The following is a 72,089-nucleotide window of genomic DNA, read 5'->3' as shown; positions in this document are numbered from 1 at the left end:
CGGAGATAATGATGTAGGAGCAAAGCTATGTGTAAGCCTAGTTCATAAGTGATCCAGGATCCTATTAGATTCATAGTTAGTATTTAAGATTTGGATTTTTGTTTTGGGTTTATTTTCGTATTCGGATCTTATCTAAGACCCATCATAGAGTTAGGGTTTTATTTTTTCTATAAATACTTGTTATGTGAGAGAGATTAGGAAACAATTGTTGAAGAAACTATTTGTGATTTTCTTTTCTTTTTTTTCTCTGGTATTTTCCTTGAATTCTTTATATTATTGAATTTCTAACTGTTTTCCTATTCTTTTATTTGCAAGTACTCTAGTTTATTCGTAGTTACGCAATTTCTTGTAAATTGAGCCCTCTCGGTTTACATTAGTTGGTATCAGAGCGGCCTCTCGGGTTCATAAGTGATCCAGGATTCAACTGGATCAATAGTCAAATAACTTAGAATTTGAATTTTTGTATTGGGTTTGTTTTCATATTTGGATCTCATCCAAGATCCATTACAGAGTTAGGGTTTTGTTTTTTCTATAAATACTTGTTAACTAGGAGGGATTAAAAAACAGTTGTTGATGAAACCTATTTGTAATTTCCTTTCCTTTATTTTTGTTTGGTATTTTCCTTGAATTCTATAAATTATTGAATTTTCAGTTGCTTTCATATTCTTTTATTAGAAAGTAACACAGCGTACTTGATTTACATCAAACTTCTAGTTGAAATATTCAACTTTATCCATTAAAAAAATAAGCAAAAAAGAAAAGGCAAATAACCCCATGAGTCAACTCTCGATGTTTTAGTTGAAATAATCAAATTTTTTTAGATAGTCACTCACGGCACATTTAGCGGCAAGGGACATCACCCGTGGTCCCTACCAGATAAATGTAGCACAAAAACAATCTAGTCACCCCAAAAAAAAAAAAAAAATCCAACATTTTAACATACCTATCCCAACTTCTTACCTTCAAACAATAAAAATTAGAGAAATAAAACCTCGTCTTTTTTTTGGTAAGCTTAGGCACTTGACAGCAATGAACATTTTCTCACGTTTGAAAGCTAGATAAGTAAACTTTTCTGGGACCAACGGGGGCTCCGCGTGGTTGGTAGGAGCTGTCAGTGCACGTCTCCTTGTGGTGGGATCGTTGCAGGTTCAAACTGGTACCTTGAAGAATAACTGATGGGGTCTGCCTAACCCCAACTTGACTTTCAAAAAAAAAAAAAAGTAACCTTTTCTAGGTACAAATGAATTTTTTAGGTACATTTTGATAGCTATTAGATGGTAATTTTAACTCCATGTCAAAATTAACCTAAGGGTTACGGTTGTATAACTGATGGGGGATCTGGCTAACCCCAGCTTGCTTATCAAAAAAAGAAAAAAAAAAGGTTAAATCTAGGTTGGTAGAAAAATGGAGGCATTTACTTAAACGTTGCAAAAGTTTTGGGGTCTTTTGGTGAGTATACATTAATTAGGATAAAAATGTTTGGTGGGCATCTGAAAACTAACCTATATCAACAGAAAAATGTTCATCTGATATAAGCAACAAGTGGGACAAGATGCCATTCCTAGACTCCATCTATTGATTTGCAACCAAAGTAGTTTTTTTTTAAAGGGCAACCAAAGTAGTTGTTGGAAGCAACAATTCTGTACCCCTAAACTCTGAAGTTTGAAACATGACCTCATGTGTGAAATGAAGGCCACAAGAGAAAAGGGTAGAGGGACAGCATTTTGCAAGGAAGAAGCCGTATCAATTCCCTTGTTTCAAGGGACAAGTTCCCTTCTAAAATACTTTATATGTGCAAGTGTTTGGAAGAGAGACAAGCTTTGTCCTCTTGCCAACGCTGTTTTGCATTCTGCCTGTTAATTCACATCAATTCTGGCATTTGCTACTCAATTATTGAAATCTAAACATGAAAAGAAAAATATTTGCTTGACCACATTTTGGATTTTCAGTTAATGATCTTCTCACCAAACTTGACCATGACCCAAAAGAAAAAAAGAGGGCCTCTTAAAATTGGATTTTGATTGGAAAAACTCCTACCAACTTTTCTCTTCCTAAATTTTAATCCATCTAAATATGGAGAGTATCAGTATGGAAGCCGTCGGTGCCAAAGGGAATCAAAACAAAACAAAATTTTGATAAGAGTATTTCACATTGAAAAGAACAACAGTGACAAAAAACAGTAGTATCATTCAAACATGAAAATTTCTTGGGTGTGAGACAAACTTCAAACTTCTCAAACTATCAAAATTTACATTCTTCAAGTACTATCTAATAAGCAGTTCATCTCTCAATTGAAAAGAAAGGTGAGAAGAAGAGAAAAAGAAGAAACAGATGCTGAAGGGTTGCTTTTCATGGCTGTCTACCTGTTGTGCAGAGGATTAGAACCAGTGGGCACAGTCCTCTTCTCATCACCCATAAGACCATCTCCATCATTTCCTCTATCTGAGCCATCACCACTAACCGCTGAAGCTGGACCAAAGTAAGAATGAGACCCAACTTTAAATCTTGTAAAGTCAGAAGGAGCCATGGAACTGGAAGCTAGTGCAGGAAATGGATAGCCCAACATTGACAAAAACAAGAAGACAAAGCAGCAAGCAAGTGGGTGTCTCATGCCCATACTTTTTCTCTCTCTGTTGAAAACAGAAATCATGAAAAGGGATCTTTTTCTGCTCAGAACCCCAAAAGAGAAAGACCAAGCAAGCTTTTCAGCATCAAGATCAACCTCTTGTTGATGATCTTGGAGACCCTAATAAAAGCAGGGAAGGGACTGAAACCTTTAGCTCAAATCCCCATAAACAAATGGGGTTTCCTTCAATAAATTTGCAGGGAACAAGTCTACCTGGGAGTTTGGAACAGGTTCAGACAATGGCTCCAAGTCACATGCTGTGGTATTCTGGAGAGTGAAATTCAATTTGCTGATGCTACTACTCTTGGAACCTTCTGAACCAGCGCCCATTTGACTTGTTTACACTTACGGTTGCACTATAATAAAAAAAGAAGGGGGGTGAGAGCACTGAAGAAGAGGCTGCTCTCTCTCTCTCTCTCTCTCTCTCTCTCTCTCTCTCTCTCTCTCGATTTGGGGATAACGAGTGCGCGGATGGAGGGGTCAACGAGGATGGTTGTCAGCTTCATCTCCGCACAAGTTGTCTTGAGAGCCATCTTTTTATTGGCTAAGAGACGTATGCCATGTTAATATCATTATTAATGTCAATTATTTATGTACAATAATTTTGCAAAGTTTTGTCAACACAAACAAGGAGAGAGAGAGAGAGAGAGAGAGAGAGAGAGAGATTTTATCCTTTTTTTTTTTACATGCACATACAAAGAAATGTAAATAAGTAGAATCAAGGAGTAGAAAGCTTTAGACACATTTTATTATTTCACATCACGTTGATTAGATGAGCGGTAATCAATTCTAATTTTGAGTGTTAATGTTTGATGTCAAGTTAAATGATCCGTTATTGCTCAAATGGTTGTGACCTACTTCTTTATTAACTGATTGGAATTTTGACATCTAAAGCTGTTATAAGGCAGCTTGTAAAAATGCCCGGTCATATTGTTAATACAAAACTAGCATAGATATTCCATTTAAGACAACATAGATTGTAGAAGCCCTCCACACTCGAGTAAACAAAGATAAATACATATACATTTAAGATGACGGCAATTAAAAGCCTTTTCACTAGAAAACAGATGAGAAAATTAGCCTTGAGTTTAATAACTTTGGTCATGTCCGTGGGCGAGAAAAAGGGTCGAAGTTTATGTCAGTCATAAGGTGCATCAGATTTGGATGGCCTATAAGTTTACCGAGCAGGTGGCGTTTGATTGAGTTTGAGTTTTAGGGATGAGCCCCTGTATCACCCAAATGGGTATACAGACAAGTTTAAACAGCAGATGAGCAAATTGATATAATGGTGTTTGGGCATCAAAAGTTTACTACTGGAAATCCATGCTTTAATTAAATTTTTCGTTTTTGGGGAAGCTAATTTCAGAATGAGCTCTGGATTTCTTATTAGTAGAAACACAAGAAACTCACGATTTTGGGGAATCTTCCTTGGATGTCAATGCTTGTACTAGTAGCAGAAGATTAGAAATCCTACATATTTCATAGTTTTATTTCAGTATTTGAAAGTAATGAAATAACAAGATGATTATTATCATGAGGTGAAAAAAGAGCTGGGCATATAAGTGGGTCATTCTCCAAGGCACTTAGGTGGTAAAGGTTTGGTATCCTTGGTGGTGGCCCTCCAACCGTGTTTATGGATATGCTAGTGCCCAATGCAGGTATGAAATGATTGCACTTTCAGTTCTTTATTTTATAGGTTAAAAAAGGAAGTAGCAAGTGTGGAACCTATGAGCCATGCCTAGATCCTTCGATGCTAGCCAAGGGTAAGATGTAGGAAAAGTGGAGATGGATAGGAAAAAAAGTTTTATTTTTTTTAGAGATTTTTTCTAAAAAGTACATTTTTTGACCAGAGACATTCCTAAGGGGAGGTGGAAGAATGTTCTTAGGGAAATTTTGTAGGCTCTCTTTATCTTCTTCTTATCACCCACCACCATCCATCTTAACCACCACCCACCATCACCACCGCTAGGGGTTGGAGGCAAAAAAGAAAGAGGCGGAGCTTGGAGGGCTTGGGCATGACGAAAAGAGGGGCAAAGAAGATGAGGCCGGACCAATCATTAGGGTCTTGTAGGTACATGAGCATGGTGGTAGTGATGTCCATGTACTCGTCGAAGAAGAATTATGGGAGGCCGAGGTAAGCAAGGGAGTCACGAATGGACTAGAAGAAGAGTACGGAGGAGGAGGAGGCGATCTTGGGGAGATCATCGAGGTAGCAGCAGCGGCCGTGGCCAAAGAGGTCAGTGTCGATGACAACATAGCACCAAACGGGCATAAGAGATGGCGATCTTTTGGAAGAGCCAGTTGGTGTCACTGTCATATATTTCATTATAGTTATATGATTCAGAGTATCATTTCCTATTTGATCCCTTTGAATTCCATATTCGAAGTTGCGATCGGATCTATTCATTAAAGAGAATCTATTCGATAGATTTCTTATGTACCCATAAGTGCTATATTGGATTTGAATCAGATTTCGGATCAATCTATATTGATTGACTGCCTCCATTATGTTGTTGCTAGCAAATACCACTATTTTTGGTTTTGGATCTTCCAAACCATTCCTGCAGAAGATCCGAACACATTTTTTTTTATCCTTCGATAAAAAGATTCATTCTCTTCATAAAAAATATGAGGTAGAACCAATAAAGAGTTCTTTTTTTATTCATCCCTGGAGTTGAATACCTCATTCAAGAATTTTTTTTAGCCATGGGTCATACAGACGATGTCGTGGATGGAGCCATCGATGGGCCGACGGACAGAAAAGAAAATAGGGCAAAGAAGAACCACCACCTCTACCAATTCCTCTTCCTCTTATTCCCTTCATTTTCCCTTTTATTTTTCCCATAGTACACAAACAAGCAAAAAAAATCATTTAAAAAAATATCATATCAAAACTTTGTTGGCGTTTTCTGTAAAACAAACACAGAAAGTGTACATATATTTGCCATGGAGCGTGTAGGGAATTCAGCATTCTCCTCAGTCGGTCGATGCCCACAATAAGCCCAGGCCTTAAGTCGACGGTGAGCAGAACCCTATACCACGTAAACTGGATGTGGGATTTGGGTAGGATTACAACTACGAATCTCTCATCATCTTCGCAACATCCTACTTCCTTATATAATGGGAGAAATAGGCAGTTACATGAATGTGGTCTCTTCACATTCATGTAACTCCGACCCACTAACCCCATTATGTGGCCACTAATGTGACCCACTAATGGCTGTCAAACCGGGTCACCTTGTGGGTTGGACTCAGACTCATTATGTCCAACATTCTTCCACTTGACCCATTGACACCAAAAGTGTATTAAATCGAGGTGTATATCGTTATCTCGATTTAATTCTTCATGTGGGTTCACATGCCACCCTTTATCACAAGGATGAATCATATGAGTCATGAATATGAACACTCCTTTATGAAATGTCATATTCCCATGTACTACACTACAATTCACCTTCAGTGCTTAGGCATGTAGAAAATTACATTTATGAATAGATTGGTCTCTCACCTATTCTACTGGTCCTTTAATATTGTTATTCTGCTATTCTCTCTAACCCATATGAGAGATCCTTTATACAAAATCAACAATATACAAAGTCATAGATAATCAAATTCATATACACAAATGTGATCATTTAATGTATTGTCATACATCAGAAGGAATAAAAAAGACCCATCCCCTTTACATGATGGGAATACAATCTTGGTGCTAACCCTTTAGTAAGGGGATCTAGAGTCATTTCCTTTGTCCCAATTGTATCAATGCATACCAAATGATTCTCAATCCTTTCTTTAACAACAAAATATTTTAACTCCATGTGTCGACATGATGTCGAGCTTTTTTTGTTATTTGAAAAAGACACGACCGCTTCATTATCACAAAAGATCTTTAGTGCTCTCTCAATAGATTCCATAATACCAAGACCTATAATGAAGTTTCTTATCCAAATGGCATGTGACAAAATCTCGTATAGAGCAATAAATTTTGCCTCTATGGTATAAGCAACAGTGGTAGACTCTTTTTCACTTCTCCATGAGACAGCACCACCCGCTAGTAGAAAAATGTATCCAGTAGTGGATTTTCTACTGACAATACACACACCTAAGTCTGCATCAGAGTATCCAACGGTCTCTAGGTGGTCAGATTTCCTGTAGGTCAACTTATAGTCTTTTGTTTCTTGTAAATAGCGCAATACCTTTTTTGCTGCCTTTCAGTGCGCAATGTCTGGATTTGACTGATATCTACCAAAAATTCCCATAGCAAATGCTATATCAGGTCGAGTGCAGGTCTGTGTGTACTGCAAACTTCCAACTGTTGAAGCATATGGAACAACATCCATCTGAGCCTTCGCAATATCATCCTGAGGACAGTCCTTTAAACTCAATTTATCCCCTTTCACTATAGGTGTCGAACCAGGAGAACAATTCTTCATCCCATATCTTTTAAGAACCTTAATGATATAGGATTTCTGAGAGAGACCAAGAACACCCTTAGTTTTGTTGCAACGGATCTTGATTCAAAGGACATAAGTGGCCTCACCCATGTCCTTCATATCGAAATGAGGGGAAAGAAAATCCTTTGTTTCATATAATAGACTCAAATAATTAGTTGCAAGAAGAATATCGTCAACATATAAAACCAAAATCATGAACTTACTCCCACTAGTCTTAATGTAAATATACTGATCAACAATGTTTTCAAAGTTCATAATTACCTTATTGAACTTCTTATACCACTGGCGGGAGGCCTGTTTAAGTCCATAAATTGACTTATTCAATTTGCAAACTAAGTTATTCGAGTTATTTATACTTAAACCAGGAGGTTGCGCATGTATACCTCCTGATCGAGATCCTTATTCAGGAAGGCAGTTTTCATATCCATCTGATGTAACTCTAAATCAAAAAGAGCTACGAGTGTCATGATTATCCTCAATGATTCTTTAGTTGAAACAGGAGAAAAAGTCTCATTATAATCAATGCCCTCTATCTATGTAAAACCTTTTGCAACAAGCCTAGCCTTGTACCTCTCCATATGACCTTTAGAGCCGATTTTGGTCTTATAAACCCATTTACAACCAACAAGTCTAACTTTATCAGGTCGAGGTACAAGATCCAACACTTGGATTTTTGCCATAGAATCAAGCTCTTCTTTCATGACATTGATCCAATGTGTTGATCTTTCACTTTCAATGACTTCTGCAAATGTGAAGAAATCTTCATCAATGTCTATAAAATCATTTGACTCTTGTAAATACACCACATAGTCCGGATGAATAGCAGATTTTTTTATTCTGGTGGATCTTCATACAGGTGTTACAGGTGGTTCAAAATGAGTCTTTGTATCCTGTTGTTATTGTATATCCTCATCGACAACCGAATCTAGTTGTGATTGATGTTCATTGACAGGACTTTTTCTTACATTATCCGAAGGGACAATGATAGAAAAAAATAGGTCTTTATCCTTAGCAGGTGTGAAACGTGAATCCTGCATTTCCTCAAAATTAATATTTTGAGACGCATCTATCCCAATAGAACCATTCTCAAGAAATCTTGCTTTATTTGTTTCTACTATCTGTGGTGTATGAGATGGACAATAAAACCTAAAGCCTTTTGACCTTTTTGGATAATCAATGAAGAAACCACTAGTTGTCTTAGGATCAAAAGCTTTTATATGTGGGTTATACAATTTAGCTTCTGTTGGACATCCTCATATGTGCATATATGATAAAGAAGGTATTTTACCTGTTCATAACTCGTAAGAAGTCTTTTGAATAGCCTTCGTAGGAACCTTACGTGCACTAACTGCTCCTAACTAACAAGATCCTTAGTGGGTAGATTAGACAGATTTTCGTAGACTTAAAATTAATTGAAAACAAGCAAGACGGACCGCGAGGCCTAGTCTCACCGAACTTAGCATGTCGTATGTATGATCGCAATCTTGGTAAAATAAAACTAGGTGGGCATAGTCGCCATGTTTCAACAAATGCAAGGGGGGAAAAAAAGGATGGCCCACGAGGGCTCCGCACTCCTGCTATCAGGGCAACTTGTAAGTCTCAAGTTCAATACATGTTCCAAGTTTGATACCCGGGGTTGTGTTCCTCACCAATGCCAAAGCTAGGGGCTCCACTTGGACAACCTTCTAAAAAAAATGAAAAATATCCTAAAAGTGTGAATCAGATCAATTATCCACATACAAGAAAAACCAAAATAACAAACAGAAATCTAAAATGATCAAATTTTCTTTCAAATGCATCATCATGTTTCCTTATCTAAGGAAACAAGGTTGCTTCACTATGAAAATGAAGCAGTGGATTAACCTCTAAGGCAATGTACACCCTCCCTCGCAATTCTTACAGTGAATGGAGCAGGATCAGCAATGCCAAGAATGCAAAACACCAAAGAGACTTCATTTGTTTTCACAGAGAACAAAACAAGTGGGCCTTGAAAACAAGTGCTGTCGAATCTTGATTTCAATGCCCCGGTGGAATTGTTAAAAGTCATCTAAACAAATGATTACTATATTTCCACAGCTCCACTTCAAACTTTTTCCTCCTTAAAGAAGGGGAGTAATTGTGACGTTGCACGGAAAGTTAAATCAATCTTGCCTAACTCCACAATTCCGTGACCAAATCTCTCTCTCTCTCTCTCTCTCTCTCTCTCTCTCTCTCTCTCTCTCTCTCTCTCTCTCTCGGCTGATGTGTATGCTATCTTAAGCATATATCTCAAAGACCTGCCTCTGCCTCCAACCTATCCTCATCTAGATGTCTGTTGTCCTTGATGAGTTTTCTGTTTTGTGTTAGGGTTTTTCTGTTTTTGTGTAAACGGTGTTTTCATGTTTTGCTGTTGTGTTTGTGCTTGTAGGACTCAACGCTTTGTTGAGTTTCACTTTTAAGTAATCTCTCTCTCTCTCTCTCTGCAGTTTTTCAGGGAAAAGGAAAATGCCCTTCTGTTTGAGCATCCTTCTCTTTTTTCCTAATGGGACCATACACACCATGTGATGCATTGACAGCAATTGAAGATCTCAATATTCTTCCTGAGACCAAGTGACATGCCACTTTCACTATGCACATTTGATGGACAGCACATCACGCTCATAGTTTTGCTCGAACGGCAACAAAAGGTGCACAGTATTAATGAATTGAGATCAGGCTCAATCTGATTGCACACTTTAAGTGTGATGCTGCACCTGATCACCCACCATCTTTGGGATAGCCCAACAGCAGATGGTGGGTGATCGGGTGCAGCAGCATACTAAAGTGTATAAGGCAATTATATTGCATCTTATATATCCTCCCTTATGTATTAGTTGTGTACTCGGTATATCAGTGTTCCCTGATGGAAACACATACCATGACAGCATATGGACTAGGGTTGAGAATTTGAATGACCTATATAGACAGCCACTTCTTTTAATCGGTAAGACGCCATTTTCTTTCAAGTGGTTAAATTTTTTATTTTCGACAAAAATATTCTTTACATGAAATCATACACACGTATGTATGCACTCACACGTACACATGCACACGTAAGGGTATATTAGGTTATATTGTATATAACAGATTCTTCATTAATTAGTTACATTCAATCCCCACCACACATCTCACTTGATGAAGATGTGTGTGGGTCCTACTCATAGTTTTAATGTGAGATGCAAGTGCGATGTGCAGTGGGGTTTTAATATAACCGACAAATCAATTATATACAACATGACCTGATCTACCCTCCAAACACATGCATGCTCGTGAACACAAGTGGCTAAACAAGGATCAATTTGGACCAACGAAGGCATGCTTTTCAAGGCAAACTAAAGACGAGAAAAAATATCTCCTGGTCTAGTCTTGGAAAAGGTAAGCCTTGGATGCCATCAACTGCCACCTGCAAAGTTGTCACTTTTCTCTCCAAATGCCTTTTCCAAAAATTAGCTCAGGTTGTTGTGCTCTTGTGTAACACCCCAAAATTTATATAATTTTTTTTTTAAACACAATAGAAGTAAACAAGGCTAAGTTGAAAAATCTTAAGCAATTAAAGGTAAGCGCATCTTTGTTATAGTTATCAAAAAATAAAGATCATCTCATCAAGTTTCAAAAGTTATTACATCAAGCAGTTAGCAATTTAACAAGAATATTAAATTAAATCAAAAGTGAATCCCAAATAGGCAAGAAAGAAGTAAACATCACGAGTCCCCTAACATCTAGCAACAACTCTCATTCATTCTTGCTAAACTAAAAGATGATAAATATTGAAGGTCAGATTTCACAAGCTCCAGTAAGAAAATATATCCAAGGCACATAAGTGTCAGCACTTAAGAGCATGATGAAGTTTATACAAACCAATAATACATTTGATTTTAGACAAACAACATTTAATACAGGCATAACAAAAATCATTTTTATTTACGTAAATATTGTTATGCGCAAAAAAGTAAAATTATGCAGTAATGATTATGTTTCACTTAATTATTTTCTTGTAGGTACACGAAGTTTGAATACATCGAGACAAATGAGATCAACCAGAGGTCTATTATTCTTTTAGTGATTTTAATACTCTGGTTAACTATCTGAATTGTAATAAAAAAGAGGTATAATGACTGAGAGATAACCCCTAAAGGCCAAAGGTTCAAGATCAATCCGCTTAGGATTTAGTTTTGGTAGTTCGGATCCTCTAACCCTATGGGCGAAGGACCATTGAGTCATTGTCGTTCGTAGTATAATTAGAATGTTGTATGTTTCAACAACCTAACAAAGTTTGTACTATCTACCATCTCCAATGTAGCTCGACATTGGATGGGCATTCAAGTCTTTGATTTGATTAATTCAAATTTATCGTACCTGCCTCTCTTGGTAACTTAGGGTTTCGAGAACCCAAGTACCACACTGAGTACACATAAAACATGTTTGTAAGGCAATAATATAGGCTACACGAAAGAGGTAGTCAGGCAACTAGATTTTATTTGGTATGTTAACAACACCCATTCAGTAAGCTCGTAGTGCATTCAAACCAACAAGTGTTGAAGTCAAGCCTCGAAAGTCTGACATTCTATTTAAGGTATGTACATGCAACTTATCAGACTTTTATGTCTTGAGTGTACCCATGTCACACCATAAGTCAGTGTCGACCACAAGCCCAGTTTGAGGCCAATCACATGGGTGTGCACAATACAACAGAGATCAATAGTTTATGTTACACACATAAAATGTCATGTGATACAGTGAAGGTTCTGCGGAACCTCAAGCTTGTTATTGAGCTTTATCCTGCAAACATTCATTGCAGTGCAACATATATATATATATATATATATATATATATATATATATATATATATATATATATATATATATATATATATATATATATATAAGTGTAGAAGTTCATAACTATGTGTGTAGTCTGTGTATGTATGTGCACAGAAACCAGAAACAGGAAATAAACACAAGATTTATTGAGGTTCAGCACCAATTTAGTGCCTACGTCCTCCACTCCCACATACACCCTTTTTCTATTATTTTCCAGGATCATTGTTACAGAGAAGAGAGGAGAATTTATAGAGAGATTAGAGAGATTTGTTTCCTATTACAATTATAGAAATATAATAACTCTGATCACAAAAAACTTTCCCAGTTGTTGCCTTCCTTATTTGAAGATATGGTCCAGATAGGCAACGATATGGACCATTATCTATTTCAACACCCGCCCTCAAGTTGGTAAGTAGACATCTACCATACCCAACTTGGCAATCGATTCTTCAAAGAACTTGGCTGACACTGCCTTTGTTAACATGTCTGCCAACTGTTGTTCTGATCTCACAAATGGAAACGATATGATCTTTTCTTCCAGATTTTGTTTGATAAAATGTCTATCAATCTCTATGTGCTTGGTCCTGTCATGTTGTATTGGGTTGTGGGCTATCTCAATTGCTGACTTGTTATCACAATGCAGCTGCATTTCTTCTTTTGGCCCATATTTCAATTCATTCATAAGTTTTCTCAACAACAACAACTCACATAGGCCTTTGGACATCCCTCTGAACTCTGCTTCTGTACTTGACAGCGCAACAACATTTTGCTTCTTACTCTTCCATGTGACCAGATTTCCTCCCACAAAGGTGAAGTATCCTGACATTGATTTCCGATCTATTCTGTCTCCAGCCCAATCCGCATCCGTGTATCCCCAGACTTCTAAATGTCCATTTTTTCTAAATTGAATGCCTTTTCCTGGAGTTTTCTTTAGATACCTCAAAACTCTCATCACAACATCCATGTGTTGTTTTCTCGGGTCATGCATAAACTGACTCACCATGCTCACAGCATATGCAATATCGGGTCTAGTATGTGATAGGTAAATGAGTTTACCTACTAATTTCTGATAAGCTTCTCGATCCACCTCCGAATCTTCTGGGTTGTCTTCAAACTTCAAGTTCGGAATAATGGGTGTATCAGCTGGCTTACAATCTAGCATCCCTACCTCTGCGAGTAAGTCAAGTGTATATTTTCTCTGTGATAGGGATATACCTTCTTTTGAACGCAGTACTCTATTCCCAAGAAGTACTTTAGACCGCCTAGATCCTTCATTTCAAATTCCTGCGATAGCCTCTGCTCTAGCCACTTGATTTCCATATTATCGTCCCCTGTAATTATCATGTCATCAACATAGATAATTAAGATGGTTACCTTGCCTTGACTATGCTTGAAGAACAGAGTATGATCAGAATCACTCTGATTGTAGTTATAGCTCTTCATGGCCTTACAGAATCGCCCGAACCATGCTCGGGGGGACTGTTTTAAGCCATATAGACTGCGCTCCAACTTGCACACCAGTTTCTTATTTTGTTGGTGGGAATAACCTGGCGGTAGGTCCATATAGATTTCCTCTTCTAAATCACCATGCAAAAATGCATTCTTCACATCAAACTGGTGTAAGGGCCAGTCAAAGTTTGCTGCAAGAGATAATAAGACTCGAACTGTGTTAAGCTTTGCAACTGGAGAAAAAGTTTCCTGGAAATCTATACCATATGTCTGAGTGTACCCTTTTGCGACCAACCTTGCCTTATATCGCTCAACTCTACCTGTGGCATCATATTTCACAGAAAACACCCATTTGCAGCCGACAGTTTTCTTCCCATTTGGTAGTTCTACCAAATTCCAAGTTTTAGTGATTTCTAGGGCTTTCATCTCAGTTTCCATGGCCTCAACCCATTTGGGATCCTGCAATGCTTCCCCCACAGTGTTTGGTACTAGATTTTTCGATAATTCTTTAGTGAAAGTTTGGACTAAGTTAGACAATCCTTTAGTGCTGGTATAGTTAGATATCGCATACCCTTCTTCGCTATACCGCTTAGGTCGTACATTTCGGTTAGTTCTTATGGGATACCTTCTTTCAGAGATGAGAGAACTTACCTCAGGAGCATCATCGTGAGGACTCAAGCGTGGCATTTCTTCTGGATCCTCGTGTGACTGTATCACCCCTGCTCCTGGTCTTTCTTCTCCATCTACCAGTGTACAGTCTGTATCCCCTGGTGCACGGTCTGTGTCCTCTGGTATGCGGACTGTGTAATCTTTTGTCTGGTTCGTATCGTCAGACGCATTTTCTGGTGAATGGCCAATCTCCTCTGGTATATGGACTGTATTGGTGTTCTCCTGATTATCCCACCATACTTGGTGATTTGGTTCCTCTTGTATTGATACAGGGGTTGGTTGGTTTGTGAAACAAGATTCACTCTCCAAGAACGTAACATCCATTGTCACATAGGTTTTTTTGGTTTCTAGATCAAAGCATTTATATCCTTTCTGATTGTTTCCATATCCAATGAACATGCATTTAATTGCACATGGTTCTAACTTTGTTCTTTTTTCTCTTGAAACATGCACATATGCTACACAGCCAAAAATTCTAGGTGCCAAGGTCAAGATTGAAGGAATTTCTACAAACGAAGCCAGTTTTTGCAATGGGGTAAGAAAATTTAGGGTTCTTGAGGGCATTCTATTCATGAGGTATACCGCAGTAGATATAGCGTGATTCCAAAAATTTTGAGGCACATTATTTTCAAACAATAGTGACCTAGCAATTTCTAAAATATGCCTATTTTTCCTTTCTGCCACTCCATTTTGTTGAGGGGTACCAACACAGGATGTCTCATGTACAATTCCATTGTCTCTCAAAAATTTTCTCAAGAAATTATTCACATACTCCCTCCCATTATCACTTCTAAGAATCTTAATCTTTTTTCCAAATTGTTTTTGGACCAGATTCAAAAAATCTAGGAAACATGTGGCAACTTCATCCTTAGTTTTTAAGAGATACAACCAGGTCATTCGGGTACTATCATCAGTAAATAAAACAAACCATCTTTCTCCATTAATAGAGGTAACTGGGGCTGGACCCCACACATCAGAGTGTACTAAATCACCAAATTCCAAAATTTTAAAACAGGTACTAGGATACGTGTTTCTATGACTCTTACTTTTAATACAAGTTTCACATGAAATTTCAGAATTTGATAAATTACCCCATAATGACGGAAACATCTTCCGCATATAACCCACAGAAGGGTGCCCTAACCTCTTATGCCATAACAAAATATTATTCGTCTGAACACTCTGTCCAGTTAAACATGCAGAACCAACACTCAAATCTTCAAGGTGATACAGTCCATTGTGCTTAATACCACGCCCAAGTATCTCCTTCGTTAGAATGTCCTGAAAAATGCAAAAATTTGGGTACATTAGAACAGCACAGTTTAAGTCTTCAGTTATTCTTCCCACTGATATGAGCCTTGTGGTCAGCGAAGGAACTAGTAATGTTTCTTTTAGACATAGAGATGGAGTAGCAATAACTTTTCCTGACCCTATAACTGGTGATTTAATCCCATTTGCACTCACAATTTCTTTCCTGTTTGATTCATGGATTTTTTCTAAATCAGAATCTAAATAGGTCATGTGATCAGTTGCTCCCGAGTCTATTACCCATTTTCCTAGATTATGTGCAATAAAAGCATTACCTTTCTCAGAAAAAACCTTTGTACCTTCAACGAAATTGGCTAGTGTGAGAGATGCCTGTCCTGTGTTGTCTTTGTGGCCTGGGTTATTATATGTACGGTCTGTGCTCATCGTCTGATGAGCATGTCCCTTCTTACTTGCTCCCTTTCTCTCCTTCAACTCATGCCACCAGTCCGGGTACCCATGCAGTTGAAAACATGTCTCTCTAGTGTGCTTTGGGTTGTGGCAGTGGGTGCATCCTCCTCCTTCGACCCTTTTCCCTTTTCCCTGGTTTGTTCCAGTTTTAAGAGAAAGTGATACCTCAGATGCGCGGGCTGTGTGACTACTCACACGGTCCGTGTTCCAGCCCGCGCGGTCCGTGCCCTTCACCGCCATAACAACCGGGTTGGGGTCACTGTTGCTGCACATCACCTTTTGCCTCATCTCCTCCCGTCTAACTCTGGCATACGCTTGCTCGATAGTTGGAAGAGGCACCGTCTGGATTATATCGGCTCGAGTGCTATCCAAACGATCATCCAGTCCAGCAAGAAACTTGTATACACGATCTTGTTGGACCCATAGGTTGTGCCTCTCAATATCCATCGTGCATGTCATGGGGTTTGGCCTCCTGAAGTCGATTTCCTTCCACAACCCCTGTAACTCATTATAGTATTTCTCCAATGACCCCCCCTTTTGATGCACCATATGAACCTTTTGTTGAAGATCATAAATTTGAGAGGCATCACATCCATCAAAAAAGGTTGTAGCTAAAGCATCCCATACCTCTTTTGACGTGGAATACCGATGGAAATTACCAATCAGAACTGGGTCCAAGGAATTTAGAATCAAACCTTTCACCATTGAGTCATGCATCTTCCACTGCTCATAGCCCACATCGCCTAGTGGGGGTGTTGGTTTTTCGCCCTTCACATATCCCAACTTGCCCTTGCCGGCCAGATGTGTCTCCATCATGGACAGCCATAGTCCATAGTTGTTTCCATCGAGTTTGACGATGGTCGAGTTAAACGGAACTTCGACCGGCACGGCCGTCGCCTTCTGTGTGGAGAGAAGTTCCTTCAATGCTTGAAGCAAGGTCATGTCAGTGCTGGGGTCTGGGCTCTTCCCTTCACTCATCTTCGTACTAGAGTCCTCCATCTCAGATCACCAACGTCAAATCTACGCCTGGTGCTCTGATACCATGTAGAAGTTCATAACTATGTGTGTAGTCTGTGTATGTATGTGCACAGAAACCAGAAACAGGAAATAAACACAAGATTTATTGAGGTTCAACACCAATTTAGTGCCTACGTCCTCCACTCCCACATACACCCTTTTTCTATTATTTTCCAAGATCATTGTTACAGAGAAGAGAGGAGAATTTATAGAGAGATTAGAGAGATTTGTTTCCTATTACAATTATAGAAATATAATAACTCTGATCACAAAAAACTTTCCCAGCTGTTGCCTTCCTTATTTGAAGATATGGTCCAGATAGGCAACGATATGGACCATTATCTATTTCAACAATAAGACAAGTTAATTCACAATGTGTGTGTGTATACAAGTTAATTCACAATGTGTGTGTATATATATATAACCCATTCTGATTATATATGTATTATATTTTATTATCATTCGTTCTTTTTTTCTGAAAGGCAAGCGGAGGGTCTAAGCACTGCTGCACCATCTTGGGTGCAGCAACTGCCACCACTGTCAACACAACAATCTGATGTTGTTGTGTTTAACAGAGTAACAACACCACGTTGCACACCCATTAGCAGTCTGTTGGTGTTAGCAGAGCCAGGTCTTCTATGGGCAACAGTGCCAGGCCGCAGAGGAGGTGGCAATGAGCTGCAGCTGGAGTCAGAGTGACCCCAGCCGATTGTGCTCAGCAAGGCATGGGACACCCTGTTGTGCACAATGGCCAGCGGCCACACACGACAAAAGACAATAGGTTGGAGTCTTAACAGATCACCTCAGTATGTTGTGCCTTGGGTGGTGATAGGAAATAGCAGCACTGGCAGGGTGTGGCACACCCTGCCGTGCACGATGCATCCAGTGTAGGGCCAACCATTCCAGGGTCACGCCGAGTCAGACCGAATCAGGTTGGACTAGGCTGGGTCAGACCGACCAAGATGGTCGAGTTTGACCACCGCTGCCTCCACAACCGGGAACAAGGGTTGGGGTCATGCCGACCCCTGCTTGTTCCCAATTTCCACCCCATGGTTATCACATAAATAATATGAGAACATTGGAAATAAAAATTTGTATGTATTTCTTCAATTTCTATGAGAAAAAGAATGTATTTTCAAAATCATGACATTCTAGTATCATGCCATATACTATAGCTCTTGTAAAGCAAATATATTTCTCTCTCTTTATTTATTTTTTTATTTGAAATGATGCTTAGAAAGAAAATCAAGAACGTGACATGCAAAATGCATATACTCCAATGTAATCATCATCAACATACATATGTATATATATTTTTTCTCATTCAAAAAATCAAATCCTATACAAGTGTTGTAATATGTTGTTGATCCCACCGCAGAAGGAGGATCAACAACCATATCGGAGTGCCGTCAAGCATAGTCCTACATGCTGGCTCAATACTCATATACACTTGAAAAGGGATCCTACCTCAGAGTACGAAAAGGAAATGAACCCGATTCTAGTCGTGTGCACAAATCCAAACACGTCCACCAAGCTCCAACAATAGAGTTCTTTCTTTCAGTCATCCGACATAAGAGAGAGAGAGAGAGAGAGCAAAAATGTTGGGATAGGGGAGGGCTTGAGAGAAGAGAGAGAGTTATAGAAAGAGAAAGAGAGATTGAGGGACGAATTTGGAAGGAGGGAGGGGCACCACCCTCTTTTCCTTTTGGTCATTCTCTCACTCAAAGTAAGTCCCTTTTATCTCTAATTTCTTTCCATCTTATTTTCTAATTTCCATCATTTGTTTTGTGGTATTTATTTTTAACATATTATTTTAATCTTAACATAGACATAAAGAGAAGAGGTTGATCCTCTCTTTCAAGGCAAGTGGGTCCCATAGGGCGGCGACCCACTGCATTCCCTTTCTCATACTTGGGAATGGATTAGGTAAGTGCTTATCCTAATCTAGGGTTTTAGGAAATTATGATTCTGCCATATATATATCGAAGATTTAAATTGTTTAATAAGTTAGGTGGGTCCCACGGGGAGGGCGAGCCACCCTACCTTTCAATATTCTGAATTTCCTTTTCTTATTCTTATAATTCTCAGGACTTTAAATTCTCATCTTTTCTATTTGGATCAAGATCCAAATTAGATCCATTTTATAGGAATTGGGACCACTCCATATCCAGTCTCGTGTTGGATTTCAGATAATCTTGAGTTCCAGACCCATGTACTGTAATATTGTGTGTTTTTACATAGTTTTTAAATTCTGCATTTTTGAAATTTTGGTTAAGTATTTTATAAAGTTGATAAAAATCATGAAAAATATCCTCAATTTTAGGTGAGGTCAGCTGGGTCTAGGCGTGGCTCAAGACCCATTGACAAGACCAAAACAAGGCGAATAATATTTGAATTTTTTTTTGTTTTTAACCTTTAAAATCAATCAAAAATTGAGCAAAATTCAGGTTAAGTTCAGGCAAAATTTGAAGGCAAAAATCAGGTAAGTATACTATTAAATGCGTCTTGTAATTCTGAGAACATTGATATTTTGTTTTTCTGAAACCGGGTTATGGTTGACCCAAAAATCACGTTTTTCAAAAATAATCCGCTTTTATTTTCACTATTTGTTGGATTGGATTAGATTTGATCCGATCCATTTGATCTAAGTTGATATAGATATGGACCCAGTCCAAGACCCATATTAACTAGAATCTAGTTCAGGTTGAGATCCATATAGATTTGGGATATGGATTTGGATCTTAGATCCAGATCTGGATATGAAATCTAAGTCCAACCAATTTAAAACTTTAAAATCAATTTAAAGGTTAAATTGAATTATAATTCTGCCGTGAGAGGACTTCCAGGGGGAGAAGACACCCTCTAAAATATTCTTAAAATTTATTATTTAATGATTAAATAATTAATAATTAATAAAAATATATTAATTAATAAATTTCAAATTTTAATTATCTAGTTAGAGTGTTATAGAACTCTAACTAATAAGGGGATTCTAGAGGAGGCGTCACCCTCTAGAAAAATCCCAAATATAGTTAAGATAAATAAATAAATTAATAAAAAAGAATATAGAAAAGATAATGGAAAGTAGTTAGAGATAGAGTTATACACTTGTAGAACTCTATTCTCTATTGAATATGGACTCTAGAAGGGGTGTCACCCTCTACAGGATCCCATTAAAAATATAACACACAAATAGAAAAGAAAACAAAAAATAAAAATAAAAATCTAGAAGTCTATTTAAGGGCTGGATTTTTTGCCCTCTCTCTGGAATGTCGAGTGAAACTCATGGGAGAGAGAGAGAAAGAAAGAAAGAAAGAAAGAAGGGAAGGAAGAAGAAGACAAAAAAGGAAGGGAGGAAGTCTATCTCCCGTGCCGATCGTTTGACGACTTCTTTTTTGATCTTTTTCTGTTTCTCAACCAAGGTATGATTTCTTCTCTTGATTCGAATTGGAAGAAATAGTTCTAAATCAGATTCATGTGAGATTCTAGCAGAAAAAATAATAAACCTGATTTTTAAAGCATATTCAATGCATGTCTTGATGTACTATTGCATATAACTCGATTTTGAATGAATGCATGTCTTGTTTTTCTTGTTTATTCATGTATAACTCTATGTTTAAACTCTTGATTTCATAGCAACAACATGCTGAATATATATATATATATATATATATATATATATATATATATATATATATATATGCGCTAAAATCTGCCATTAAGACATGTGCACATGCGCTGAAATCATTGGCTGTTAAAAAAATAAAAGTAGATCCAATTTCTGTTAAGATGAATAGCAAATTTATATTTTTTCAGCATTCACATGGTTTCATATCAACGCTGTTTTGAGGCTGTCATAACTGCTTAATACCAAATTGCATTTGATGCAGTTATGCTTGTCAAAATAGTTTTGAATATCGACATATGAGCTACTATATCCTGTTTGTTTTACAACTACTATATGTTAATATCAAATTTGTATTTGATGCCATTAGACTAGTCAAACTGTTCTTGATATCAACACTTGAATTGTTAAAATTATGTTTTGTTTATAGGGACTGCTAAATTGTTTATGGGTTGTCACTAGACTCGTTTATGGTCTTAACATCGGTTGATGTCAGATTTAATAAAATTTTGTTAAATATGATGTTTGACCGACTGTTATAGTGTGTTAGTCCTCATATCTGATTTGTTTTGAAATCAAATCTGAGTTGATCACTAAATTTTCCTTGTGTGAAGGTTGCCCAGAAATTTTGTATGTAGAAAAATTAGTTTGATGTTAATAAAGGAAAAGAGATAAAAAAAGAAACAAAATTTGTTTATACTCGGTTAGTGCTGATTTTCTTAAACTTGTTGTTTTATTGCCTGAGCTCATAAACCAACCCCTCTGAGGGTCATGTCTAGGCTGTTCATGTTCTGTTTTGTCTATGATATGGCCGACATCAAAGTTGTTTGATGCGGCCATATGGATTGGCATCGAAACAGCTTTGAGGTCGTGGTTGACGACCCTGGTCAATACTATACTGGCATATTTTCTTTATGCTATCATGATTTGGCTGAATACTAAACTGGTTTTAATACTACCATATGATATGTTATAATGTTGTTAAATGTGTTATATTTATGAATTATGTGGGCTACTGTAGGGCAGGATAGTGTTGCACATTTTTGTGCAACATTATTCCACAACATGTGGCTGCATGTTTCTGTAGTAGAAACATGCTGCCTATAGTATGCCAATGCCCAATGGCAGCATGCTATCTTGTGTGTTGTGCTGCGACATAGACATGGCATGTCGGTTGGAGTTTGGTTTAATAAATCTGGACCACATCTGTCCTACTCGACTCTTGTGCAAGCTTACTCGATTTTCATGGTGTGGCACATGAATTTTGATCAGTTTGGTAATGGTTTGTACGTCATGTTTTTTTGAAAAATGTAGTTATGTTCATATCTAATTTGTATGGACTGCAGGGTACCTTGTTCAATATGTATCCATTCAATCATCATGTTGTCAATGCTTATGTCACACGCATGAAAAATTATAAAATTTATTTTATGCATGAATATTATCATGTGCATGTTTGAGAGCTTATGCATAAAATGGATCATGAAAATATATGTTGCAAGCATCTATTTGCATGTGTATGCAAATTGTTTTAAATGTACATTCTTGTTGTGTGTGTTCGAATGTGCATCATGGACATGTTTTAAACAATTGTGTGTACATGTTCACTAAAGATTTTGCATAAAAAGCTTTCGTGGTCAGATGTGAACCACTGCAGGCCATGTAGACCAAGAGCATGTGTTGCTCCCAAAATTTATTGTTATGTATTGCAAAATTTGTTATGAAATTATTGGCTTTCAAATTTAATTGCACTGTAAAAATGGTAATGGGTCAGGTCCTGAGTTGGGTTTTGCATGTTGATTTGCAAAACAGTTCTTGTATAAAGAACTTGATTTTTGTTAAAAAGTTAAAAAAGATAAAAAAATATAATTAATTATCTTTCTGGATGCCCCTTTCATAGTGTGAGAATCCTAGATGGCGGTTTGAAAAAACTGTGAGGATACTAAAACTCTGTGTGCATTTGTACCCTTAAACCTGATGTGGTGGTTCACCTCCTGATCACAGTTTTAGGAAGTTTTCAGTCACTTTGTCTGGGGGGTGGTATTGTTGACACAACTGTTATTTTTGGTATATCAATAAAGTAGCATCAGTGGATGCTGATTTTCTTGATGTCCCGATATTAAATGTTGATTTCTAATGTTTTGATAGATGATATTGATTCCTGATATCAATCGATGAACAAGTGTGGAACCCAGTAATAAAATACAAATTGTGTGTTAAGCTACAACTGGGAACCTATCTTGAACTTAAAAAATGTTTGTGCTTATTTTGAGTATATGTGGATTTAATAAAAAGTGAAACTAAAATTGTGTGCATTTAATAGGGACATGTATGTAAAAAAGAAAAGTTTGATAATAGCTTAATAAGTTATTCATGCATCTTTATTGTTCTGTATTAGTTAATGCATTCTTACTCATTCTGACTCATATGAAAAATGTTATTACATAATATGTGTTCTAAATGCTTGAATGGTAAATTGATTATGAAATTGTTGTGATATTCCTATGAATTTATGTATGAATTTGGTTTATGCTCTTTCTTTTATGTCTGAATTTTTAGAGGAATTCGTATAAAGAATCTCTAGTTCTTACCCGGTATTTCAAAATATTTTTCAAGACCAAAAGCTCAGTGACGGGGGTGACTGCCACATGGATCCCACGAGTTGCGTGACTGGTTTCTGATATTCTTGACAGTGTGGCTTTATATTGCATACTTTATTTATTTCTGTTATATGACATTTATTTTATAGGTTAATAAAGTTGGTTATTTCTTTGGTTGCTTCAATGCAAGATAACTTATGGTTTAGTAATTGCTAAGTCTGTGAGGCCCCGAATTCTTGGGTTGGGTTTTCGCAATTGTTTAAAAAAAATTTACTTTTCACGAGAATAAGTTGGGGTCGTTACATGTACTAGATTCAATTATTGTCGATATTGGATCCCGAACCTACCCAAGATCCAGATCCAATCTTTGACCCAAACACCCTATTAAATACGGGGTTCGAATTTAAAGTTTTAAATTCTTCGAAACCCTTAATTATACTCAATCTAATGATTTTTAATAATCATAATATTCTAAAAATTTTCATAAATTCACAAGTACAAATTTATAAAATTCGTAAGTCTTACATCCTTTCCCCCTTAAAGGAATTTTGCTCTCGAAATTCAGTCTAAATCTATTCAAACAAATAGAGGTACTTTTGTCACATTCCCGCTTTCGGTTCTTGTATACATTCTCCGATGCCATGGTGTTGCCATCGCACCTTGACCAAAGGAATAGTCTTGATCCTCAAGACTTGTTCCTTCCTATCTAGGATTCCTATTGGTCTTTCATCCACCGTCAAATCTTCATGTAAATCAACATCCTCATACTGAATTATGTGTGATGGATCAGGCACGTACTTCTGCAGCATAAATACATGGAAGACATTGTATATCTGTGAATACTGAAAAGGTAATGCGACTTTGTACGCAGTCTCACCAACACGCTCAGCTTCCCTTTCTTCTCAAACCGAAAAATGCTTTTGATGGGAGATACCCTAACAAAGATAGAATCTCCCACTTCAAAAGTAAATTCCCTATGTCGTTTGTCCTCATAGCTCCTATGTCGGCTTTGAGTGGTATGTAGTCTATCCATGGTCATTCTTACTTGTTGCATATAGTGTTATAGCACCATCGATGACTCTAATGTCTTTTCACCAATTTTGTCCCAATAAACTGAAGATCGACAAGGCCATCCATATAAGGCTTCATAGGGTGTCATGTTGATACTCGCATGGTAGCTATTATTATATGCAAACTATGTCAATGCTACATGTGTATCTCAGTCATCCTTTCAGTCGAGAATACATGCTCACAACATGTCCTTGAGCATTTGAATTGTTCTTTCCGATTGTTCGTCCGTCTGTAGATGAAACACGATACTGAATTTTAATTTAGTACCCAATGACTTTTGCAATCGACCCCAAAATCGTGAGGTGAATCGAGGATCCCGATTAGATATAATCAAAATAGGTACCCCATGCAACCTCACAATCTTCTTAATGTACAATTCTACGAGACTTTCTAAGGGTTGTTTGACTCTCATTGTTATGAACTGAGTCTATCGACAATCACTCAAATTGAATTATGTTGTCGTCAGGTCTTGGGCAATCCAGATACAAAGTCCACCGTAATATCTTCGTATTTTTACTGAAGAATATTCAGCTATTGCATCATACCCTAAAGCCTTTAATGTTCAATTTTGACATATTGACAGGTCAAACATCTCGAGACATACCTGCCATATCAAAACAGCGGATAATATTAGACCTAATTCTTAAGTTCCACCAAAGGACACCTAAAGATAACTAAACCTTGGTGTAGTTGAAAATGTCTTGTTTTATCTTGTTCCACCAATACTTCTGTTGCAGGATGTTATTCAACTTTGTATCATCCGCATGTATGGTGCATCCAGACTTGTGAGCCTTTTCTAGCATATCTTTCATGAGCTTGGGGTCATTAGGGACTCAGATTTTGTCCTTCATCCATAAGCTCTCGTCCTCCTTCAACCCAAACGAGACATTTTTCTGAAGTACGAGCACCTTCAGCTTTTCGCATTGAGGGTCCATTAGTTGTGCCTCAATGATTTTAGGTGTGAATTTGGGCCAAATGGTTAGGCTGGATACCAAAATTACCCCTGGTTCGTTCGACCAAGAAAGGTTTCCAATACATATTCTTCCAACATTCTCCACCCTTGTCCCACTAAACTAGACAAAATACCATACATTTTTTTGGCTAAGTGCATAAGCCATGACGTTGGCCTTCCTAGGATGGTACGAGATAGTAAACTCATAATCCTTAATGAATTTCAACCAACATCTTTACCTCATGTTTAACTCCTAAGAAAATATGTACTTAAGACTTGTAATTTGAGAATACCTTAAACAGCTCTTCACATAAGTAATGTTATCATATTTTCAGTGCAAATACGATGGCAGCCAACTCGAGATCATGAGTGAAGTAATTTCTCTCATTAGTCTTCAATTATCGTGACTCATAAGCTATAACTTTATCATTTTGCATCAAGACACATCCCAAACTGGTTCCTTAGGAATTTATAAAAGCCACAAAACCTTCATGTTTCGATGGTAAGGTCAGCATTGGGGCTGAGGTGAGCTTTTTCTTCAAGGTTTGAAATCTTTCCTGGTAGTTATTGTCTCATTCGAACTTAGTACTCTTTCTCAGTAGCTTGGTCATAGGCAATGCTATATGCAAAAAGTCTTGAATAAAACGTCTGTAATAGTCTACCAATCCCAAGAAACTCCTTTATCTCATGTTTTTCGGCGGTTCCCAATTCAGAACTGCCTCAACCTATAGCAGAAGAGAAAGAGAGAAAGGGTGGAAGCAGTATGATACCCGTAAAAATAGCAGTAGATGGTTTAAATTTGTAGTGTGTTCATTTTCTGTCAGGAAAATTTTTTCTTGTTGTAAAAAGTACTGGATAAAAGTTTACAGAGCAAAAAAATGCAGCAAACTGCATTTACTAAATTGCTAGACAAAAGTAAAAATGGAGAACAAAGAAAAATGCCAGGGTTGTCCTGTCAATGTCCCAGATGAATTGAGGATCCTTTTAACACCATCTGAACTCATTGTATCATATACCTGAAGAACAAAACATAAAGGTAAAGACTGGTTTAAAAATACAACCAATCAAGGAACAATTTTATAATCTTACCACAATGCTTACGAGTTTCTGCTGAACATTCTGAATGACCCTTGCAAAAATTTTTAGATTCTGCTGAGCTTACCTGTAAAAGTTCAAACATAATGCATTGTAATAAGCATTGAAAATTGGCAGTGCTGCTCACTGTAGATATATGTGTTAAATTATGTATATATAAATATATATATATATACATATACTTATATATATATACATTCGTATATATATATATACATTCGTATATATATATATAAGTATATATACGTATATATGTATATATACATAATAATATAGTCTTTTTCTATTTTGTATAAACCAAAAACCCGATAGGGGTATTTTGGTAATTCCATTTGTACTTTTACCTTTTTACCTTTTTTCCCCTTTTCCTTTTTCTTTTTTATTTTTGTTGTTTTTACTTTTTGGACCATAAAGGGGCCCCACCTATCTAGTAGTTGGGGCCCCAACAGTCATATTTATGACCGTTGGGGCTCCCAACGACTAGAAGGGAGCCCCCTTTATGGTCCTTCTTTAGTGCTCTCCTCCCCTATATAAAGAGGAGGTTCCCCCTTGTAAATGTATGGGTTTTTACACCCTTCTCTTCCTTTCTTCAATAATATCCAACTTATGACTTTAAGTCATTTTCTATATTTGTGAGTTTTGTGTGTGCACATTTGGTGTTTGTGTTCTTGGCTCTAGTAGTCACTCTTAAAGAGTGACTTTTTGCTCTATTGGTGCTTCCGCCTCTTTTCATTACATGGTATCAGAGCTCGGTTGGTGATTGGGCTTTTCTTTTGTCACCTTGGAACGCGTGCCTCTCAAGTTTTGAAGAAAGGAAGTATATTTGGTGCCGATGGAACGTGACTCTAAAGTGGAGCTTTCTTTTAAGCTAAATGGGTCCAACTATCTCATGTGGGCCTCCGCTATGGAAAATCATCTAAGAGGTAAGAAACTTTGGGGCTTTGTTATGGGAACTACTCCCGAACCCTCTCTTGTTCTTACAAAAATTGAAAATGAAGTTGAAAAAGCTTTAGATGGCGATGAGCGCATCAAAGCCATTAATGAACATCAATCCAAAATTGAGGATTGGGAAAGTAACCATGCCAAAAATTTGGCATGGTTTATGAACAATGTAGACCTTAAAAATTGTGCTAATATTGCCAAATTTAGAAGGGCCAATGAGGCTTGGTTTTTCGCTAATATTGCCAAATTTAGAAGGGCCAATGAGGCTTGGTTTTTCCTTAAGGGTATGTATACCCAAAAGGATCTTGCTCGGCAATTTTTTTGTCAAGAAAAAATCTGTTCCACCAAACAAATGGATATGAGTGTCCGGGACTATTTTAGCTCTCTAACCCCTCTTTGGGATGAGCTTGCCCTTCTTGAGCCTAAATGGGTTGCTCCACAAAATATTGAGCTAAGAAGGGAACAAATTGAAAAGGAGCACTTTTTTCAATTCCTTCATGGTCTTCGCCCGGAATTTGAACAAGTGAGGGCATCTCTTCTCCATAGAAGCAAAGCCCTACCTATTGAAGATGCCCTTGCCGAGATATGTCAAGAGGAAACTCGACTTGGCTTGAGCATTAAGAGTGATGAAGTTTTGGCCGTTACTAGGCCCGGATCGAATGTTAAAGCATATAGACCTCCCCACTTTAACAAAAATAACAATGGGCCTAGAAAGGGAATTATATGCCACTATTGTAATGAACCGAGGCACATTAGACCGGTTTGTCCAAAGCTTAAAGGAAAGGTTGCCGCGGTTGGAGAAAGTTCTCCAAAGAAGGAAGAAAGTACCAAAGAAGGAGATATCAAAGAAACTCTTAATCATATCTCTGAAGTTCTCCAACACCTTCTCAAGTCTTCTCCTTCAACATCCGGAGCCACCATCGCCTCCAGGTATGTGGATTCTAGACTCTGGTGCTTCTTTTCATATGACATCTCATAAAAACTCTCTTTCAAATATTTCTTCCGAACCCATATCCTCCTATGTTTCAACGGCCGATGGAACGTCATTGAAAATTGAAAGTATTGGAACACTTGACTTCAAAAATTCTCAAAACTTTTTCGTTCCTAAAGTAAGAATCGTTCCGAAAATTAATTTAAATCTCTTTTCCGTTTCCCAAATCACCGATCATGGATGCCAAGTCTCTTTCTCACCTAAAGATTGCACCGTGCAGGATCTCCAGTCAGGGAAGCTGATTGGGCAAAGCCATAGAAGGGGTGATCTCTATTTTATGGACTTTTCGACGCTTCCATCTAAGTCATCTTGCAATCTTGTTAAAGACAAAAGTATTGGAATTTGGCATGAGAGACTTGGTCATCCAAATTTTGTAAAAATGTCTCGTTTCCCTTTTTTGAACAATACTTGTAAAGACAATCACATGACTTGTAACGATTGCATTTTTGGGAAATCTAAAGCTACTCCATTTCCTCAAAGAAGTTATTTTACCACTCGGCCATTTGAACTTGTTCATTCCGATGTGTGGGGACCCTCCCCTATTTTGTCTAAAGGAGGTTTTTCGTATTATGTGGTCTTTATTGATGACTTCACTCGATTTACGTGGATATACTTCCTAAATCGCAAATCCGAAGTCTTCTCCTTCTTTAAAGAATTTCATGCAATGGTTAAAAATCAATTTTTGGGAAATCTATCTATCCTTAGGTCCGATTTGGGAGGTTAATATATGTCTAATGATTTTCAAAGCTACTTAAAAGAAAATGGAATTTGTCATCAACGTTCTTGTCCCAACACTCCGCAACAAAATGGTCTTGCGGAAAGAAAGCATAGGCACATAATAGAAACTACAAGAACATTATTGATTTCAAAAAATATCCCAAAATCCTTTTGGGCCGAAGCGGTTCTAACTTCAACATATCTCATCAATAGAATCTCTTCATCCTCTTTAAAAAATCTTTCTCCATTTGAAAAACTTTACAATGTCTCCCGATTATAAAAGATTAAGAATTTTTGGATGTAAATGCTTTGTTTTAACTCGCAAAAATGATAAACTTTCTCCTAGGGCTATTGAATGTATTTTCTTGGGATATGGCGAAAAACAAAAAGGATATCGATGTTTTGACATACTTAAGAATAAACTTTATATCTCAAAAGATGTCACATTCCTTGAAGAAGAAAATGGTTTTTCGCATCAACCAAATGAAAATATTGACTATTCCTTCTTATTTGACTTGTTACCTCAAGAAAACATCATAAATGATCATGTTGATCCTAGTGAACCTCTTAATGAAGATCTTGTTGAACATCCAAATAATGATCAAAACTTAGAAGAAAATGCTTCAAGACAAATACAAGTCTACTCTAGAAGGCATGAAAGAAATCCTCCTTGTGCCCTTGAAAGATTTTCTCAAAGTGAATCGATAGAAGAGACCTCTCAAAGAAGATCAAATCGCATTCTCAAGATACCAAATAGATTTGTTTCTTATGACTCTTTTTCTCCTAACTATCGAGCATGCCTACTTGCTCTTCACTCCTTTCATGAACCATCTCATTACAATGATGCTAAACAATATGCTCATTGGAATGAAGCTATGGAACGTGAACTTAATGCCCTTAAAAGGGCGCAAACTTGGGAAATCATTGATCCTCCCAATGGCAAGAAACCCATTGGATGTAGATGGGTGTTTAAAGTTAAAACTAAGAGCGATGGCTCATTAGAAAGATATAAGGCTAGGTTGGTAGCCAAAGGATATGCCCAAGAGTATGGGGTAGACTATGATGAAACTTTTGTCTCAGTTGCTCGAATGACTAGTGTTCGAGCTCTTATTGGTATAGCTTCTGTTAAAAAATGGCCAATCTTTCAACTTGATGTTAAAAATGCCTTTTTGAATGGTAATTTAAATGAAGAAGTTTATATGGAACCGCCTCCAGGTATGAATTTAAATGGAAAAGTTTTAAAATTAAAAAAGGCTTTATATGGACTTAAGCAAGCTCCTAAAGCTTGGTATGACAGGTTTAGTAATGTATTAATCAATTTAGGTTTTTCTTCTTGCTATACTGACACTGCTCTTTTTGTTAAAAGGACAGGTGACTCCATTATTATGCTTTTGTTGTATGTTGATGATATGATCATCACTGGGAATGACAAAAATGGAGTAAATGATGTTAAGACTATGCTAAAAGATACTTTTGATATGTCTGACCTTAGTTATTTGAGATATTTTTTAGGAATTGAAGTGGCTTATTCCGCGCGAGGATACATCTTATCTCAAATGAAGTTAGCGGCAGAAATCTGTACCAAATCAGGAATATCTGATGAAAAGAAAGTTGAAACTCCCGAAGTTATCAATGCGAAACTAAGACTTGAAGATGGTGTTCTTCTTGAAGATCCAACTCCCTACCGTCAATTAATTGGATCCCTCACCTATCTATCCATCACCCATCCAGACATAGCTCATGCAGTTCATGCAGCGAGCCAGTTTCAGCACGCACCTACTACGGTTCATATGGCGGCCGTAATGAGAATTGTGCGATATATCAAAAATACCATCTCCAAGGGACTCTTCTTATCCTCTTCCTCATCTCTTGAATTGACTGCTTTTACCGATGCTGACTGGGGAGGAAATCCTAATGATCGTATCTCAATTACAGGTCTTTGTATTTTTTTAGGTGAATCTCTCATCTCGTGGAAATGCAAGAAGCAGCAGAAGGTCTCTTTATCATCTACTGAAGCTGAATATCGGGCTATGGCGATGACAACTATGGAAATTGTTTGGCTCAGAAGTCTCCTTGGTGACATGGGCGTCCCCATTTCCACTCCCACCAAGCTCTGTTGTGATAACAAAAGTGCGATATACATTGCCAGCAATCACACCTTTCATGAGCGGACCAAGCATATCGAAATGGATTGCCATTATGTTCGAGACGAATATCTCAAAGGGACCATCACATTGCCATATGTCACTTCAAAGTATCAACTGGCTGACTTCTTCACCAAGGCGCTCCCAACTCCACGATTCATGTTTCTTCTTGGCAAACTTTCGGTCTTCTCCCCGTAAAGTTTGAGGGGGCATGTTAAATTATGTATATATAAATATATATACATATACTTATATATATACATTCGTATATATATAAGTACATATACGTATATATGTATATATACATAATAATATAGTCTTTTTCTGTTTTGTATAAACCAAACACTCGATAGGGGTATTTTGGTAATTCCATTTGTACTTTTTGCTTTTTACCTTTTTTCCTTTTTTCCCCTTTTCCTTTTCCTTTTTTATATTTGTTGTTTTTACTTTTTGGACCATAAAGGAGCCCCACCTATCTAGTCGTTGGGGCCCCAACAGTCATATTTATGACCGTTGGGGCTCCCAACGACTAGAAGGGAGCCCCCTTTATGGTCCTTCTTTAGTGCTCTCCTCTCCTATATAAAGAGGAGGTTCCCCCTTGTAAATGTATGGGTTTTTACACCCTTCTCTTCCTTTTTTCAATAATATCCAACTTATGACTTTAAGTCTATATTTGTGAGTTTTGTGTGTGCACATTTGGTGTTTGTGTTCTTGGCGCTAGTAGTCACTCTTAAAGAGTGACTTTTTGCTCTATTGGTGCTTCCGCCTCTTTTCATTACAATATGATGCTGATGAGAACAGTAGCAAGGGTAATGTTGGCTGCAACAGTAACAACAAGAATAATGAAACGATCATTTGCAATAAGCACTGTAAGGATGACAGAACATGCCATTTTCCGTTGAGAAATAGAGAACAACAACAAAATTGACAACCATTTTTGCAGCAAGACGATTGAATTCATTAGGTAAGAGATAGAAGCCTTTAAAAGAATTCAATGAATTTACCACAATAGACAAACTTAAAGCTACACATTTCATTCATTGGTTTGTACTAACAAATATAGTAACTAGTTTTGGGCATAAAGGTCCAATTCCAAGATCAAAAACTTCATTTCCAGACATTCGTTGATGTAGGTAACTGTGTGCAATCTTCTTGATATATCTTTGACCTCCAACTACAACATTTTGAATACCAGCTGGTGGAATGAACCAGACAGCTCCAGTTCACAAAGTCCACAAACTCATTTTTCTTCCGCCTTCACTTTTTTTAATTATGCCAACAGCACGCTACATTTCCTGGGCTCTAATTGCAAATTGAATTAGACCATTTGGATTCCTTAGAGATCCTTCACTTTCTGCCCTCTGTGAGAGCAAAACAGTCCCTCCACAATAAAGCTAACAATATAAACCTCAAACAATATTAGATGAGATTTAAAAACAACCAATTCCTCATCTAAATTATATTGACCACATGCAAGTACAGAAATTCCAGAAACTTTACCACTGATTTGAGGAAAACAAGAACTGGCAAACAGATATAGTTAAGGAAATAAAAATTCAAAACGTGAGAGTTTGAGATGCTCATAATGTGATTTTTGTACCCTTCTTGCATGTCGCATCCTCTCAAACTGTAGTTTTTCTCAATTTCTTGAAAAGTGGGAGAATGAAAACTTTGTTGAACCCATATCTAGTCCAATACTGTGTAGTTCATGGTTGTGGTTTGCATTTCTTTATGATCATATTGAAAATTTATGAAACATTGAAACCTTGGAAGTCATTCACGTGATTGTGATTTTAAAAATGAATCCATCAAGATGACATGATACCTGAGCACCCGAAACCCTTTGATAGAGAATTGCATTATCATGCTAACAAAAACAAGATCTCTTGCCTACCCAAATGTGTGGAAACTTTAGCAAAGAAGGATAAAGATGGAGAGAATTAAGGAGAGCTTGTAGTAAGTTTTTCAGAGGTCAATTTATCAAATATCAAATAGTACAGTTCTTTATCCATGCATTAATTCTCCTTGAACTACCAGAAAGAAATTCTTACTGATATTCGGATCTGAAGAGACTGGAGGGATAAATAAAACTCAAAATTCTGAAAGATCTACCTTTGAAAATTCAAGAATTTGGAATCTGATATTTTCTGAGTTAAGAAACATAAACTTGAAAGCAGTTTCTCTCCTTCCAAAAGGGTGAAAGGATGGAAAACAAATGGTACTTGGAGATCTTGTGTTTGAAAATTTGGGATATTTGAACAAAACATATATGCTATTATATTTTCTATGACTTTAGTCTGCTTGTCACTAACGCTTGGTACTGAACAACAATTTATATTGGCCTAGAATTCTGACTTTCTAGACGTGTAATCATTTATATTAATCTCCCATGTGAGTTTTAGGTTTTTGTACTATAGCCTATGTGATGCAGAGCATCCTGAAGATCCGAGCTTTGAAGATGAATTAGATCCAAATTCAATCCAGGATGCGATCCAGGGCAGATCCAATCGTGCAGGACTATTAGGATCCAATTGGATCTCTGCCAACCCAGACCCATTTTGATTATCGTGCTACAATATCTGAGATATTTTGCATCTTTCTCAGAGATTGTATTTTTATTATTCGATTCCATTTTGGCATGTGAGGAATCGCGTTAAATATTTTTTTATTTGTAATCTTTTTTTATTTTTTTTAGGAGCCGGATTCTACGGATCCGGATAGTTCTGTTACCCTGTAGGATTTTTTTTGTGGTACTAGAAGGTGTATGGGATCCAAAGGTATTTTTTTTTTATTTTCACATATTCGCTTCTCTAATGTGTTGGTACAGGATCCATTTAACTGCACGATCCGGATCTGGATCGAGATCCGTATTCAATGAGTGATCCTAGTTGGCGCCACATGAGTGTGGTCCATATTGGACCTCATTCAAATCTTGTTGACCAGTCCAAAGTCAAAAAATGGATTGTTGGAGATTTATTAGCTCTTGGCAAAAACGAGGCCCATGCAAGCTCGTTTTTGGAACAAGGCTTGGGAAGACCCATTGTCTCTTTAATGTGACCCTTCCCAAGCACCAAGACCTTTAATTAGGGGAGGTCGACCAAGGCAATGGAGGCTTCTTCTTCATTTTGAAAAATCGTGAGTTTCTTTGGGGGCTGGCTGGAGTTTCTTGAGTCTGGATGTTTGGTGGAAGATTGCTTGGAAAAGAAGGTGAAACCGTATATCACCTTGAGAGTATGGAGAGTGAGCTTTTGAGAAGTCATTCTCGTGGTGGTTGTGACAACTTGTTCGTGGTTGCTGAAATCCATTCCACTGTTAGTGATTCACTTGTGGCATCGGTTGCTTCCCAACGACGACCATTATCGTTCTCAAACCGGATATCACCATTGGTTCTTTGTTCTTACCCTTTTGCTACTTTTATTCGCATGAGTTTTGCAATATTTGTTGATTAATCGTTGTTAAGCTGTATTGAATCATTAGAGAATTGCGAATACATGCTTAGAAGTGTTTTATGTTATGATTTGTCTCATTTGGTCTCAAGTTTTTTTGGATTATTGATGTGTATGAATGAACTCGGATCCTTTCAAAAAGACCAAAACTCTGTTACGAGATAACAGAGGCGTCCCTGATAAAACATCCGTGTCGGACTCAATACTGAACGGATTTTCGCGTTCTTTAGCTTCCTGAAAAGCTAAAATGATTTCCTATAACTTTGTAGTTGAATATATTTCGTGATTCGTTCATTTGAACCCCTGAAATTTGTTGTCAAGGTGTCAGACTAACGGAAGTCCACTATTATATTTTTGCTACAGAACTTTCGTAATAGTGTTCGGTATATTTTAGTTATATGAAGATTCCCTGCATGAAATTTCAATTTTTTTGATTTTATGGAAAACTAGAATCTAGATCTACATCTTTCATGTTTTGAGTTTTGATTGAATCGTTTCTTAAGTTCCTCAAAAATATCAATTTTTGCTATTGTCGAATATTTGAATTTTAATTCCTACAACAATAACTCATACCATTCCGGAAATTCAAAAATTCGTAGAGGATTGTAGAAAATTCAGAAAATTCCGACTTTTAGTGTTTTGGAAAGGTCTAGATCTGACCTTCGATTGCTCAGTTGTGAGTTCCAGCAAACTCCATCGTTTAAGGGGTCGAAATCCCCTTCAAACAGTCTGTCTTGGACTTGTTTATCAGTCTCGGTTCCGAGCCCATGGAGCGGACATTCCTGTTTCGAATCTGGTGTTTTCGGATTCGTTAGAAAGTTGTGTGAATCGTGCACAACTTTCATTTGGACCGCCTCTGTCGAAACAGAGCGTGCAGATTCCAAAAAACTATTTTTCAGAGTTCTGTTCAGACTCTACATCGTATAAGCTTACGCGTGCGTTTGGATCTGTTTGGATCGTGGATCGGTGCATACCGAGTCTACATCACTATGTCACAATGGCACTTCACTTAGCATGCATATCCCATGATGACACGACACTCGGGCATGATACGACACTTCATGGATATAGTCAAACCAGTTTCTCACACAGTCAATATTGTGTCATTAAATTTATCTATTTTCTTTTATGATCTTATTTACTTATTTTATATTCACTTGAGTTCTTTTTCTTTTAAAATTTGTCATCAATTACATTACATGTCAATTTCAACTTGGTTTCATTATTTGATGTTCATAATTATAGTGATTTAGAATTGTTGTTTTATACACACTCACAGATACATACATCTATCTGTGTACGGCCGTGTCCTTGTGTCCTAATTTTTAAAAATCAGTGCATCATACCAGGCGTGCATCGTGTCCCATTCCTGCATCTGTATCCATGTGACAGAGACTATATCCAGGCACACAGCTACTACAATCTAAATCTGAAAATAGATATACTTTTATATTCTTCCTTCCAATTGAATTATAAATAGTTGAAGAATAACCACAAACACCAATCTCTACTACAAAGTCATTGAAATAGGAAATGAAGTAGAACCAGATATAACAGTACAAAAGAATCACCAAAATATAAGAACTAATCTTAAAAACAAATGAAACCTAAAATATTGCCAAGAAAAGAAAACAGAAAAGATGATTATAAGAAATGAGTTGTTATGAGGCATACTAGAGTGAAGGCAATTCCAACAACATCACAGGGAACAAACGGGATTCTCTTCAAATTTATTTACATGAAACAAACAAATTACCTTTCCCTCGGCTATGAACCTTGATTTTTCCCAAAATGGATCTGTCAAAAGAAACATCATGATTATGAGCAATGGTTCATCAGCAGCATATATGATAGTGAAGATACTGCAGCATGACCATGTATCAGAGTCTTAATAGGTTATTTGAAGGGTAGATCAGTTACAGTGATAAAAAAATCGCAAGTATGAAACATTCAAGTAAAAAAACTAGGGCATTGCTTTAAGACAATTAAGCATATCTTAACACCAGCTTCAACACCAACTTTTCTGGAGGCTGACAATAAATCAATACCTCAAAAATTCATCCATGCATTATAATAGCTATATTTGATCAATTTTCCATATATAAAACTGTTTGATCATAAATATATCCTGCTTCTCCCAAATTGTGTGCAGAAAATTTCATTTAGATACGCATTCAACTGTGGTATGAGAACCATGTTTTCATGGTCAAGGACATGCCTCAGATTCAGACGATACCCCTAGAGAAAACCATATTCCATATGAAATGCAACACTTGTGATGTGCTATGACAGGAACTTAAACTTTAATTTAAAACCACATATTTAATTGAATAACTGTAGCATGGGACCTATGTTTTGCACCAAAGCATGATTAAGGATATGTCTTAGTTTCAGAGGACACCATAAAGAAAAATGACAACCTTTCATACCATGCTCACTTATGATAGAGAGCAGGAATTTTCACTAAACCACAACCAGTAGATCATTCCATGTTTTCCATGTATATTCAAACTTCAAAGTTCAAGCTAAAATCATAACTTGCAAACAATTTCTGCTAACCAAATAATCCATTACCCAAAGTAGGAAAGAAACAAGAAAAAAAAACGCATCATGCAGTCACCATATCCTTTCCAAACGCAGCACTGCAACATCCCCTCAACTCAATCATACTACAGCTAGAAAATAACTGGCATCGGCTCTCAACTTGTTTCACACTGCCAAGGTGAAGACAATTTTCTTGCATCAAAATCCTAAACCAACTTGCTTATGACTATGATTACTTATATCAACTAAGCTAATCAACCAAGATGGTCCAGGTATGCCACGAATATGCAATTGATTGAACAGCATTTCCTTGGTTTCACAATCCCATCAATTCTCACAATGTTTCAATGGTTTTGCTGCCTACATCCATCACCTATGGGGTTCCATGAATGCAACTTCAACGTCCAAGCACCAAATGATTTGTGGGAGGAGCAAAAACCATAGATTTTGATGCGCCATGAATATAAAGATACCATTAATGTCGATCTCTTGATCTTCCTTCTTGTCCGCTTCGCCCCGGACGTCTTGCCTTTGAGTTAACTGAAACAACATAACACAATTCAAAAGGTTACCCAAGAAATTCCCCCAAGTAACAAACACCACCAAAAACCCAACAAAGGAAACCGCACGTATAAATTATAATCAAAATCTCAGTTTCTTTCTACCTCATTGCTTCCCATTCGAACACAAAATGGTGTTAAAAATGAATGCTTCAAAACCCTCGAATGACACAACAAACCCAAAGAGAATGAGAATAAACTGAGAGTTTGAACAAAGAAAAACCGTTTTGGCCTTAATTCGGGCACGGACAACCAAAGTTGCGGACACCAACAATCCGAAATTCAGAAATAATGCTGAAAAGGAGATGTGGGTATCACCCCATTCTGAAAAATGTGCTATAGATCGAAGGGGAAGGGTCCCCAACAGAACCAACACCCTATTTTTCCTTTTCCTTCGAAGCACCAACAAGATCGGAAAAGAAAATCATGGAAACAAGAGCACCATGAAACGAAAATCGAAGGAAAGAAATCAAGAAATCGAGTGTGGAGAATTACACAGTAAGATCGCGATCGGACGACAGGTAAGTGATTGAGGATACGTCGGAACTCGGCTTCGTCCATTGCTTGTAGGAGTCGGGGTTGGCGAAGTGTCTGAGCCTCCGTCGGAATGTGTTTTTTGGGGTCCAAACGGATCGGAGATATGGTTGGTTCATGATTGATCCGACACTGAATCCAAATAAAAGCGGATCAGGTAGCCCTCTGATGAATCGCAATTAGGAACATAAACGGTTCGGATTTGGGTCGGATGTGACCAAGTACGATAGCCTATTAATGACCGTTGGCTAAATGGATTTAAATTCAGAATTGGATTTGGATGATGAAAAGCTCATACCAAATCCACTTTTTTTTTTACATGTAAACAGATTCTGATATCTATCAAATTCAGATATTCGTCGGGGCTTTCGTAGAAAAAATTCAAAACCATGTATGTGTCGACGATCATAATCGGATACGGTTTTTGTCTTACCAAATTCTACTAAATAGAATTAGATTTTGTAGGATATCGGATAAAATCCGGTGTATTGACATTCCTAATCACCATGGTTTTGAGGTGCTGTAGCCTCTATTCAGGATGCGAAATAGATCCGATGAGGTAAAGGGGAATCAATATTTGCATTTTACATGGTAGTAACTGGATCCTAAAAATAAGCTGGAGGTTCTGGGCAACATAACTCGAATAAGTATGACAGGTTTCTCGTGCCGTACGTAATTGTTAGCTGAGAACGTGAGATCAGGGATGTTAATTGGTTGGGTTTGTATTGGGTACCCGATCCCATCCAATCCGAACTTGAATTTCTGGATATGGGCACAAAAATCGCTGAACCGAATGATATTCGGGTTGACCCAAACCTGACTAAAACAAATGCGGGCAGGGTTTCAGTTATGATTTTTATCAGGTACATAATCCGACTCGGGTTTTTTTTTTTTGTCGTATACCCCCGACCTGATCTGAGTGTCATATATGTTTTTTTTAGTAAATATAAACTTCTGAGATTATATGGATCCGGGTTTGGAGTTTTATTTTTGTGACCTAAAAAACCTGAAGCCCAACCTAAACCACCAGACAAATTTTTATTTGGGTAGGTTATAGGGTACACCCTGATGGGTCTAACCCAATTGCAAACGACTGAGCTTGTGAAGGACTTAGTTTCAAGAATTTTATACTTTGCTTACTTTTTTTTTTTTTAATATCTACACAAAGAAACTCACAAATCATGGGTTGCAATGGGATTTCAAATCATTCTGATTTCCAAATTAGAGTGCAAGTTGAGGGGTAGAACGTCTGATTCTATATGACCAAAGGCATCTTAGTAATGGGATACCATTTTCTTTGGGCCAATTGTGCGGGATTTGGATTCAACTCAGAACTCATGATATTGTTGTGAAACTGTAATTAGGGACACGAACGGGTCTGCCCCGGAACAGCTAAATACATGAGGAGTCAAATCCGGATTGGATCTCAGACAACCAAAAATTACAAAACCTCCATCCTGGATCCGAATACTCTACCCACCAAAAAAAGAATAAATGCTCAGTTCAATGTGAAAATTATAAATAGGCCGGGTTGGACCTGATTTTGTGCTTGATTTGACCACAGTTGCTTACCAAATTATACTCAGATCTTACCAAAAACAAGCGTGTATTCTCTGAATCTAATCTAGATTCAGATATACACTTCCCATATCCAGAAATCTGATTGGATCTGGTTTGGACCCAGGTCAGAACTCCCACCAATATGCTTTCCTATTTGCATGCCATAGAAACACGAGCTCAGACCATGTTCCCAGAGGGCACGTTTGCATGAAGGGATGCAATCGTCTACTGGGGATGATTTGGCCCATAATCATGTCCCACATCAAATATGGGACTCTTGCATCCGGCCCAAAATGAGATATAAGAGCTCCTTGAATGCATCCATGGGATACAAGAGTTCCTTCATGGTGCACTAATCAAACACTGGACGCAGCGGACATGCGCAAAGCTGTGTCGCTCTCTCCTTCTTCTTTTCTCTCTCTTTCTCTTTGATTTGATTAGGTTTCTTTCTTTGATTAGGGCTTTGAATAAAATTTAAATTTTTTATAGTTAATTTGATTAGAGATTTTATTATATTTGATTAGGGTTTTTTATTTTCTTTGATTAGGGTTTTGAATCAAACAAGTTTAATTAGGGATTTTTATAGTTAATTTGATTAGGACTTTGAATTAAATTTCTTTAATTATATAGAAGTTTTGATATTTAACTTGATTAGGGTTTTTCTTTGCTTTGATTAGGCCTTCTTTTCTTTGATTTTCTTTAATTAGGACTTTGAATCAAATTCTTCAATTTGTGCTTCTTATAGTTAATTTGATTAGGGATGTTTTTCTTTGATTTTCTTTGATCAGAGCTTGCATTAAGGTTTTTATATTTAAGTTTATGCTTTCTTTGATTTTATTCTTTATTTATAGTTTATTTTCATGTAGTTTAGGGGTTTTGGTTTATTTATGTTTATTTATTATTTATTTTCTTGTGTTTTTAGGGTTTTGTGATTTTTATAGTTTTTGTATTTGTATATAAAAATTATGAATTCTTATTTTTTCTCAAAGTATCCAAATTTTAAATATTTTTTGTTAGTTGGATTCAATTTGAGATCCATATTCAGGGCTAAAATACATAATTTTTTGATAAACTTTCATAATTAGATCAAATATGACATTGATTAAAGCATTTATATATTGAAAAAAATATCAATTCTTGTTTTTCCCAAATTACCTAAATTTAATTTTTTTTTTAGTATTTAGAGCTAATCTAATATCCTTATTCGGGGCTAAAATCCATAATAAACATATTAAAATACTCATATGGGTGTTGCATATCCGACCCATTATCCCTATGTGTTCAAGTTGTCTGCACAATGTAAAAATCAAACAATGGACACAAGGAACACAACTTATTGTCCAATCAAAACAAACGGTGGTTGTAGTACAATTGATACAAAACAGACATCATGTTCTGTTGTTCCGTCCAATCTTAGATAAGCAATCAAACACACCTTCAAGGGGAGTTAAATTCAATGATAGTCCTGGACAAGTACACATTATCTTGCTTTGTCATGTTCAAAACAGTTACAATGGTGTCCTTGTCCATGTTTGTCTGCGATAATTTTTTTGGTTTTTTTAAGGGTGTTCAAACACCAAAAATTGTCCCTGTGGAATGGGTCGGTCTGACTGTGGATTGACTCGGTTTGGGTATAGTTAGACCGAGTCTAGTCAATGTATAAAAAAAAAGAGAACCGAGATGGGTTGGGGTGGATCCTGCTTTGGTTTTCTTATAATGGGTCTAAATTGAACTGGACCAGACTGGGTCTAGGTCCAATTCAATCCAGTTGATTTGGATCAGTCCAGGTTGGACCAAACCTAGACTGAACTGGGGTTGGATTCATCCTGTGAGTCGGCAGATCAGCTCTGAATTCAGATTAGAAGTGAACTTGATTCAGTTTAGTCTATTCCTGACTAGAACTAAATTGAACTCAGTTCAGTTTGTTTCTAACTGAAACTAAACTAAACCCAGTCTAGTGTATTCTTGACTAGAACTGAACTAGATTCAGTCTAGTTTATTTTTTGCTGAAATTGAACTAGATTTTGTCCATTCTGTTTCTGACAAGAACTAAACTAGATCCAGTCCAGTCTATTTTTTGCTGAAATTGAACTAGATTTTGTCCATTCTGTTTCTGACAAGAACTAAACTAGATCCAGTCCAGTCTATCTCTGACTCAAACAAAACTGAATCAATCTAGTCTGTCTCTAACTAAAATAGAACTGGATTCAGCCCAATATGTTTTCAGTTGAAACAGATTGGGTTCAGTCTAGTTACAATGAATTGTGTATAGATCTGCATCACTTACTGAGAAAATCTGATATGAGACTTAGAGAGTTCAGTTAGGTCTGAACCCAACCCAGTTAGGTCCATACTAGGCTCAGTAAACCCAATATACAAAACTCAGAACGAGCTCGGTCTGACCTGGACTGAGTCAGGTTAGATCGCAATGAGTTAAAATAACCAAGTTACCCTTATAGGTGGCCCAATATCTAATTAGTAAATTGGTCATAATTTTTCACCCCGAACTTAAATTAAGTGAGGTTTGATGCATTGGATTTGTGATGTAGAGAGGAATCTACCTATTTTATGGGTTTGACCAAACAATAGGTACAGAAATCGAGGTCTGACATACCACCTTGGGAGATAATTTTGATAAGTATAGATAATTTCTTTTTATTAATATGAACATAACTGTTTGATGATCAGATCCTACTATTATAGCTATAAGAGACTCGATTGTAAACCAAAGTTCACCGTTTGCATTCAATGTAAGGAAAATTATAAGTGTTTTAATTAATAATACATTGTCTATTGACGTATTTGCGAATACTACATGCAATCATATTTACTTAAAATCACAGTTGTGTTCTAATGAGTTTGCAACTGCATATTGAAAATACATTTTTCTTGTGATTATAAAATGAATACATATGAATTAGTCCTGATGCCATAAATGATTTCATGTATTTGTGATTCTTCAATATGAGTTGCATATATTGAATTATTATATTTTAGATCAAATGTATACTTGAGTTTGTGAAGAACTTAGAAATACATGCATAAGAACAAAATCTTTAAGATGGAATTTTGAGTCTCACACTAGTTACAATTGTGTTACTGTGACTTTGAAGTACCTTAGCGTGCTAAAACCCCATAAATTATCAAGGGGTGATGAGTAAAAATGGCTACTTGATGGTCGTCAACATGAGAGTTGTCACTGTTGGGACCCTTGAGATTTATTGATGTAGAGAGACTACATCTCTACATGCTTAGAAAAAAAGTATTGAATATCAAAACCCTAGGATTGTCCCTTGAAAATGCTTGATTGAGAATGTCCCTTAAGAACACTTGTCGAGAGACAGTGAATATGAACTTGAGATGGAGTTCATGTGAATGCATGAAATGCATATTATATGTCCTAGGGAGATTATGGTTTCATCGAAAGATTTGGGACTCTAAAGTAAGATTAAGATGTAGAATAAGCCACAAACTTTTGAGCAAGTATAGCTCTATTTACTAACTTGTCGGTTTGCTATCAGGGGTCCTACAGTGCAGTGGATAGACAGAGGGAGTGGTTCATAGTCTGGCCAACATCGTAGAATTGAAATATTCTACACGGGTTGCTACGCCCATAGTAGGTTATTATAGGTATAGTCGAATTAGATAATGGTTAGCATTGAGAAATACTAATTCATGAAAATTGAGCAAGAAACTAGGAAGATTTAAAAGATACAAACATGTGTGTATTACGTGATCAAAAACTAAAATAAGACTAGGAGTTTAATTGGAGCTCACTAAGGTTGTAAATCTATGTTTGTTTTGCTTGTAATTTATTCTTTACTGAATTATAAACTTACTCCTTTTAATTATTGCAACTGTAGGTTTTAAGTGACTTTGTGAGATAAGACTTAATGTTAGAACATTGTCAGGATTCTTTAGGATGTAGGTGGATTCGTCTTTGAACACAGTAATTTTCTTTTTCTTTTTATTTATTGAACTTGAGAGATGCTCATTTGGACGATGTAGCCTCTGTGGCTTATGTAAAATTTATTTATTTGGCATTAATTGATGATAGTTTGTTTATTCTTAAATTGTGCTATGTTTCTGTGCTCCACTTTGATATTTTCTTTTAAAAAGTAATACCCACAAACCTGAACTCTAGAGATTTCAGATTGAGGTGTTAACAACCCCCATTGTTATGACGAGAATTTTAGTCTAGTTTGGATTGAACTTGCGCTTCAATCTATCCTGAGGCTCCATGTAGACTGGTGATATAACCATCTCATTTAAATGTATGATCTTGTCACATTGTATCCATGCCTCTAGTTGATCGCTTGAGAACGAGTCTTGATAAATGCACGTATCTTCCTTACTTGTTGACTTGTCTGACCAATGTCTAACACATTGGCATGAAATGGTTGAGATCTCCAACCCCAATTCCACACATACATTGAACATTAATGAGCATTGACCAGGGAAACAAAGTGCTTGTCCATGTTAAAAATTGTTTCCCCTCGCCTTGCAGGGATAGTTTTCAATTTGGCTTAAGCCTGGTGCAAAAGACGCACCTCAGGTATCGAACTCTCGTTCTCTTTCAACTTGAAGGCCTTAAGCCGACCCACTTAGGTGCTGTGGAGTGGAGCCCTTCTGATGTATCTTTAAGTACAATAAGATCAGTTTTTATAACTGTTTCAACAGTTTTATTTATCCTTACACTGAAAAAATAACAGCCAAACTAGCTACAAGGACCTTTGGCATGTGAGGTGGTTATTAAACAAAGCCATATGAAGCGTGACAGCTACGAAGCCTTTCTTTCTTGGTTTAGTTTATTCGGTTGTGGTACTCATCTAGTCCTACGTACCTCAGCTACGTACTGGCTAATCTCCAAACCAGTACTTAGTCTGGTTTTGTTTCAATAGGTGATTTTTGGTTGTGCCTACAAGACTCAGCTGGTCGTAGGGGGCTAGGGTGTCAATGGGTCAGATTTACCTAGACCCGACCCGACCCGATTGAAGCTCTATAGGGTCTGGGTATGGTGATAAATAAGAAGACCCTATTGAAACTCAGGTCCTGACCCGAAGGTCCGATTAATTTAATACATGGACACGGGTATAGTTTGTGAAATTTTATATCAGACCAGGGCCCGACCCGAGTTCTAATTAAGACCCCCAATTTTTTAATGTAAAAATGATAAAAAATATATATATATATATATGGTTTTACTGGGTATGGCCCGGGTCTGGTTCATGTAGTTCTTATCGGGTCCAAGTATGGTTTTTCTTATGGTGGGTCTGATTAGATTCAGGTCTAGACCCGCGAAAACCGGGGTCAGCTCTGCTTCCACCTGGGTCTGAACTAACCTGACCAGTTGACACGCCTAGCTGGACATGACCCATGAGGAGGCCACTATTTGTCTTGTACCATATAGGGACAGAGCTTATCATTTTCTTCCACGTCTTCAAGGAATACCAATTTACAGAATGCTGTTTGAATGAGTTAGAACTCCCACCTTCCCACTGGCAGGCATGGATGGCACTTCCCCACCATATCACCCACTAGGGAAGATAAAAAATCCTGTTCTGCACCACCTTTTATATGGGGCCATGAGGTCCTGTGGATTTAGCAAAAGGCAACCGAGAGGACCCACTGGTTGGTTAGCAATGAATACTAGTTTAATGGACCTGAGCGATAATAGGCCTTTTTCTTTTTTCACAAACGGCTTATAATAAAGCCAACCCAGTTCAAACTCCCAGGTTATTCAACCTCCCGTATACCAGTGGGGTTAGAACTTGCAACATCCCATCACATGGTGACTCGCACAAACTGCTTCTATCAGATGCTCAGAGCCTCCATTGGTGGAGCTGAACCACTTTCCAATAGAAAGAGTCTTTTTTTAAGGAATATTCGAAAATATATTTCATTTTTACTTTATATTCAAACACACTCAAGATAGCAGCTTTATTTTTTTCATTTTTCTTATGTTGGATATATATATATATATATAAATATAAAGAAAGAAAAAGAGAGAGAGAGAGAGATGAAAAGTAAGAAACGCATATGTTGTGCGGTGGGGTAGGACAAAAGAATGAGCTCAGCCATGTGCAAACTCCCTTTGACTTGGAGCACTGGTGGAGTGGTGCCAAAGCACTTTCCCTTAGGGGATGTAGCTCATGGTCTGTGGGTTCAAAAGGTGGCTGGCTCTGTTTGTCTGGCAGGAGCCGGTGGCAGACGGGCCTGAACCGGAACGGCCCGGCATGCAGACTGCCGGTTCAGGCCTATTCATGAACTGGACTAGTTGAGATGGGCAACTTCATTGAACTGGACCATTTGTGAGAAGGCCAAACCGCACCGGCCCAGTGAAACCGACATGGTTGGGCCAGGTTTAGGCGGGCCAGTTCACAGGTCGAACAGACAGAATTGAAAAAAAAATAAAAAATGAACACCATGATTTTACATGGAAAACCCCAAAGACAAAAAACAATGGGACTAAAGTCCTAAATTTCACTATGCAAAAAAAAATTACAAGTAGATTGCAAATTAAAATTAGAAAGAAAAAAATCTAGAACCATAAATATTACAACTAAAAAAAACCCCTCAAGCTAGCTGTTTATAGCTGTTGGGAGGGCTTTTTTTTAGAAAAAACCCGAAAGTAACCGTTTTATAACCGATACAGTTCATTGGACAGGTTGTCTAGCTCAATATCTTGGGACTGAAGAAACTACCAGATTAGATATGCAGGAGCTGGACAGTATCTGGATCCACAAGGATCCGAATGGGGTCCGAAATAATATGTGTTCTTAAACTTTGCAGGGGCAATTTCGTCAGTTAAGTCAATGGCTGTTTCCGTCCACATTGAAAATTTTTCTTTCCCCCTCGAAAAGCAATGATTGCCACGCTGTCATCACCTGCAACGTGGCAATCATTGCTTCGTTATCCGCTGACTGTAACCAGGCAACTTAGAGATGACGTGTCACATTCCTGTTGGGTGATGATATTTGAGATAAGGAGCTATCTAAATGTCCCACTCATCTTATCAATGGACGACAACAAGAAACCACCCAACCACATCTTTTTTAGTTGGATGAAAGGTTTCATTTTAATAAATTTCCATTTTTTTTTAAGATGTGTTTGTTGTGGTCTGTTTCCTAGAAAAAGATGTCTCGGACACGCTCAATTTCTGATTTAATGCTAAAAAATATATTCATAGGGCCACTAGAATATGTTATAAACTGAAAATATGTGAAGTGGAGTATGAACCCAGATTTTGATGAGGTTTTTTCTTTTTTCTTTTTCTTAAATTCTATAGATGATTACATAATCAGACTCTTGGATCATCCGATGTATAAGAAAGATCTTTTAAAGCATGAAAACCCATAGCTAAATTTTTCTTTTAAATATTTGAGCATCCAAAAATCATATTTTTTTTTTATGAAAAATACAAGATCCAACAGTAGATTCTTAAAAAATGGAGCATGCTGAATGCATCTGCAGAGCTGAATTTTGGCCAAAAAAGTGTCAGAAATGCCTAATTCATACTCCTGTTGACATATTTCTATCTAACATATTCTAGTGACCATATATATAGAGAGAAATAAAAACCTACAAAACCGGCACGGTACTAAATAAAGCATGTTAATGGATTTCTGGTATTTTTTTCCGAAATTATAACCCCATAGATGTGTTCATCCTGATTGATTTACTATAAATCCACACTTGGATCATGCATTTTGCATGAAAAATAGTATTTGAAGCCTAAAAAATTTATAAAAATTGTAGGTTGTTCATTTTTGAAACCTTGTAGAAACCTATCCATGCATCCAAAACAAATGCACCAAAAAGTGATCCATATAAAAACAAATCTATAAATCACATCTATACCATCAGAATTTCAAAAAAATATTGGAAATCCAATAGCATATTTTATTTAGCACTTGGTTGCCCTCGAGTGTATAGGATACCTTCTAAGTATAAAGGACCTGCTCCTTCACATTTTTTTGATTTATTTTGTGGATCAAGCCCTACGGCTATGCAAGTTGTTACTTTGTTTTGGGTCTACCTAACCCCAGCTTATCAATAAAAAAAAAAGAGTTGTCTTGAATGGTTGCATCTAGCCTGTCAAACCCCATCATAGGGCACATTCAAAATAAAAAAAACTCATAAGAAAAGAAAATTTTGATATGATATGTTTTTTAAAAATAAAAAATTCGATTTGTTTGGGTAGCATGAGAAAAAAAAATGGTAAATCTTAAAAAATGAGAGAGAAAAGGAGGGGTGGTGTCAAGCATAGTTTTTTGGGAAGTGGGAGATAGTGGGTGATGAATGATGGGGAGAGCGGTTTTATGGGAGGTGGGTGATGGTGGATGGTGGAGGTGAGATGGATGATGGTAATGGTGGTGAGATGAAGAGAGGGCTCACAAAATTTTCTTTAAAACTTTATTTCACCCCCTCGAGAAATGTTTCTCTCTCCTAGAGAAATTTTCTCATTTAGAAGGGTCTGAAAAATCATATAGTTTTTTCTACCATTCCAAACAAGACTTTTTCTCTTAAAGAGCTTTTCTAAAAAACTACACTTTTTGATAAAAAAAAAAATCTTAAGGAGGGAGGTGGAGAAATGTTTTTCTACCAATGGAAAATGGTGATTTACGCTCCCCACCGCACCCATCTCACCACCACCATCACCCACATCCCGAGAAACATCCCGGAGAAGCTTTAACCACTACCCTCTTCTTCTCTCTCATTTTTTTAAGTTTTTTTATTTTGTTTTTCTCATATTACCTAAACAAGCGAAAAAAATTTATTTTAGAAAAATTATCATGTCAAAACTTCTCATAAGCCAATCTTTTTTTTTTATTCAAACTTGCTCATAGATTGCCAAAACGAGAGAGTGAGAGACGGTTATTCAATATAATGTACTATTCAACAAAAATCATTAGTGTTTTGGTATTTATTTTTTTTTAAATCAAACTCTACAAACGTCATCTGCATAGTTTGTTTTAGTAAATAGGTTTTGGATCACGTGTTTATGACATGTAAGTTTTTAATTATTTCAAAAACCAATAAACCAAAAGTGCATTTGAAAAAAAATGCGTGGTTGAATGCAATAATGAGCATTTTCTTGCAAATCTCTGATAAATTTTATTTTTTCTAATTGTTATTTTTATGGCAAATAATTGAGGAAACAGAAACGCATACGGTGGCAACAATTCTGACCCCGAAAATGGCAACTTTGTCCTATGAGCAACTTGACCAAGTTGAGTAGGACTAAAGTCACTCAATTAAGTTTGGTTGGGCTAGCTTGACATAGACATTTTTTTTTAAAGTCTAGTTGGGGTTAGGCAGACCCTACAACTATATCATTGGGTTTTGAACCTGCAACCTTCCAACACAGTCATGATCACGTGCCATCACATGGCACACTTGGAGTGTGCCTCTGCACCTGGCAGACCTCCATCTGCTTTTGGGCCCAAAACTGACAGACTGTCAGCCCAAGATGGAGGTCATTCAGGTGCAACGCCATGTAATGGATCCAGACTTACCATCTCAGTTTAGCTGCGGATTGTGCTCAAAGGTTTGGCCCGAACGAACTAGTGCCTTGTTGAAAATATATTTGTTATTTTGTGTAAGACAATGGTGGCAAATTTTTAGCCACCTGACGCATGCGTATATTTTTTCTATCGTTTGGAGGATTTTTGGTTTCTGATATTTAATGGAAATAATAATATAATAATTAGTAGGTATTATTTTACTGGATATATGACAAGGACGAGATGGGATATAGACAAAGTAAATTGCATGGCATTATGCTGATCCGGAAAAGATCAGGTCAAATATGATTGCACAAATATTTGTGCATTAAGCACTTGATCACCCTCCATCTTGAGGACAGACCCTGTCAGTTGTGAGGCCCAAGGCTTGTTGGTGGGCAATCAGGTTCTTAATGCACAAATTTTGTGTCATGTGATTGCACACCATCCTGATAGGAAATTGTCTTAAAAAATTTTCATATCATGAAAGTTATGTCATAAACATTATTACGACTGCGGGATCACTGGTATGGCCAGCCGGGTGGTTGTAAGAGTGCTGAGATGAAGACACCGAATCAAACCCTGCTGGTACACGGTTGTGTCCGTGGCTTTCAGAGGTGGGCCATGTAAGGAAGGGTGGTTGTGGTTTTTCTCACTTTGAAGAGGGTTCCTCATCATAAAAAAAAAGTAATAAACGTTGATGTGTTATTTGGAGTCATTTTTAAAGCATAAGTTAATGAGGTGTTCTTTAAAAATAAGAAAAAAATATGGTGGTTTTGTACCATGATATAATCGGGTTATAATACACACTTTTGTTATGGATCTAGCCACCAAATGGTAAATCTACCTGTAAAGATGTATTTATTATAGTTTATTTACTATATTAGAAGGTTTTATCTTGTCTAATATGCCATAAGGTTCTATTTTTTGAGACAGTGCAAATCAATGGCTCACAATTGATGAAAATAAAGGTGGTTTAAAAATGATATTAAACATTATATTCAATTGAACTTTAACGAACCAACGGGGCTCTTCTTGTCTGGTAGGAACAGCTAGCGCATGTCACCTTGTGTTGGAACGTTGCAGGTTCAAAACCCAATGGTATAGTTGTATAACTGTTAGGTATCACACTAATCCCTGCTTGCCTTTCAAAAAAATAGTGAACTTTAACACATAAAAATAATAAATAAATAGAACATGCTAAACATGATCCAACGATTAGATTTTGCTTTTAAAGCTAAGACCTATGAAAATATAGTGTGTGCAGTAGCACTAGAATCACCCACTTTAAAAATATAAGCTTGGTATGTCTTTTGAGGCATAACAGTTAAAATTATTAAAAAAATTATTATAGTAAATTATATTTTTTACTTGAAACATAAATAAGTAATGCAAGTAGTCAATCCAACAATAATAGACTTGCCGAATTCATTAATGTTTTGAAAAATCAAATACTAGTAGGAAACTGAGTTGCTTGCATTAGTTCATTTTTTATAAGGATCCCACATCCAAGTTAGAACTTTAACTCATTACTAGGGAATTCTTATAAGTTGTGTAAAAATAAATCTTCAAGAATGAGGTTAATAGTTTAAGAGCTTTAGAGGAAAATTCTCTACTGTTTATCTTTCTTACACCTTTTGCATTAACTTACCAACAGGGCTCTGCTTGTCTGGTAAAAGCAGTTAGTGCACGTTACCTTGTGTTGGGGAGGTTGCAAATTCAAAACCCAATGGTACGGTTGTAATAACTGGTGGGGGTCTGCCTAACCCCAGCTTGCCTATCAAAAAATGCAATACTTGTTCTTATCTTTTCTATACTTATTTTTTTGTTTTGTTTCTAGTTTTTTTAATTATCTAAGGTCATAAAGCTAAATGGTTGCAATGTTTTATAAAAACATGTTGGAAATGTCAAGAAATTCATCTTAGGCTTAATATGAAATTGATAACTATTAGGATTATCATTTGCTCATTTAATTTTTTTTTACTCTAGTTTACCCAATGTGGTTGTGTAGATCATTTTCTTGTAAAATGATAATTATGGATGATTTCAAGAGTTATCTACTCTAACACCGTGCAAATATATTGTCTTTATTTAAGTTTGATATGTAAAATTATTTTTTGTCATATTGAATTTGTAATTAAAGTTTCTAAATATTTGTTTTTAAATAAAAAGTAAAACTTTAAGAGCAACTAAATTTAGTTTCATTAGTGCTCATAGGATTGTAAAATCAATCTCAACCTCGTCTTGAACTTGGTATGGTTTTGATGCGAGAGAAGGTACCAATCCAAGTCTGATCCTAATCTTTAAAAATTCCCTTCATGAAAATCCGCATCCAACCCGAATCTTCTTTTTTTAATCCATATCCAAAAAGAGATCCATTGCACCCTAAAAGGGTATGCCGTACGGGCAAACTTTGTCATTAAAAAGTTCAGGGCAACATCGTAATATTGTGTTCAAGGAGTGGCAAATTTGGAAAAGTCAGCACTAGATATCAACCATTATCCTCCGGCACGTGTTAAATTCGACTAAGAAATTTTTCGCACCCTCAGTTAAATTACCAAGTTGCCCTATTTTTTTCTACAATGGCAAGGATGTCCCTTGACGTCTCAACGTATATCACTCAGCTGGTCAATGGTCAAAGTTTGAATTTAAAGAAGGTTACTTTAAACAGTTACAACATTGACCATTGACTTTTAAGGCGCATTCTTTCAATCAAGAGCCATGAGGTTGCAATAACTGAATTACTGAGAGTGGAGTGTTTCGTGAGCCTAAGGGCATGTTTGATGGTTTGTTGAGGATTGGACAAAATGAACAAAATAGACCCAAGATAACATTGTTTCTATTCTTTCTGTAACACATGTACCGAGTTCAACATTTGTTTGAACCGTACTCGAATGTTGTATTCCAAATGTCCTATGTTTGATTAGATGACAACTTGGACAAGAGTAAGAAAACAAAAGAAACACCAAAATGTAGAAACAACTTACATATGTCTTCCAAAGGCAAAAAATCATCCCTGATATTTGTCAGTAGGCACCGAATACAAACCAAAAATCTTTGTACCAAAAAAAGAAAGATTTAAAAAAAAAAATCACTGAAAAAGGATACACAAACGAAAACCTTCCCACATTGAAACAAATGGTAGCGTTGAGAATGGGTACAAAAAAAATTGTAATAGAGAAAAACAAGACAGAGACACAAGAGAATGAGAAGAAGAATATATAATGCGATTAATTATTTCCTTTTTGCCCCTGGTCCCCGTTTTCTAAGTAAATTGAGTCATTTTCACTCAAAATTTTGGTTTATTGCTCGGATTTACTGAAATCAAATTCATTTTCTATATCTGACTCAATTTTGAATCTGGATCCAGTATCAAAATCCAAATATGAGCCTCGTTATCTAATTTTGAATCAAATTTACAAAAATATCAAAAATAAATTTTGACAGGCTCAAATCGATCCATCTGGTATCCATTTGGATCCACTATCTCATATTTCTCGATTCGAGATCCAAAACTTGAATATCTTCTCAAATTCCGGATCTAAACTCGTTGTCTGAGAAAATTTCAAAAGTTTTTATTAGAAGACTCCTCTTTTTGTAAATATTTCTCAAAAATACAAAAATAGTTTTTAAATCTCTCATTTTGCCTAGATTTTAGAATTTTATTCCAAAATAAAAATAAAAAAAAGGGAGAGAGAACACCCACCGTGAGGTGGAGTTTGTTTACTCTGATGACCTGGGATTAAAGAAGATAATAGAGGACCTCTCGATATGGGCAAACTTGGACATGCTTTTGGTAAGCGCAATGAGGCCAATTTCGACCTCACCGAATTATGGTGAGAGGATGAAAGATGGCGGAAAAGAGGATAGCTGCTTTTCTGGAATGGATCATTCACCCACCACGTTCTCTACAGAAGCCATCTCAAATTTGATTACAGTGAATTCACGGTCGGGTTCATTTGATGAAATTGCCGAAAATTTGAAGGATTCACCCTGTGGCATGACTCTTACGAATCAACCACATGAAGACAGTTTCCTTGAGAGCAATGATGAAGATGGTAGCCCCATTAATACAGGGTAACAGCTAATTGGCAACAATTGTGACCTGGCTGAGGTGCTTTCACACTTTGGTTCTGGGAGCTTGGGTGTATATACATACTGCAGTAACATTTTTTTTAGCACACCAATACACTATGCTCTTTATTTACACAGTGTAAGCATCTAATAGTCACTACACTGCACCTAGACACACATATACATCAATATTCTGTATACTCTCACAACACACACCATTCACTGTATTCAATTCGCTTCATGTACTCACAATACGTTCTTGCAAAATGGTAGATGCAGCAGGGAGTATGAATAAATGCATTTTATTGCTTTGTAGGGTAGTTCTGATTCATAAGTTAGTGATTGGTTTCACAATCCGACTAAGCATGCTCTGTTGGTGAATGCATTTATTTAAATAAGGCTTTTCAATATTCCTTTTAAAGTGCTGGGACAGGTGAGAATTAGCACCTTCATTAAAACCGTCTTCAAAAGCACTTGTGATCACAATTTTATTTTTGTCTCTGTCCAATGAGCTTTGGCTCAGGATAAACGGAGAAGAACCATGACTCTTCCAAGGCATTGGATGAACCACAAGCATTGATGATCCCACTTGTTAGCTCCTGCAGATCTCTGTGGATGTTCTACCTCTCCTCTTCTATTTCATGTTTGGTCACAGCCTCCATTACAAGTTGCTTCCATTATCTCACTGTGCTTGTTATCATATGCATTGTTTCTCAAGATACGGTTTGATTTCATTTTGCTAAGATGAATACGCGTGGTCTAAGAAAGGGGCTAACTAGGTAAGTATTTCCTGGGCTATGTATTGACTAAAATTTTAAGGTCTCTACAGTAAAATTAAACATTGTAAGAGTATACTGTGAGTGTGTTAAGTGAATAATAATAGTGTTGTTTGCAAAATTATAGGTATATGTTAATATAGGCGTGTTAGCATAAATGTATGAGTATATGTGTTAAATGAATATAGCAAACTGCATTGTGTATGTTACCATTCTCATTTATATTTGTATTATTCACAGTACCTCAACATCATTTTTTTTTGCTGGAATATCTTAAGGTCCCCTGCATATATATATATATATATATATATATATATATATATATATATATATATATATATATATATATATATATATATATATATATACATATCCCCCATAACTTTTCACAGATTCAGTGGCATTTATACATCTACAACAGTGCCAAACACTGCTACAACCTCTCATACATCCACATCAATGCTTTGCACTACCGCAACCTCTCACATGTCCACAGTAATGACCAAGGCACTGTTGTGGTCTTCCCTCTTGACACCCATAGCAGGGCTTAGGCATTGTTGTGGCCCCAATTCAAGCTCCTGCAACTTCCTGTGCTCACTGCACATCACGTTCTCCATTATACCACCTGTAGTAGTCATCACCCTATTCATCTCACTGCCTTCACCATTGGCACCTTTTCAGCACCTCCATTTAGCCCCTTTGCGCTTTCTCTTCAGTAACTCCACCGCACCATCTCCATCCTCAAGGCACTACCATGCTACAGTGCTACTTACAATAGGTTGTATATACTCTGTTACCTCACCTTTTGTATATATACAGGAAATCACCTACAACCTTGGTAGCATTGTTAGCATAGTATGGCTCCAGCATCACATCATCACCCAGTTCGCAACACTTTGCCTTCCATTGCACCTATGTAGTCACTTCATCCATTACATTTCATACATCCTCACCAATGGATACATGTATGGCCCTGTATAAATATATTCAAACTGTAGAGTGTTGTAAGGTCTCATTGTACTTTAGGCTTTTGGCACATAAGTGACCCAAGAGTGCAACAAGGTAATTACACTAGTTTCAAGAAATAGGTTTTCTCTTAAGTTAGAGATTTCAGTGTGACTTGTTGGGCAAGACCCTATATACCTATAGGGTACGTTGAGAACTAAAGATAAAATTGATTTTTTTTTGTTTAAACATGATCAAGTTACACAGATCTTGGTTACACCCAGAAAGATGGGGTAACTTGTCACCTTAAGTGACTCTTTACTCTCCTTGAGAGCGAGCATGCATCAATCCTATGGGATTATGCTGAGTTGCTGACAGACTACTTCTCAGCCGATGATGACATGTTACTGTTGTGGGCTCCGCCTTGGTTACTTGGGTAGACCAGTCCCTAACCACGGTGGCTTAGGGGGCGAAGACTTTTTTAGTGAAGGTCCAGCTACGTACGCTAGTTGTAATGCACTACGACCTTTTTACAAGGGAAGAAACTCCTTGATGATGGATTCTAGGTCTTCGTGCTGGTAAACTGAGTTCTTGTGAGGTTTAAAACAAAATATCTAAATTACTCATGGTTGAATATATACCCATATCTAGACCGATAAGCCTATAGCGAAATGAGGCAATGGTGTCATCATGGAGATAATAATTTTATCGAAACCTAATTTAATTGTTATGTGTATTGGTAGAATACAAAAAATGAATTTAAATAAAAAGGAAAGAAAATATATGCATGCATTTAGGTTATGCATAGTTGCTTGAGTTACCTTTCGAGTTAGAGGTCGTATCGAGTCAAATCCCACAAAGAGTCAGGGTTTGAGACTTGTGTTGAGCCTTGGACCTGGCTGGAGTCCAATTGTCTTGGTGACCTACCCATGTTTGCTACTGTGAGGTGGGTAATCGTGTTTCCTACTGAGTTGTGTGGTTGTACACCGTGCATATTTTCCTCTTTTTCAAGTACCCACGAGTAGGTGGGTGTGGCAGCGACAAATGTAGTGAACTGGAGTATACTTGGAGCAGAATCATGAACCATTCTCTTCTAGGGATGCTCTATGTTTTGGGACTTTTATCAGAACTGTTATTTTATGCAAATTTTGTAAAAAATCAGTAATCGTTCACCTATGAATTTTGTAAACATTAATATATACATCAATAGAATTATTGTTTTGCTAAAAAGGTTTTTCCTTCAATTGTGTGAGGAATTTTTTGCAAAAGATTCCAAATTTTTTTTAAAGAGTTAATGGTTTTGATATTCTGCTGTGTGCTCTATTTTAAAAAAAAAATGGCTCAATTTTTCAAGGTGTCATACCAAGAGTCTGAATCATGATGGAACGTGCAAGAGTTCTTGTATGCCTTTACACAAGAGTTTTTCTAAAAAGCTTTCTGTTGAAGAAGCCTCAACTAAGACTCCAACGAGACAAAATACTCAGCTCAATTATTGCTTTCATATGCATAAGGTCTTTAAAGAGATTGAAAATAATAGTCCTTTTATCTAAATGTAACTCATATATGAAAGGGTTTATAAACAAAGAGAGTCACACTTCTCTATGTTTTATTCATGTACATAAGTCACACTGATTAAAAAACGTTAAATTTGTTTTTTGTGTGTGTTTCTTATTCCAAATTTATTATAAAAATTGCCCAAGATCAACTTAGATACCCAAATTAAATCTTGTAGTCTTTCATGCAAAGCAACAATACATTAATATTGAATTATATCATACAAGAATCTTTCACGAACCTCCTCATCTAATCTCGTGCAATTCTACTAAGAAAAGTTCACCATTTAGCACGATAGGCACCAAGACACCAATCTCTCTTTCTCTCTCCCTCTCTATTAAGTTGTCTTCATCGTGATTTAATCAAAGTGAGGTTTACCGTGTGTGTATATATATATATATATATATATATATATATAGGTATATAATACATTAGGTATAACATAATATATAATATTATATAAATAATATATATATATAATATGATATATATTTGGCTCGAACTATTAGGCCCATGGGCCTAATGGCAAGCCGTAGACCAGGGTTTCGGCCTATATATATATTAGGCCTGACCAGGCCCGATTAGGCCCATTGACCTAACAGGCGGGTCGTGGGCCAGGGTTTTCTCAATGGGCTGGCTCAAACCGGTTCTTTGGCCTGGCCTGATGCCCGCCCCTAACCCTGAGTGTGTTTGATCTTGAGTATTAGTTTCTTCATGTAATAACCAAAAAACAGTAAAAGGTAAGGCGGTTTCAGAAGCTGGGATGCACACGAGCTGATTTCAAGCCGAGCCTAGGTTGTTCGAATCCCACCTTCTCAAATTTTTTTACAAGATCCTTTTATGGAATACTTTTGAAGCTCGGCTCGGCTCGGGTCGATTCAAAATGTTCCAAGCTCGGAGCTGAGCTTGTGTGGCATTGTCCAGACTTGTATCAGTTATGAGCTTGAGCCGAACTTCAATGGTATTTCATAAAAGAATCTTGTTAAAAAAATTAAAAAATGTGGGATTCAATCCCCAACCTTTTTTCTGTTAACCAAGTCGACCCACCAGTAAGCCAAAACACATATTTTGACTATTATGACTGAAAAATATATATATATTTTAAAAAAATCTCTAGATTAAAAAAAACAAAAGAGGAGATTTTGAACCTAATACTTTTTAAGAAAAAACCTAACGTCCTACCTATTTCAGTAACAAGGACCTTTTGAACTTATTTGCAAATAATATATATATATATATATATATATATATATATATATATATATATATATATATATATACATGTTTATTTGAGCCTACCGAGTTTTATCGAGCTCATTAGGCCTATCAAGCTCGGATTGTTTGCTCGTCCGAGCTTCTAAGTCATGTACAAACTTAACCAAGCACGAGCCAACTCGGTTCGTTGTGCATTCTTATTGAAGAAAGAGTAGGGGTACAACAGTAACCTAAATTAACACCTGATACGGAAGTGGGCGAGGATTCGGCGATTAGTGTGTGCTTTGGAGGTATTATTATCACTATCAGCAGACATGCGAAATGGTCGCTGAGGAAGAGTCGTTTGGACACGTGAGAGTGCACCCACCACTCCCCAACTTACCTAAAAATATAAAAAACACAAAAAAGAAAAGAAAGCAAGAAAAGAAAGAAAAACGAAACCTCTCTTTTTCTTGAAACCCACTTATCCAGATTCATTCATATCCCATTAATATTTTTCCCAAAAAAGAGAGAGAAAAGGGTGAGTAAGAAAGTCCTGGTGTGAGAAAGACTGTGCTAGAGAGACAGGAGGTGGTGGGTAGGGTGAAACGGAGGAAAGAGAGAGGGGCCGGGTGGTTTGAATGAAACGGGGTCACACACAGTAAAAAAAAGTGAATGAAAAACAGAGATAACTGTTTTTTCTCTCTCTTTTTTTTCCGCAGGAGAGTTATCTCATTCCCTGGAAGGAATTTCTCAGGGAACGAGTCAAACAAAGATCAGGAAGACGTCCCGAGGGGGCGGTTTTGCGAAACCGCTAGAGGTGAAAGCCAGGAAACGCACAGCTATCACCATCATCATCAACTCCTCGTAGGAATTGCTCCTCACAGAAAAAAAAAAAACAAGAAAAAGTCGTCATGGGAACAAGTTTGGCGTCTCTTTTGATAACCGGTTTTTGGCCTTCCCTTTTTCCGGCGGACCACCTTTCTGTCTCTTAGACGATAGGAGCGACTAAGAAGAAGAAGAAGAGAGGATAATAACCGATCGACTTCTTCTTGTTCTGTTTCTTCTTCCTTTCCGATCATCGCCGGATTGGTTGCGACTTTTCCGCCGAAGCCTTTCCCATATCACCGGTGATAATCCGGCAGCAACTTGAGCTTTCATTGGATGATCAGACTGAAAATTGATTTCGAGGCCTTTATCCAGCGGAATCTGCCTAATCTCCGACCACTTTTCACCTTTTCAGTCGAAAATCGGGTTACCCACTTGGGTTTTTTGTGTCGTAGACCGTTATCCGGCTGGAAATTCGCCGACCCATCTCTTTGTTTCCGGCAAGAAGACGTTTCTCCCCGATTTGAGAAAAAAATAATTCCGAAAAGCATCGTTTCTTGGGTGAAATGATCCCCGATTCTTGCTGAACTGATCGTTACGGTGGAAATTCCCGGCGGGTCGTCGTCTTTCCGAAGCATGAATTCGAAATCGGACGACATTGTTCGGTGGCGGAAGTTTTTCCGGGGGGCGGACGGCGATATCTTCGAAGTCATGGAGAATGCGATCCTCGTCGCCTCGTCGGATTGCCCAAAGGAGTTCAGGTTGAGGAGGGATGAGATCGCCCAGAAGTTATTCGCTTGCAGATTGGTCCAATGCGTTGTTTGCAACTCCGTGGCGTTGGCGGTGCCGAAGGACGATCGGGACGGCGCTTCCGAAGGCTTCCATGCGAATGAGAGCAAGGTCAATAGCAGCAGCGACGATAACGAGAGGAAGAGGATCAGCAGTTACAGCTATGATGAAGCGGAGGCTCTCACGGTGGAGATTGAGGAAGAATCTCAGATTGTGGGTGAAGTCCTCAGGATCAAAGAGGTTCTGGAGAATCCTGATGAGGTATAGCGATTACTCATTTCCTTTCTCCCTTGGTAAAAATTTGGAGTTTCGATGGACCATTCTGGCCCAGATGAAGGTCTACTGTTTTCTCTGTGGAATCAGAGTGAGGTAGAAGGAATCGGTTCTGTTTTGTTCCTTTTGTCTAGATGGTGTGCATATTCTGATTGTTGGGTATCTGCAAATGCAGAGTAAATAGTCTCCTCTCTACCATTGATGATGAATTTTGTTTGTTGGTTTTCATGGGTTTCTGGTTTGAAACGGATGAATGTGGAGTCTTGGAGTTGTAAACGATGCTGCAATTCTTATTTTGTGATGCATGTGTGTGTGGTTTACTAAAAAAATTGGGATGATATGATAGTTATGGATGTTTTTGCTTTTTTTCTTGAGCATGGTGTGATTGGTAACCTATGCAAAATGGAGTCTTGCAATTTAGTGTGTTTGCTATGATGTTTGTGTTTGACTTCCATCTTGGTGTTTTTCTTTGAACAGTCTGATGCTTCCTTGTTTGAGTCACTGAGGAGGCTGCAGTTGATGGAGCTCTCTGTCGACATCTTGCAGGTGCACATAACATGCTCTTGAATTTCAGTAATTGTGGTCTTTTTTCTTTCCTCCTGGTTTATGTTGGTGTTGGCTACCATGATTGAACTGCAATTTTACGAATTTCGTGTCCTTTCGTTAGGCGACAGAGATTGGGAGAGCTGTTAGCGGGATGAAGAAACATGGGTCTAACCAAATAAGAAGTCTGGCAAAGATGCTTATAAAGTAAAATTGGTTATTCTTTTTTGTTCTCATTCTTGTGAATACTTGCTACCTGGTATTTCTGCTGGGAATGGGGAATATGTCCATTCTCTTACGGTTTGATTTCTCATTTTTATTGTTGCAGTTGTTGGAAGGATATTGTTGATGAGTGGGTACGAACCACAAGTACTGTTACTGGTAAAATGCTTTCATGATTTCATCTTGTTTTTCTAAACTGAGTGTTGGTGAGTTCACAATAAGACAACTATAAAGAATCCTTCTTTTTTTCTTCTTCTTGCTTCAATCTTAGGCAACTCGCCAGACTCTGTGAATCCTTCCACAGTGGATGAAGAAGAAGGGCTCCCATCTCCTCCACTTGATGAAAGTGCTTTCCTGGCTGAAGGGCTCCCATCTCCTCCACTGGATGAAGGTGCTTTCCTGGCTACACAGCCTACTTCAATTGAATTCTCCCAGGTAGACTTGATGATTCATAAATCAGAATATTAGCATTCTTGATATTCTTTGGATCATGCTGGTCTTAATTTTGTGTTTGTTTTGTGGGTTTTGAATTCTTCAATGTGAAGTTCTTCGATGGGATGGATGATGATGGAAGTGAGTTCCCACTTTTTGAAATTTAGGTTATTTTCTCCACAAAATTTGTAGCATTTGGTACTGATACCTTTTGCATACATCATTGCAGACCTAAGGAATTGTGGTGACCATGGCAAGAGCAATGAACATGGAAGAAAGTCAGATGAAGAAAAAGATCATCAGCAGAGGAAAGCAAATGTGTACTGGGAGAATGCAGGCAGGGAAGGAAAAGAGATAGTCAGGATAGAAGAGTCCATTGTGACTAACAGGCAAACCAAGGTGACGAATACCCATACTCAAGTCAGCAACTCAGGTCCAGGTAGACCTCCAGAGCTGGTTAGAAATGAAGAGTCTATTGTAAGTAAAAGGCAGACCAAGGCGACAAATACCCATACTCCGGCCAGCAACTCAGGTCCAGGTAGACCTCCAGCAAGATTGACAGATACTAAGCTCCTAAATAAACCGAAGCTACAGCAAAGACCAGACTCCATCCAAACAACAGCATCAGCTACCGTTAAGGATGTAACTACAATTCATAATGCAAAATTGTTTGTCATTAAACTAAAATCTCAGAGATCAGAAATGATACGTACATTGTGTCTCTGTTTGGTTTCTAGAAATCCAAATGTTCGGATGACATGCTGGTCAGAGTGAAGCTGGAGGCTGCCAAGAGAAAGCTCCATGAAGGGTACCAACAAGCTGAGAATGGTTTGTTCTTTAATTTTGGTCACTTCATAGAATTGTATTGTTTTTCATTCAGTTGCATTTTGGATTCTAGAGAAACTTCTTGAGTTTAGCTTTTCTGTTCAATCCATATTTGGCTTTGGGGAAATTCATTCCTATTTGCATTACTCCATGTGAGTTATAGTGGGTGTCAAGAGTTACCATCAAGTGCACATTCTTGTAGCACCATACCGGCTTATGAAGTATTCTTCAACGAGTCTTTTATGAACTCCACTTGTTCTCTGTGTAATTGCTGGTCTTTTATGTGGCAGCAAAGAAGCAGCGAACAATTCAAGTCATGGAGTTGCATGATCTGCCCAAACAAGGATTGATACAGAGACATCTCCACACAAAGCCTGGTTTTCACAATCGACAATGGAACAACAGGAGGCGGTAACATTGTCCTGTGAAACAGATACTTGCTCCAACAGATGACTTCCATTTTCAAATAAACTATGAAGGGAAGTTTAAATCTTGTAGCTATGCAATTGACAAAAACATGTCATTCCTAACAGTAACTCCAGTGACGAAAGTGTGGCTCCTCTTCCCTTGCGCAGTGGAGTTCTATCCACCAAAGTACATGAACCATGGCCTTTCTTTTCTAATCAAGTCCGTGGAAGGTAAAAATAAGAAACACTGTAGAATTGTTTATATGGAGAATTACAATTTTATGACATTTTAATCACCATAATTATGGAACTGTATCTTGAACTCTGCATGAGTCAGGACTCGAATTTGTCTCTTTTTTATAAACTGGTCACGACACAAATTTATCAGCTCATTTCTGATATAGATTTATGAGAAATCTGAATCTGCGGCTATTTGTTTCATAATTTGTACAGAAACTCAGCAATTTCCTTCTGTTGGGGTGGTGTTTTATGCTTTGTTTATTTATGTTGGCAACTGTAGACATATGGAGCTCATGTATGTTTGGCATCTTGGGGAACTAATAACACGGAGCAATGACAAAATTGGTTGTCCCTCAAACATGTATTGTAAGTGGGAGAATCGCTTGTAACATCAGGTGAGGATCATGCCAGAATTTAGCCTTTGGTATCAGGTAATAGTGTTGATGGTGAAGGAAAGGATTCTTAATCTTTGTAAATGGACTGAAGATAAACAGTGGCAGCATCGTTTGCTTCAGTAAGAGGACAATGCCACTATTAGCAGCAAGCTGATATTATTATTGTTCACAGAGTTGTGCATCTCACTTCAAGCATGGGAACCATAGCAACAGATTTTGTTTATGTTGGGAAAGACATCAGCTGCAAGTGACCTGTTGTGGCAGACACCAGCTGCAAAGGATCAGTAGTTTTCGTTACATGTTTCAAACATTGGAACATATATATATGCTGAAATCCCAATGTTGGCAGTAAGAACGCAAGATATAAATAGCAAAATAGCATACCATAACTTTACTCTAGCAGTCAACTTGTAGTTGATATACTTGCACTTACCTGATCTAGTTCTAACTAGTCAATAGTTTTGCCTTAGCCGAGTTCCATTCTTAATTTGGTTGTTTTGCCGTATCAAAAAGTTGATTCTTTGTCCCAAAATAAAGGTGGAAGGATGGCAGCTGATTCTTTTAGTATGACTTGTAAATTCCTAAAAACTCTTTGCAACCTATATCTAGATATATTTCAACAACATTCAGTATCTAGTCTTTTGGAAAATTACCTTAGTGAAATATGTTGGAGTCATTGTCCCCCCTTCTATGTTAGGTACATGGTTGTCATTTTCACTGAGAGTTGTGAAGGGCAAAAGGGATTGTTACCCTTGAATGTCAAGGTCATCCACAAGGATGGTGGTGGCACCCGTGTGGGGAAATGTGGGTCGTGACCCCTACATATGATAAACGCTAGGAGAGTTTGGGGATATTAAATCAATTCTTTTTCAAACATACTTTCTATTTGCTTGTGTTACTTTTTGTATCCACTAGGAAATGTGGCTTGGCACTTACATATGCCCCCATCTGGTTCAGTTGTGGCATCTCCCATATGGTTGCTTGTTTCCTCATTCCTGAAGCCACTTTCTTCCTCATTTGGAGGAAAAGGAAAGGAAAGCTTTAGAATCCTTGGGCTATAATATTGACAAACATGAGATCAAGATTTTTGTAGACAGGTCGTCGAGTTCCACTTTGTGGTGCCTTGATCTCAGAAACTCATAGGTGGGAGGAGCTTTATATGATCAATCTAGTACCATAGACGGGTTGGCATGGTTTGTTTGTTAAGAATGGCATTTTGATCAATGGAGATAACATATAATTATGATTTTTTAATTATAAAAATTTAAAAATTGTAAGATTGGTTTTCCAAACTTTAGAAAACCTGCTTATTTAGCACAATCAATAAGCATTTTTAACTAAAACAAATGCTGCCAGGATAGTGATCGTATGAATGCGTTTCGGCAGCGCGGCTAGGTCTCTGATCCTGATGGTGGTTTCTTTGTGTAAATATATATATATATATATAAAAAAAAAACTAAAACCAACCACATCTTTTCTACACCAAAGAAAATTAAGAAAATGTACCAAAAAGAAAGAATACTAGCAATGTAGTTTAACAAATGTTTTTTTATTGCCTATTTCAAGGCAAGCCATTTTGGCCGTGTCAACATGCTCTGGCAAGGATTCCTACACCAATTATTTTAAAATGTTTTATTGCTTTAAATAATATTTTAATAAAGCATTTTAAATATTAAAATATCAAAAATAGTTTTTTTTACTAAATAAAAATTTTCATGCCTTTGTGTCCCACTTTTGAAAAAAAAAACTCAACTTGTGAGTCCACCCCGGTACCCGGTGTCCTTGAGTCCTCGAATCTTTGTGTCCTAGATGTGTATGTGTGTGGGAGCTTATAATGGAATAGTGTTTTCTATTTTGTTATTAATGTATGATTTTTTTTTTCATGTTTAACCTAGGGAAACCGCCGACGGAAATGAGGCGACTTAGCCGCTCTGCCAAAGGGCATAAAACAACAGGGTTAGGACCCCCGCCCCCGGGGTCAATGCAGGGCTTCGACTCTGGCTTGAGAAAGGGGAGTAGTGCCCGTGGGAGTCGAACCCCAATTGGCCGTCAACCACCCAAGGCCCACTCCAACCTCGCTATCCACCCTAAAGGAGTTTGAAGTAGTGGGATGGGGCCTAAGCCACTAGGCAGGCGGTCTAGGTTCAAATCTCATGGGGGCGTCTCCCCTTGCACAAGCCCGAGCGTGACGACTTTATGTGGGCAAGAGTTAAGTAATCCCACGGAGTTTTACTCTGCCAGAACAGAGGCAAAGACAGTGCGGCTAGGTCTCTGTTCTTGGTTGCAGTTTTTTGGTGTAAATATAAAAAAAAAAACTAAAAAAAAAACTAGGCCATCCCCTTTGAGGGCTTATTTTTATTTTATTCTTGTGTCTTTTAACGCTTGCCCCCTTTTTTTGACCAGTGAAAATGATGGAATGCAGCAAATCCTTTTCCCAATAGAATCAAAGAACTCTCTGCTTAAAAACAGTAATTAAACTAAACAACGAATTATGATTACATAAGCACCAACCTCATGCTTGTTGAATAAGCTCATGATGGACACTGCATCATTTAGGGTATGCAAATGACCAAATCCAAAGAGGCCCCCGCATCATTAAATCTGGACTTGGATTTAGGCAATCTCTTGACCCAAATCCAAACCTGATTAAATTTCTGTGCTCATATGAATTAGGATTATATGCAAATAAGCGTAACTTGATATGGACATGTTTATTGGGGTTTGATCTAAAAACCCGACATAAAATCCAACCGCTTATCTAATTGGATCTGGGTTCAGATAATATGTACATTAAGTTCGACAATGTTCACAATTTTGCAGCACCAAGCCTTGTTCAAACGGTCATATTTGGTCAAGATCATATTTAGAAAGATAAACTCCCTAAATAGCTTCCTAACTTTCATAATTTGCAGATGATACTATGTGAAATCTCATTGTAATTGGTAGGGATCCACCTAACCCGAGCTTGCTTATCCCAAAAAAAGGGAAAAGTGCCAATTGGATGTCCAATCCAAATCCAAAGACATCCCTAGCTATCGATTACCCATATCGGTCTTCAATAGAAAGCACCAACCAATGGTAGTGGACTCTAGTTTCCATAATGAAGTTGATGTACGGGCTTAGATGGGAGGGATTCGAATCCGTGGACTTTTTATGGGTCCAGTTTAGAGATGTGTTTCGGACAGGTGGGCGGGAGGAAGGGGTGCAAATGGATCAAATACCAGCTGGATCATGCAAGCAGTAGATTCAAATCTGGTTATGGATCCAAAATTAGATTCGATGTAGTGAGATTGAATCAAGATCAAGAATGTATGTGGCAATACTGGATCCAGTAAAAATAGATTAAAGAAAACAAACTCACGTAATCATATCAGATCTTGATGGAATCTGATTTTGATCTGACCTATAATAATGATCTGATTCTGGAAACTGTCCCATTTAGAAAATCTGAACCCAAACCAAATTTGGAATTCCTATTTGGATATCACTTAAGGATCCAAATCCAGTAATAACATGATGGATTCAGACTGGATATCCCATTATAACTGATCCATTTATACCTCTACCAATCCCTGAACCGGGTCAAACTTCTGCTAGGTTTTACATCTTACCTAACCCGACCCAACAGCGTATTGGATCCAGGTCGAACTTGGACGGAGATCACTGACATCCGTAAGATGTTACACTCCCCCATGGGAATGAAAATCATCCAACCACTCACACTAAACAATAGACAGCCGAAACTATTGATGTTGATATCTCCACCACATAGTATTTATGCTGAATAAATCAAATGTATAGTTGTATTATTTCTTACTGTTACTGCTATCAAATTAGCAGTATCATTTGACATTTAGCTAAATCAAACATTAAATATATTTTGGCAATTTCTTATTATATATATATATAGAGAGAGAGTCTTCCTCCGCAGGCTAAGCCAGCACGATCAGATCTTCAATCTTAGATGCTATTTATTCAATTAACAAATCGACAGACACACACACACACACACACACATATATATATATATATATATATATATATATATATATATATATATATATATATATATATATATATATATATATATATATATATATATATAGATCTTCAATCTTAGATGCTATTTATTCAATTAACAAATCGACACACACATATATATATATATATATATACTGTTCATAATACAAGAGTATGTATATGTATATAAATACATATTTAAAGTATATACATATATTCTTGTAATTTTTATTTTTTATCTTATGTAAAATTTATTTTATTTATTTTTGTTTTTGTACTTTTTCTGTACACAGTCAGTCGCTGACTGTGTACAGTGTACAACAGTCAGCCACTGACTGTTGTACAGTGACTCTGGACATAAAAGAGACGTTGGGGTTGTTTCCCAACAACTCTAATAAGAGCTATTGGGAACAACCCAACATCTCTTTTTTTTAGCTACTCTCTATAAATAAGGGTGATTAAACCCATTGTAAAACAGAAATTGGGGGTTTATCCCTTCCCTTCATATCTATCAATACAGTGTATTTGAAGCACTTTTCTACTTTTGTGGTGTGGAGCATTTGAATGTTAGTTTGTGTTGGCATATGTTTTGAGTGATTGAAGTATCAAGTAATTTGAAAACTTGATTGTTTGTAAGGCTTATTTACATGGTATCAGAGCTTGGTGTATGATCAATCGTGCATTGGTGGGCTGCCTCGAAAAGCATGCTTATTCTTCTTCGTGGTGGTGATATTTTTTTCTAATTCACCATGGGTGAATTTTTTCCACACAATACACGCAACTTGAACTTTATTCCGCCATTCAAACTTGAAGGAATCAACTACAACAATTGAGCGGGACACTTGGAGACATTCATCAAGGGTCAAGGCTTGGGGGGATTCGTAAGAGGTACTATTCTTGAACCTACTCCCAAAATTACATTAGGTAAAAATGGGATTGAGACTAGTCTTGACGAAAGAGACAAAACCATAGAAGAATACTACGAGAAATTACTATGAGAAATTGGATGAATAAGCAATAAAAAAACGTAAAAATTCTTTCATGGATGCTAAGTGGAGTTGAGACAAAAATTGCCTCAAACCTATTATGTTGTAAAAAGGCAAATAAAGCATGAAAATATCTTAGAGGTATGTTTACCGAAAAAGATATGTCTCACAAGTATTATCTTCAAAAAAAGGTTAGAAATATCAAACAAGGAGATAAAAATGTAAGAGATTACTTTATGGAGTTATCTTTCATATGGACTCAACTTGCCCAATTTGAACCTAAATGAGAAGGCAAGTGTATAAAAATGCGAAGAGTTCAAGTTGAGGAAGATAGACTCTTCACTTTTCTCTATGGTTTGAGACTCGAGTTTGAACAAACAAGGGCCTCCTCACTATCATCTTCACCACCTCCTCCTATTCATGAAATTCTCACTAAGCTTAGTAGAGAAGAAACTAGGTTAAATATGAGGGAAAATGTTAGTGTGCTTGCTACTTCTAGCAATAGCACAAACGAAGATTGCACACTTGCCACTTCTAAACCAGAACATTACATTGAGCCATACAAACCTCCTCATTTTAGTAAGAATAGAGGAGAATCAAAGATTATTTGCCATAACTATAATGAACCAGGTCATATTAGGCCTCAATATCCTAGATACAAATATAGGCCTCAAGAAAAACGTGTTGCCACTGCATCATCAAAACAAGATGAGGATACTTTGAATCTCAAAGACCTCACCAAGTTATTATCTCAACTGACAGATGCATTGCAACCATTACTCAAATGATCTACCTCAGGAGCGACCATTGCCTCCTCTTCTACTCTTGGTATGTGCTCTTGGCTTCTTGATTCAGGTGCTTCTTTTCATATGACCCCACATAAGTCTATATTATCTTAATGCCAACCTAATTCAAATGCATAATTTTTTTCCACTGCCGATGGCATTACCTTGGAAATAGAGGGTGTTGGAATTTTTAAAAATGATTTGACAAAACATAACAAATTTTACATTCAAAAAATAAGACTTATACCAAAACTTTATCTTAACTTACTTTCAGTTTCTCAAATCTCGGATCATGGATATGAAGCCATTTTCTCATCAAGTAAATGTTCAGTGTAGGATCGCCAATCTGGGAAATTGATTGGGGAAGGTTCTAGGCAAGGAGATCTCTATTATATGGATTTTCTTTGTATTTCAAAGGAATGTTTTTGTAACACTGCCCAAACAAAAGATATACAAACTTGGCATCATAGACTTGGGCATCCAAATATACGAAAATTAAATTTTGTATCTGTTACAAAAAATCTTTGTAAAGATCATTTTGAATGTAAAGAATGTTTACTTGGTAAAATGACAGCCTTGCCTTAGGTCAAAGAACTTTTTATTCTTCAATGCCTTTTGAATTAATTCATTTAGATGTCTGGGGTCCTGCTCTTGTTGCCTCTAAAGGAGGATTCTCCTACTACGTTGTGTTTATCGATGATTTCACTAGATATTGTTGGATTTACTTTCTTAAGTTTAAATCTAATGTATTCATAATATTCAAAATCTTCAAAACATTTCATAACATGATTAAAAATCAATTTGAAAGTAAACTCAAAATCCTCAGAACTGACTTTGGAGGAGAATATTTGTCAAATGAGTTTAAACAATTTTTAGAAAATGAAGGAATCTTACATCAAAGGTCGTGTCCTAGAACTCCACAACAAAACAAAATTTCAGAAAGAAAACATAGATACAAGGACTCTTCTTATTGCTAAAAATGTTCCAAAAAATCTTTGGGCTGAAGTTGCATTGACGTCAGTATATCTTATAAATAGGATGCCTTCAAAAACATTGTCTAATGAAATTCTCTTTGAAAAATTATTCAAATATCAACCTGATTATCACAGACTCAAAATCTTTGGTTGTAAATGTTATGTTTTAAATGATAAAGGAGATAAACTATCTTCTAAGGCTATCCCCTGTGCGTTCATTGGTTACTCTGAAACACAAAAAAGATTTAAATGCTATGATATCAAAAATGATAAACTTATTGTCTCAAGAAATGTTAATTTTGTTGAACTTGAAAGTGGATTTGAAAGAAACATGTCACAAGACATAAATTTTGATTATTCTTTCTTGTTTAAACTATTGTCTAATGATGAAAATAGTTATATAGAATCTCCTATTGATGATAGAACAACGGTTGAACCAATAGTATACACTAGAAGAAATCAAAATACAACCAATGAAAGTGTAAATCAAAGTAACCATGAAGTATTAGAAACTCCTTCAGAACAAACCACCATTCGTAGATCTGAACAAACCTCAAGAATTCCAAATAAATTTGTGTCTTATGACTCATTCTCTCCTAAACATAGAGCATGTATTATAGCTATTCATTCATATTTTGAACCCTCATGTTACAATGAAGCAAAAAATTTACCTGAATGGATAAAAGCTATGCGTATAGAATTAGATGATCTTAAAGAAGCTAACACTTGAAAAATTCTAAATTTACCCATTGAAAAGAAAATCATAGGATGTAGATGGGTTTTTAAAGTAAAAACCAAAAGTGATGGATTATTGGAAAGGCATAAAGCCAGGCTACTTGCCAAAGGATATTCTTAAGAATACGAAGTGGATTACGAAGAAACTTTTGCTCTTGTTGCCAGGATGACCACTGTTCGAATGCTTATAGCTATTTCAACTATTAAAAATTGGAATATATTTCAAATGGATGTTAAAAATGCTTTTTTGAATGAAAATTTTAATGAGCAAGTATACATGGATGTTTCACCTGAATTGATAATTCCTTCAGGTAAAGTGCTTAAATTAAAAACGGCATTGTATGGCTTCAAACAAGCACCTAAAGCTTGGTTTGATACTTTTAACAATGTTATTATAATTTTACTTTTATATGTTGATGATATGTTCATTACAGGTAGTGACAAAGAAGGAATCAAGAAAGTCAAATAGTTTTTGAAAAATTCTTTTGAAATGACAGATCTTGGGTTCCTAACATACTTTCTTGGTATAGAAGTATCCTACTCTAACAGAAGGCACATATTGTCACAAACCAAGTTTGCTTAAGATATTATTGATAGGTCAGGTCTATCAGATGATAAAGTTGTTGACACCCCAGAGACTGTTGGAATGAAGATACGAGCCAATGATGGAGTTCCTTTGGACAATCCAACTCCCTTTAGACAGCTCGTGGGATCTTTTATGTATTTAAGTATTACAAGACCAGACATAGCTCATGTTGTACATATAGCCAATCAATTTCAACACACTCCAACATCAGCTCATATGAGTGCAGTCATGAGAATTATCAAATACATTAGAGGCACAATAAATAAGAGAGTTTTTCTATCATCTTCTTCCTCCTTAGATCTTATTGTATACTCTGATGCTGATTGGGGATGGGATCTAAATAATAGGCGCTCAACAACTGATTTTTGTGTTTCTAGGTGAATCTTTGATTTTATGGAGGTGCAAGAAACAACAAAAGGTGTCACTATCATCTACAGAAGCTGAATATGGAGCAATGGCGACTACCACCATGGAGATCGTGTGGCTCAAACAACTAATTTCAGATATGGGAATTCATCTTCAGAATCCTACAAGATTATGTTTTGACAACAAGAGCTTCATATACATTGCTCAAAATCATACAATCTTACAAGATTATGTTGTGACAACAGGAGCTCCATATACATTGCTCAAAATCATATGTTTCATGAAAGAACTAAGCATATAGAGATGGATTGTCATTTTGTTCATGAAGAATATTTAAAGAAGACTATTGATCTTCCCTGTGTGACATCAGAATATCAACTTGCGGATTTCTTCACCAAGGCTCTGTGATCACCAAGATTCAACTTTTTACTTGACAAACTTTCAGTGATTTCACCATAAGTTTGAGGGAGACTGTTAGAAAATAATACATATATGTATATACTTGAATATATATATATATATATATATATATATATATATATATATATATTATTCATAATACAAGAGTATGTATATGTATATAAATACATATTTAAAGTATATACATATATTCTTGTAATTTTTATTTTTATTTTTTGTCTTATGTAATTTTCATTTTATTTATTTTTTGTTTTTGTACTTTTTCTGTACACAGTCAGTAGCTGACTGTGTACAGTGTACAACAGTCCGCCACTGACTGTTGTACAATGACTTTGGACATAAAAGAGACGTTGGGGTTGTTTCCCAACAGCTCTAATAAGAACTGCTGGGAACAACCCAACATCTCTTTCTTTTAGCTACTCTCTATAAATAAGGGTGATTAAACCCATTGTAAAACAGAAATTGTAGAAGGGGTTTATCCCCTCATATCTATCAATACAGTGCATTTGAAGCAATTTTCTACTTTTGTGGTGTGGAGCATTTGAATGTTAGTTTATGCTAGCATATGTTTTGAGTGATTGAAGTATCAAGTAATTTGAAAACTTGATTGTTTGTAAGGCTTATTTACAAGATAATCTGATTTCAAATCACATGAGAAGTGAG

General features: G+C 36.9%; 1 protein-coding gene and 1 long non-coding RNA gene across 6 annotated transcripts; one reads left to right on the top strand and one right to left on the bottom strand.

Annotated features, from left to right (window-relative positions):
* Positions 1 to 2,167: 2,167 nt before the first annotated feature.
* On the bottom strand, positions 2,168 to 3,087 carry LOC149843901 (uncharacterized). Its single transcript, XR_016431171.1, has 2 exons — positions 2,840 to 3,087; positions 2,168 to 2,469 (listed from the first exon to the last, which is right to left on the bottom strand). It is a non-coding gene; the product is annotated as an uncharacterized LOC149843901 (long non-coding RNA).
* Positions 3,088 to 58,102: 55,015 nt separating this feature from the next.
* On the top strand, positions 58,103 to 62,940 carry LOC149843900 (putative mediator of RNA polymerase II transcription subunit 26b). Of its 5 annotated transcripts, none has more exons than XR_016430935.1 (10): positions 58,103 to 59,478; positions 59,968 to 60,036; positions 60,158 to 60,240; positions 60,362 to 60,414; positions 60,527 to 60,690; positions 60,801 to 60,828; positions 60,917 to 61,329; positions 61,425 to 61,515; positions 62,440 to 62,554; positions 62,727 to 62,940. XR_016430935.1 is itself a non-coding variant. In XM_090000147.1 (9 exons), the coding sequence occupies exons 1-9, from the start codon at positions 59,065 to 59,067 to the stop codon at positions 62,478 to 62,480; spliced, it is 1,356 nt and encodes a 451-aa protein (XP_089856273.1). In that variant the 5' UTR covers positions 58,103 to 59,064; the 3' UTR covers positions 62,481 to 62,940. The 5 variants fall into 5 exon arrangements, 2 of the variants coding, with proteins under 2 accessions (XP_089856273.1, XP_089856271.1); XR_016430933.1 differs by adding an exon at positions 61,803 to 62,150 and having other exon boundaries at positions 62,440 to 62,940; XR_016430934.1 differs by adding an exon at positions 61,803 to 62,150 and having other exon boundaries at positions 62,373 to 62,940.
* Positions 62,941 to 72,089: the final 9,149 nt, after the last annotated feature.

Source organism: Nuphar pumila, chromosome 3 (assembly GCF_984573655.1).
Source record: "Nuphar pumila chromosome 3, dmNupPumi1.hap1.1, whole genome shotgun sequence".
Taxonomy (NCBI): Eukaryota; Viridiplantae; Streptophyta; class Magnoliopsida; order Nymphaeales; family Nymphaeaceae; genus Nuphar; species Nuphar pumila.
The sequence above is the reverse complement of the archived record's forward strand: the minus strand, read 5'-3'. Positions and strand labels throughout refer to the sequence as shown.

Excerpts from the sequence above, each read along its gene's own strand:
- LOC149843900 (XM_090000145.1), top strand. The coding sequence starts at position 59,065 with ATGAATTCGAAATCGGACGACATTGTTCGGTGGCGGAAGTTTTTCCGG. Across the intron at positions 60,037-60,157 it reads TCTCTGTCGACATCTTGCAG|GCGACAGAGATTGGGAGAGC; the intron begins GTGCACATAACA and ends TCCTTTCGTTAG. Across the intron at positions 60,415-60,526 it reads AACCACAAGTACTGTTACTG|GCAACTCGCCAGACTCTGTG; the intron begins GTAAAATGCTTT and ends CTTCAATCTTAG.